Raw genomic sequence first — 72,089 nt, 5'->3', positions numbered from 1 at the left:
CACCGGTACAGGATGTGTAATGGGTAACTATCGCGACGATGGAGGAACCTCCGCTGTCAGCTGCTTTTCAAAGACATCAGTGCGCTGGTCAATCAGATTCAAGCGGCTCATGCCTTTGACGTCAGCGCGCTGGTAGCGGAAGCTGCAGCATCAGTCGCGATAGTTACCCGATACCGATGATTACCGATGGAGGCCGGCGAGGGAACGGAAGGTAAGGTGAGCATAATATGTGTGTTTGTGCGTACTTGTGTGTGTATGGAATGGCACAATAGGGGACTAGGATGGGACATTGAACAAGTTGTGAAACGAATTGTCTGAGCTTGCATTATTTCCTATGGGAAATTTTGCTTTGCTAGACGAATAACTTAGTTTACAAGCACACTCCCAGAACGGACTGTTCTCGTAAACCAAGGTTTCACTGTATTTGAGAATTATCCATCCACCACTGATACAGTAAACTACATATATAATAGGCCACTCACTTAGCTCTTATACAGTTTTGTATATTTGCAGCTGCTTTGTGAGCGCCTGTGTATAACATTGTGCTTTATTACCAACTATTGTGTGGGCTTAGTCATTGCCTTCTATTCTGTAATTTAATCAGAGTTTACATTTATTCTCAAAGGGAAAGTTGAAGAAAATTGTAGAACATAATATGGGGTATATATATGTAGTGGGATATATTCCCTGCACTCATATTACTAACATCAACCACCCACAAACAACAAGCTCTTACTACATCCTACACATAGAGTCACAGTCACACAGGAGGAAATCAGTCAGAAAAATCAAATTTAATCATTAGGAGCTGAAGAGTGCAAAACAGCTTAGTGACCCAAATACTCAGTGACCCAGTCAGGATCTTAGTGTTGCACTGGTGAGGGAATAGGAGACCTGTATGAACACACATCTAGCCATGCGTGTGCTGAGCTCCCTCTAGGCCATGGGAGCAGCTTGGCTTCTCACCCCATCCAATTTCTCATCCTGTTAGACAAACTGGCAGATATGAAAGATATAAAACATGATACATCTTGTAGTGGCCTCCTGTGATGATCTTTATAACTGCTAATTTTGGTTTACAATTTTCATACAATGAGCATCAGAACAAAAAAAAGAAACTTCACACGGTGGGAATTGGTCTGTGTATTACCATTAGAGATAACCTAATTTTTTGAAAAAAAGAAATTCAGATTTGCCAGATTCCCAATATTTTGACCAGCCAACAGCCATTAGAGCAGGCATAGACTGGCGTGGGGCGGTAGTCGATGGCGAGGGATTGACTCCAGGCACCCTGGAACGCTACATGAAATACCTGGTCCTGCCTGGGTGTGTGGGTTGTGAACCCATGTAGGCCACATACTACTGGTGTCGGCTGGCAATGACCAGATGATAACTCACATGCACAAGGAGGCGAACTGTTCACTTTAAACCACAACGTTTTACTGGACGTTTCATTGTCATTCACAACATTACACTACAGATAGCAGGCAGATATCTTCCATAGCGTTACATTTTCAATTTGCATTGAGTCACAGCTCAATTTCCATTGACTGTAGGTTGCATCCAATCTAACTGGGACGGCGATTCGGTGCAACCCAGGCCAGTGTTACAGTGTACACCGTGAGAGTAACCTTCCCTTCTTGCAGTCCTATGTCCAGTCTTCTCAGGGGTTCCATAATGACCGGAGTAAAGCTTTGAACACCTGGAAGTCTAGCAAGACACCACTCAGTGGGTTGACTATTTTCACACACCAGTAGAAGTTAAGCTGAACTGTCCTTTCCTTGTTAACTGACCCCTACAAGGATGGGATAGTCCTAACACAACTGTTTCTGTCCTTGCGGATCTGTTGCTGGGCAGACTTAACCTTTCACCTACATTCCTATATAAACATTAAAGCACCAACATTGATGCGATTGGTGTCTTCAGGGGCAAGAATTCCACAGCCATAGTCCACCAAATGTTGCATAGAGAAAGGGTAAAAATCTAAATGAACATAATACTCTTACCATCTCTCACCTGTTCCACTGTGCAAATCCCTCCCAGACTGGTAATTCATTGGTGTTCTTCTATGCCTTCGCGACATTAACAAGGCTTGACAATGTCATGATAATGAGTGAGGGCTAGTCAGTCGCTCCCTGTCCCGAACCTGGCATTCTCTGAATTCTAGTTAGTTTATTTCTATGCCTAAGGGCCCACTCACACTTGCGCTATTTTGACGCAAACGGAATCCGTCACTAATGTAGTACAGTTCATTTATTTACAGTGGAAGCGCGACATCGTGTGGACACAAGCGGGTACTTTATGACACACACACACGCGCCATAGTAACGTGCTTCCACTGTAAATAAATGAACTGTACTACATTAGTGACGGATTCCGTTTGCGTCAAAATAGCGCAAGTGTGAAACTAGCCTTACCTGTACTGCCGTACAGGACCCTCAATTTTGGATGCTTTTTGGGGGCTCTTAGGTAACTCTAGCCAGATAATTGCTCACAACGTCAACAAGGTGAATATTATATTACTGTTATTTTTTTGGATTCTTCCAAGTGGAAAAGATAAATTCTTTGGAGTTGTTGCCCCTACATCTGCTAAAAGTCTGCAGTCACTCTATGTGACAACAGACTTCTCAATACTTACAGCACGCATACTGCACACTGTCATGATTCACCAGTAATGCTGCTGAGAGCAGGCGGTTATGTGACCACAAGTATGTGATTTGCATACTGCCAGCTATATTCCTACTAAATGTGTCCATGTCTCGCTTAGCCATAAATATGCAAATTGCAAACCTGCAGTCTTGTGAACGCCTGCTCTCACCAGCATGCACTTAAGAATTCTAATGTAAAGTCTCAAGCAACACATTTTGGGGCACAGGAACTCTTTTTTCTAGTCTCCGTGGCTAGAAAAAGGATTCTCTGTACCCCAAAATGCATTGTTGTTAGAGACTTTCCAAGAAAATCCTCAATTTTTCTCCCAACACCTTAAGGCCTCCTAGTTTCAGAAGATCGCACCTCTACGGCGGGCTTTGCACACTACGACATCGCAGCCCGATGCTGCGAAGCCGAGTGCAATAGTGCCCGCCCCCGTCGCAGCAGCGATATGTGGTGATAGCTGGCGTAGCGAAAGTTATCGCTACGCCAGCTTCACACACACACTCACCTGCCGTGCGACGTCCCTGTGGCCGGCGACCCGCCTCCTTGTTAAGGGGGCGGGTCGTGCGGCGTCACTGCGACGTCACACGGCAGGCGGCCAATCAGAGCGGAGGGGCGGAGATGAGCAGGATGTAAACATCCTGCCCACCTCCTTCCTTCCGCATATCCTACGGAAGCCGCAGTGAGGCCGGTAGGAGACGTTCCTCGCTCCTGCGACTTCACACACAGCGATGTGTGCAGCCGCAGGAGCGAGGAACAACATCGGACCGTCGCGTCAGCGTAATCATGGATTACGCCGACGCTGCACCGATGATACGATTACGACGCTTTTGCGCTCGTTAATCGTATCATCTAGGCTTTACACACTGCGATGTCGCATGCGATGCCGGAAGTGCGTCATTTTCAATTTGACCCCACCGACATCGCACCTGCGATGTCGCAGTGTGCAAAGTGCCCCTACCTGTATCCTACTCACTAGTTTACCTTCTTTCTGGTTGTTTTTCAACCGAAGATTCAGGATTGAGGCTTCATCACTATCCCAATGAAATATTTTGGGTTTGTGCCCACTGCACAACCTTTCACGGTCAGTTTTCCACTCGCACTTCAGTTATAATTTCATGTACATTCTTATTCTATGTTTGGGCTTTTTCTTGTTTTATTTTTGCATGCCTAAGAGAAAAGGTAAAGAAAGATACATCTGTATGTAAAGTGAAGAACGTCTGCACACTGAACAAGGAGAAACCTGCTACCGTGAGCCAAGCAAATCTCACAGAAAACAAAAAAATGCTCCAAGAAGCAGTTAGCAAAAACATAATTCATAATAAGTCCAGGATCAAATTAAAAGTGAAGAACACAGAGTCCTTTCCTGTTTTTATCTGCCTAACTGCGTAAGCAATTCTTTGCAAAGAAATGATGCAAATATGTGCAAAGTTTACACTCATCTGAACATTTACAAGAAATAGTACTATCAGCTCTACAGGTGCTTGATCCGAGTAATGAAGAAAGGAGGTAAGGCATCACTAAATAAAGGTTTTTATTGTATTTCTTGTGCATTTAGATTTGTATGATTTGTATTACTCTTTGGTTTATTAATGGTTTATCCACTATGCTTGGTATCATGTTTTAACTATGGTAATATAAAGATGAAGAGCTTTGTCCGAGTAACTGCTATAACTAAATTAGCAAGTTATTCATCTTGCTGAAGATCTTGGGTGGACCAAAGCATGGAAGGGTCTTAAGCGGGCTTTACACGCTGCGACATCGCTAGCATCGGCTAGCGATGTCAAGTGCGATAGCACCCGCCCCCGTCGTACGTGCGATATTGTGTAATTGCTGCCGTAGCGAACATTATCGCTACGGCAGCGTCACACGCACCTACCTGGTCAGCGTCGTCGCTCTGGCCGCCGATCCGCCTCCTTTCTAAGGGAGCGGGTCGTGCGGCGTCACAGCGACGTCACATGGCAGCCGTCCAATAACAGAGGAGGGGTGGAGATGAGCGGCCGTAACATGCCACCCACCTCCTTCCTTCCTCATTGCCGGTGGACGAAGGTAATGAGATGTTCGTCGCTCCTGCGGTGTCACACACAGCGATGTGTGATGCCCGCAGGAACGAGGAACAGCATCGCTAATAAACAGGCAACGATATTTGGTTTTAGGACGACCTCTCCAAAACCAACGATTTTTGCCTGTTTTGCGATCGTTTAAGTTTGCTCGTACGTGTCACACGCTGTGATGTCGCTAAGGATGCCAGATGTGCGTCACTAATGACGTGACCCCGACGATAAATCATTAGCGATATCACAGCGTGTAAAGCCCCCTTTAGACTATCAAACCATAATGTGCATAGAGTGGCCCAAGCTGGCTGCCATTTTACTGAAATTAAAGCAGAATCGGTAATTGGGTGAGCCAAGGTTAAAAAACCCACCTAGGTGTCACAGGGTGCAATATGATAACTGGGAGAAGAGGTGCCTAGACTGGCGCTCAGACAAGAGGATCCTAATCTCTCCCTTTGCCTGATGGTGGTGATGTCTGGACCGCCAGCGTATCTCTGACTACTGAAAAGCCCTGGTCTAACACTCCCACAACCCCACCCATGGGAAGGCTGAGACAGGAGACTGAGACAGGAGAAATATATCCCAAAAATAACGACAAACGGGAAACCAAAGCTCAAACTCACATCAAGCACACACAAAGAAAAAGACAATACGTGCTCAGGGGGAAATAAAGTAAAGGCAGGAAATAAACAAACAACAAGGGTATTTCCACAACACACCAAATAGCATACAACAAATCACCAATGCTGTATCAAATGCACAGGACGGGTGTCGCTGGAGCTAAGCTGGAGTTATCATTGGCATGGGACCCCAGGTTCCATCATCTCTTAAAGGTTGGAGGCGGCTGTGATAGGTCTTCTATAACCTGTGCTCACAGAAGCAATTTACAGACCAGCAGGAATTAACTCCAGAGACCAGGCCCCAGGGAGAACAAACCGGGTTATGCCCAGCTCTGACTGAGCAACTTAAATGCACCAGGAGACATTTCAGATTCTGCAATGTGAGCAGTGTCTGAAGACGCCAAGCCACCGGTAAGTAAAGAGCAGAACACTGCATGACACTAGGTCAAGTTATTATCCTGCAGAGTTTGACTTTGCTGGGGGAAGGAAATGCATGCATTTAGGTGCATCTTTGTGACCTCAAACATGCACCAAAAATGCACCAAAAAATTCCTTGTGTGAACATAACTAGTGAAGGGCGATCCCCCCGATGGTCGGGATCGGGAGCCTCGCCCGATCGTTTTGTAAAGATCGGGATCGGGAAAACACGATTTTACGTCCGATCACCGATCTTCGGGCTTTACAGTTAAGGGGTGGGGCAGGGAGGCTGTAAAATAAAAAATACAGTTAAAAATATCCACTATCGTTATACTTACAGGTCCCGCGACGTGTCCTGCAGACTTCAGTTAACAGCAGGACCTTTGATGATGTCATAGTTATGTGATCAGTCTGTAACCAACTGTTACGTCCACACTGGAGTCCGCTCCAGTGACTTCTGCTTCGATCACCAGGCGACACCGTGTTCCTGCCATGGATAGTGCTGGTGATGGGAGAGGAGTCGATGCCAGCGGCTCTGGTGGGCACAGATTCCGCTCATCCACTGGACTGGGTTTCCTTGGGATCTGCAGTACCACTGGCTGACTGTAGATGGCGTCTGTCTTCTAGCTGAAGATACTATCATTCAGCTGCAACCAATGGGAACACACCACACCCTTATTACTTCCCCTCCTGTCTGCTGACCACTGCCAGAGATAGTTCTGTATTCCTAGTTCCTGTCTCGCCCTCTTCTGTTTAGTGATTCTGGTCTTCTGACTTCTGCTTGTTTCCTGACTACCCTCCTGCCTGCTGTTTATGTACCTCGCTGCCCGATCCAGATTTGACCTATGCTTTGTTTTTCTGATTACATCCTTGCCTTTGTGATTCTGTCCCTGTTTTGCATTTCCCATTTCGACCCTACCTGGCTACTACTCTCATCGGACTGCAGCCCACCACTGGTAGTGATCTCCAGAGCCCTCTGTAATTCCAAATCCCTGTATAGGGGTTAAAGGGTTTCAGGTTCTCGGGGTCCTGCTTTGTGAGTGGCTTTCCTCTAGCCTGTCCATTACAGCCAGTCTGAGTCTTTGGATCCAGGCAGGCATTACACCAACGAGGTAATACAACATTCACACCTGACTGGTCACATGGCCATGGCATCACAGAAGGTCCTTTAACCCGGGGGCACAGCAATGATCAAGCAGAAGCGGCCGGGAGACAGAGTCTGCAGGATGCGTCACGGGATCGCAGCATTCAGGCAGCAAGGAGAGGAATCGCTTACCTCTCCCTGGCAATCGGCTCCTGTAATGCAATGGCATGATAACCCCGGGTTACTGAGCTATGCATCGCCTCACAGACCATGTCGGATGCCTTGTGTGTGAGTCAAAATGTCAGTGCTGGGAGTACAGCACTGACATATAATCCACTACAGTGATCGAGCTTGAGCACTGCAGTGGACTACATCATCAGACGAAGGAAAAAACGCAGAAAAAATTGACATGCACCAAAATCTGCAAGGAAACAATCTGCAACATGTGCACAGCAATTCAGGATTCTCATAGACTTTCCCAGAATGAGTTTTTCTTTGCGGCATTGATTAAAATCTGCAAGAAATAACGCATGAAAAACACATAAAAAACGCAGTGTGTGCACACAGCCTTAGGGGTTGCATTACTGCTATTTAGAATATACTTTTAAAATTTAAGGTAGTTATCACATAGATTGGCCACAACATGGCAGCCCACCAGCCACAAAAAATCGACCTTTCTTAAATGGTACCCTAAACCTAATATTTATCAAAGATACCTGTGCTGAGTTAAAAGCCTACAAATTTTAAAGGGAACCTGTCACCACTTTTTTGCCCTATAAGCTGCGGCCACCACCACCGGGCTCTTATATACAGCATACTAACATGCTGTATATAAGAGCCCAGGCCGCTGTGAGAACATAAAAAACACTTTATAATATTTACCTAACGGTCGCACGGTTGGCCATATGGGCGTCTCTGTGCTCCGGTGCCAGTGCCGCCTCTTTCGACCATCTTCGTCCTTCTTCTGAAGCCTGTGTGCATGACGCGTCTACATCATACACACTCGCCGATCCTGCGCAGGCGCACAACAATACTTTGATCTGCCCTGCATAGGGCAGATCAAAGTGCGCCTGTTCAGGACCTGAATATCGGCGAGTGTGGATGACGTCGGACCATGTCATGGACCGCGGCTAGAGAAGAAGGAGTACAAAGATGGCCAAAAGAGGCGGCGCCGGACAACAGAGACGCCCATTATGCCCACCGCGCGACCGTTAGGTAAGTATTATAAAGTGATTTTTATATTGTCACAGCGGCCTGGGCCCTTATATACAGTATGTTAGAATGGTGTATATAAGAGCCCGGTGGTGGTGGCCGCAGCTTATACGCCAAAAAAAGTGGTGACAGGTTCCCTTTAATGCCAGGTAGGATCCAGCCTTAAGGGGGCTTTACATGCAGCGATATCGCTAGCGATAACGCTGGTGAAAGTACCCGCCCCCGTCGTTTGTTCGTCACAGGCAAATCACTGCCTGTGGCGCACAAAATCGTTAAGAGCCGTTACACGGACTTATCTGCCTAGCGACGCCACTGTTGCCGGCGAACCGCCGGCGTCATTAAGCGGCCGCCCAATAGAAGCGGAGGGGCGGAGATGAGCGGCCATAACATCCCGCCCACCTTCTTCCTTCCTCATTGCTGGCGGCTGCAGGTAAGTTGTAGTTCGTCGTTCCCGAAGTGTCACACATAGCGATATGTGCTGCCTCGGGAACGACGAACAACCTCCGTCCTGCAACAATCAACGATTTTTTGAAAATGAACGACGTGTCAACGATCAACGATAAGGTGACTATTTTTGATCCTTAATGGCCGTTCGTTGGTGTCACATGCAACGACGTCGCTAATGATGCCGGATGTATGTCACGGAATCCGTGACCCCGGGGATATATCATTAGATACGTCGTTGCGAGTAACGGGGCCTTTAGACTGAGGGGAGGAGCGCTCCTATGTAACATTCCCAAACAGATGAAGCATTCTTTCTATCTATCATCTAATTATGCTTTTATCTTACTATCTATAGTAATAGCATTTTTCGGATGAAATTACAAATCTCTTGACTATGCCGCAGTGAATCTTTCAGGCAGCATACAGGGCAGTGTTGCTGGATGTAATCCATTATTCTGTAGGTCAGGCTGTTCACAAGTGTTTCTCTTCCTAATTATGAAGAGATAACAGTACATTACACAGAGTACAGCGTGTCCCTGCTATGCATTATTATCATCATCAAGTAAACTGCACGCAGGGAAACGACTGTGGATGGGAAGGAGGCCAGATCCACAGCAGTGGGAGTGAGTGATGGGAATTTCTTGCTGACCTTCAGCAGTGGATTTGCTGCAGTGCAGATCAATTTCCTGTGTCAGGATTGTGTTTATTTTCCGATACGCTGGATGGTGTCGCATGATAAAATGTATCTTTTGTTCCTACTGCTGTAATGTGCAAGGACCTTGGGATAAGAACCTGAGATAACACGCAGCCTCATCATTTCATGGAACAAAATATTCATTCTGATTCCCCTATATGAATGTTCTTTCTTCCTTTCTCCTTCCCTCTTTCTTAAGGCCGCTTTACACGCTACAATAAATCTTACGATGTGTCGGTGGGGTCACGTCGTAAGTGAAGCACATCCGGCATCGTAAGTATGATTGTAGCATGTAAAACCTCCATGCAATTGCGATTGAACGAAAATCCGTTCATCGCATGCACGTCGTTCATTCCTCAAAGATTGAACGTGCGGTTGTGCAATATTCCCAGGCAGCACACATCGCAGTGTGTGACACCCCGGGAACATTGAACGACAGCTTACCTCCATCTGCGGCTCCCGCCGACAATGCGGAAGGAAGGAGGTGGGCGGGATGTTTACGTCCTGCTCATCTCCGTCCCTCCGTTTCTATTGGCCGGCTGCTGCGTGACGTCCATGTGACGCCGCACGTCCTCCCACTCCAGGAAGTGGACGTTCGCCGCCCACATCGAGGTCGTATGGACGGGTAAATATGTGTGACGGGGGTTAATCGTTTGTGCGGCACGTTCAACAAATTGAACGTGCCGCACATACGATGGGGGCGTTGCAAATCGCATACGATATCGTAAGCGAAATTGCAACGTGTAAAGCAGGCTTAACTATTCTATTTGCACTAATGACAAACCATAGTCATCGAGAGAGAGAGAGCGAGAGAGAGAGAGCGAGAGAGAGAGAGAATCTTTGTCGGATCTGACACACGCTGGATGAAATGCAAGACTATGCGGCACAATCCGGCGCTAATAAAAGTCTATGAAGAAAAAACGGATAGACGCCGGATCCGTTTTATGCACAATTCGCCGGATTGTGCCTGATGGCAAAAAACTGATGTGTGAAAGAGGCCTTAGTGGAGGAATGACAATGAGGAATAATAAGGTTATTATGTTATTTTGGAGAACATATCAGTGGTTTTTTTTGGTCATAAATGGATTATATCATTCACGGGCCCCATACTACTCTGGAAGACTGAGGACATGGACGTCAGTGTTGGAGGCCCTGCAGTACAAGATCCCCCCGTATGAGGCCTACAGACATTGGCAGATTATAATGAGGGTCCCAAGGCTCCAGAGGGTCCCATGGCCAGATTGCCCTCAGTATAATACATATTATACTCACCTACCTCTCGTTACCCCAGGGCAAATCTCCAGGCAGGGCGATTTCCTAAAACTACGCAGCCAGCAATACAGAGCAGCAGCACAGCTCAGAGGAGCTCCCTTCGCCAGCCATGGACCCCATAGGGGGGAGGGGAGACATGACCAGAAGGAAGGGAGGGAGTGAGGGGGTTAATAAAGTTAAAGTAGGGCATTATGGGTGAATATAAGGGGATTGGTGGAAAAGGGTCCCTATAGGGGAGGGGGGAAGTATATAAGTAATGGGGAGGGGTCTTATCTCCCCTTTTGACTCCGGACAGCGACAGATTCCCAGGACCAGGATGAGGACCAGGACATCGGCAGCGTGGACATGGCGGACCTGCAGGAGTTGGACCGGATGATACGAGTGGCGATGGCGGTGCTCGGGGCCCAGGCAGTGCAGTCCCACGTCAGTGCTGCCTGGGTTTCCCCGTCGGCACTTGCCCCTCGCTACCCCTCTAGCCGCGGGCGGCGTTCCAGGCCCCCGCTCAGGTACTCTCCGGGCACAGGGGGGGCGAGGAGGCCCAGCGAGAGCCCCCCTCGGGACCCTCCGCGGCGGGGCGGGCGGCAGCAGCTCCCAGCGTCTGCCCCGGCCGCTGGGAGGAATCTCCGGCGAGGCCGCGGTGGCCGAGAAAGGGGCGTGGCCAGCCCGGGGCCTTCTTCCGGTGTCGGGCCTCGGGCTGGAGTGCAGAGCCCAGTGGCATCTCCCGGCCGGGAGCGAGCCCGGCGATGGACTGAGGCCAGCGGTGGCCTGGATGGAGGCGGGCCCGGCCTGGGGCCTACTTCCGGTCCCAGGCCTCGGGCTAAATTTGGCAGGCCAGCGGCAGCCCGGGATCCGGGCCGTGCCCAGCATGGATCGGAGGCATGGAGAGGGGGCATGTCCAGCCTGGGGCCTGCTCTGGATGCCGGGCCCCCGGCAGTGGGCCACGTTCCGGCGGCTGCTCCTACACAGGTGCGGGCCCAGCGGATGATGGAGGCCAGCTGTACCCCCCGAGGACGGTGGGGGGGCCGGGCGCAGGCAGCCAGCAGGGGGACCGGTGTGGGCAGGTGCCACCCGGATACCTGCGAGGCTGCGGAGAGAAGGAGGGACGGCGGGAGCCCTGCTGCGACTGCCAGGTCCCTCAGGTCAGCAGCACTGCGTCCGGCGGCCGCGGTCTCCCTCGGGCGGTGGAGGACCAAGCGGGAGGTCCCGGTCGGAGGCCCTGGAGGGCAGGAAACGACGGTGGGGAGCCCCCCAAGCCCGGGGAGAGGCTCCTCCAGGAAGAGGACGCGGTCGCCGGCGGCCCAGGGGACAGGACGGTCTTGTGGGCTGTCGCCGCACAGAAAGCAGAGGACGCCCAGTGCCAACGCGGCGGCCCAGGAGGGCGGCCATGGTGGAGGGGACGCATCGGCTGCGTCCTCTGGAGCTGGGACGGTGGAGGATGGCTACAGTGAGGAAGAAGAAAGAGCCCTCAGGTCGGGGGACGAATCAGAGGAGCAGATGGCAGAGGACGTCACAGTACCGATTCCCATCTCTGCGTCATGGTCAGGTGAGCTAGCCATGGATTCGGCATTGCTTGCGGCGCGGGGTGCTGGTGTTGGGGAGGTGGCTGCGGGCACGGCAGCGCCAAAGGGGTCAGCTTTGCTTAGTCAGTTGCTGGGGTTTTTGCAGGGTTTAGCGCGAGCGCCGGCAGCGGCGGCCTGGACGGGGTCAGCGGCAAATGGCGCAGCAGCGGCCAACAGCGAGAAGGCGCCGGTGGGGGCGGGTGCAGTTAGCGGAGTAGTGGAGTCTGCGGGCGACAAAGCGGGAGAAAAGGAGAAGGAAAAGGAGGATGAGGTGGTGCGGCTGAATGACAGGGCGAAGAGCGAGGTGTATGTGTGCTTTGAGGGACCGCTAGGGGCGCACCTCAAAAAAGAGGTGAGGGAAAAAATTTGGAAAGGGGAGTATGTGGAGATATTTTCCCTACTACCCCTGGAAAAATTTAACCTAGACAAGGTGAAGCCGAGCGATTCCAAGAAGGAAAAGGAGGAGGAAGAAAAACGTCGTTATAGACTCATTCCTCGTTCCTTTTCCAATTGGTTGCAGGCGTTTGCAATTTTGGCCAGCGTGATAGGGGAAAAGGAGCCGGAGCATTGCTCGGCTCTGTTCGGCTCTGTTCGGCTATATGGATGCAATCGGGGAGGCGTATCGCACGTATGGGGGCTTGGCATGGCTGCGATATGATGAGGAAGCGGAAGGCGTTGCGGCCCGGCATGCGGTGGGACCATAAGGACATTTCCTTATGGATGCGTTTAATGGCGGCACTGAGCCAGCCCTTTCGTGGGGGCACCGGGGGAACGGGTGTCGGGCCCTCGGGTATCCAGAAAAAGGGATTGTGCTGGCAATTTAACGAAGGCCAGTGCAAATTTGGTGCAGCGTGTAGGTTCAAGCATGAGTGCTCCGGCTGCGGGGGGGGACATAGTTTGTCCAAATGTTTTAAGAAAGGGAGAGGCAAGGCCGGGGACGGGTCTGGTAAAAGGGAGGACGCCGGTGAAAATAGAGGCGATGGCACAGTTTTTAAGTAGGTATCCGGACGGGGCAGCGGCGTCGCTTTTGCGGTTTGGTTTTTTGCACGGTTTTCAGATTCCGTCGGCGGTTGAGGCATTGCCTCCGGTTTGTCGTAACCTACGGTCGGCAAGGGACCACCTTATGGTTGTGGGTGAGAAGTTGGGTAAAGAGGTTGAGCTGGGCAGGATGGGGGGGCCCATTTGAGAGCCCGCCGTGCAGTAATCTGGTGGTGTCCCCGCTGGGGGTGGTGCCAAAGAAGAAGCCGAACAAATTTCGGCTCATTCATCATCTTTCATTTCCGGAGGGGTCGTCGGTGAATGATGGCATCGCGCCGGAATTGTCGGCGGTGTACTACGTTTCATTTGACAAAGCGCTGGACTTGGTACGGGCAGCGGGACGCGGTGCATTGATGGCAAAGGCGGATGTAGAATCGGCGTTTCGTTTATTGCCGGTGCATCCGGAGAGTCAGCACCTTCTGGGTTGCTGGTGGGGTGGAAAGTTTTATGTTGATCGTTGTTTGCCTATGGGCTGTTCAATTTCTTGTTCGTATTTTGAGGCGTTTAGCTCCTTTGTTGAGTGGGTGGTGCGGGACGTGTCCGGCTTGTCCTCCATTATCCACTATTTAGATGATTTTCTGTGTGTTGGTCCGGCGGGTTCCATGGTGTGCGCTGGTTTGTTGTTCGCCTTGCAGAGAGTGGCGGATCGTTTTAAGATCCCTTTGGTGCAAGAAAAAACGGAGGGGCCGGCGCTGGTTATGCGGTTCCTAGGGATTGAAATTGACTCTCTGGCTATGGAATGTAGGTTGCCGGAGGACAAGATTGTGGATTTGCGGAGCGCAGTTGCGGCGATGCTGGCAGCGAAAAAAGTGCGGCTTAAGGTGGTACAGTCTTTGCTCGGGAAGCTGAATTTTGCATGCAGGATTATGCCAATGGGGCATGTTTTTGCCAGGAGGTTGGCGACAGCTACGGCAGGCGTGTGGTCCTCGGGGCATTTTGTGCGGGTCACGCGGGAGATCAAGGAAGATTTGTTGGTTTGGGATGTCTTCTTGGGGCGTTTTAACGGCCGAGCTTTGTGGTGAAGAAGGTGGTGCCTAATGGTGAGCTGGACCTGTATACGGATGCGGCTGGGTTGGCGGGTTTCGGCGCTATTTTTCAGAGACATTGGTGCGTTGGGAGGTGGCCTGAGGAATGGCGGCAGAGTGGCCTGGTAAAAAATCTGGCCCTGCTGGAGTTGTTTCCAATCGTAGTGGCGGTGGAGTTGTGGGGGTCGCAATTTTCGGGACGTAAAGTGTGCTTTCATTGTGATAATCAGGCGGTTGTGCATGCAATAAACAGCTTGTCAGCGAAGTCTGGACCGGTAGTGGTATATCTGCGGCATTTGGTGCTTAAGTGTTTACTGTGGAATATTCATGTGGTTGCAAAACATGTGCCGGTGGTGGATAACGGGGTGGCTGACGCTTTATCTCGTTTTCAGTTCCACAGGTTTCGGGAGTTAATGCCGGGGGCGGACGAGATCGGAGCGGTGTGTCCAGAGGACTTGTGGAGCCTGGTGAGGCAGTGATTGCGGTCTTGATTGGGTCGAGGCAGGTTGGTAGTGTTGTATGCGGTGCGAGGGGATGAGTTGTGCCCGGTGCAGGTGGTGAGTAAGTTTTGTGGATTGCGGGGCGGTCTTCCGGGCCCGCTGTTACGTCACGAGGACGGGGCTTGGTTGTCTCGTTACCAGTTTGTAGCAGTGCTGAGGAGTTGTCTGCGCTGGGCGGGGGAGTGCCCAGAGGATTACGGGTCTCATTCCTTCAGGATCGGGGCAGCGACGGAGGCTTCTCGTTGGGGCCTTGGAGATGACGTGGTGAGACGGATTGGTCGGTGGGAGTCCTCTCGTTTTCGGGGTTATGTGCGCCCACAGTTGTTATCTCATTAAGGTTTCGGGTTGGAGTTTTGTTTGTTTTGCTGTTGGGGTTGTTGTTCCTTGGTGCAATTTGGAATGGTGCTGTTGTTTATTAAAGTTGTTTCTTTTATCATAGGAGTGTGTCTGATCTGGATTCTGGGGCACTCTTTCGTTTTCTGGGGGGCCCGTCGGGCTGACGCTCGTCCGAATGGTCGGCAGTTGGGTGTGGACAGATCGCTGGCGTCGGTCAAGTGGATTGGAGTGCGTGGCATGGAATGGAGCAGGGTCATGCCGGAGTTCGAATATTATTGCAGGATGGACAGACCTCTGAACGTGTTAGTTTTACACGTGGTGGGGGAATGACCTGGGTTCGCGGGCGTCGCGCAATCTGATCAGGGACATTAAGATGGACCTCTTGCGTTTATGGACAAGGTATCCGGGCTTGATAGTGGTGTGGTCGGATATTGTGGCCAGATTATGGTGGAGGGGGGCTCGGTCGGTGGAAAAGCTTAATCGCGCCCGGGCACAAGTGAACAGGGTGGTTGCACGTTTTGTGCGGAGAAACGGCGGTGTTGTGGTGAGGCACGTGGACCTGGAGTCGTCGAAGTGGCAGTTTAGGAGGAGTGATGGGGTTCACCTTAATGATATTGGTTCCGATTTATGGGCCCTGGGTTTGCGTGATGGTGTGGAGCAAGCCTTGGGTGTCTGGCGGGTCCAGGCCACGTAAGGTGTCACGTGTCCTGTCCTGTGCGGGGGTAGGTCTGGTCTAGAAGCGGTTGTAAGGGATTGGTAGCTGGACCGAGAGGCACTGTCTGGGTTTGGTATCTCCGGGTTCCGGTAAATTGCAGGCACGGGGTTCTGCAAAGCTTGGGTGTATTAATCCGTGGGGTGATTAATACCTCATCTCTGGGTCGGAGTGTTGCGGCCAGGGATATTGGCGTAGGAAGTGGTTTCTGGATCGGGCCTACATAAGGTTTTTCATGTATTGTTTATTATGTGTTACCTATTATTGTGTGTTTGGGGTCGCCCGTTGGACGGCGCCCCCTTGTGTTAGTATGTTAATAATAGGTAATAAAGGCTGCTGTGGCCAATTTGTTTAACCAAGTCGCATGCAGTCGGTGTGTTATTTTTAGGTTAAGTTGGGTATATGAACCATCATGACCGGAGAATCCTTCCTCAGTGGTCATGATATCATCAGCCGACTCCAGCATGTACGCACCAGCATTAAGAGGACATGGAACCAGGAGGGAGGTATGTATTTTTATTACAGAGATTATTCCCATTTATTTGATCACAACAACAGAGAAGAATGTCAGGTTATAACTGGCAAAAAGAACTGATTCTCATGGGTTGCAAGGGACCCTTCTGACAGCCTCTGATAACTCATGAGGCCCAATGACCTTGGGTCATAGCTTAGTGGAGGGGATTTTGAGCTTGATATTTCTGATCGATAACCATACCTCGTCCCCGAAAGTGAAGCTTTGCCAATCCGTCCCCAGTGTTTTTAGCTGAAGAGGTCTGCCTAACCTGTGCCATTCTTAGGTTCTCTCTTTCTTGACACCGGACAAGGTTCAACTTGTCCAGGGATTTTATAACCTCGACAGTATCAAATTCAGAGGCTGAAAAAAGACATAGACGATACCCAAGGTTACAGAAAATGGTAAAATGGTAAAGGTTTTGTTAGCCTCTTGACACTTATGATTTAATACAAACTCAGCTAATGGCTGGTTTGATCAGAAACATAACACAGAAGATAGTGTTCAAGTGTATAGTTAGCACGTTGCTTGACCATTGGTCTCTGAAGCTGATGAAAAAAGAAAAGGACAACTCAAATCATAAAGTTATTATGAAATTCCCTCTGAAATTTAGAAACAAACTGAGTTCTTAAATTGGAAACAATATTTTCTGGAATCTCATGTAGACATGCAATGTGCTTAATGAACAGCTTATTTAAAATTTGAGCATTAGGTAATGTGACACCCTGGCAAAACCAGGTAGTCACAGTTAGGCCCCTGCATAACACCTTACCTCATTGGGCAACACACAGCCAACCTAAAACCCTAGTCACCCCCCTTAGGGAAAGATAGACGCACCAGTGGGCGTGACCAACGGTTGGAACACGCCCACCCAGAGGTCTAGACAGCCCGGGGCGGGAAAGCAAACATATAAGTTTTAGAGTTCAAGTTGGAGAGGAGTTTGGGCTAGAGCTAAGTGTAGCTCCAGCAGGAGAAGTCCAGATTGAACAGTACCAGGGTAGGAGCCCTGGTGCCACTGGCTAGGTGGCAGACAGTGGTCTCCATTGGCAGGAGACGGGAAGACGGCTTGGTGGAACCGAGGTGGACCGGGACAGGGTTGTAGCCCGCCGGTACCGACACGGGGAACCGACCCGGAAACCGTAGCACAAGGGGGTATTCAGACCCTGAAGCCAGGAACCGGAACCAAGCGGACTGGTTAATTAACCAATTGAGGTCGGGACTAGAGGTCCTGTCCCATCCAAAGTCCCTCATAGAAGACAACAGCCCACCGATTAGCGATAAGAGGTCACCGCCAGGGCCCATAGATCCCACGGGCCAGCGTCTGCGGGCACGGCCCCTTAGGCCACATCCAGCCGGGAGAGAACTCCTACGTTTCAAACTGGGAAGTCATTTCTACTTAAAACAGTGCAGAGGACAGAGATAGAGACCACCAGCCGGGTGGGGGACCCTGAATGCAACCGGCCGTGGCACCGGCCACCATCCCCTTGGTTTACCAGAGACTCGTGTGTTTTATTAACAGTGAGTACACCAGTACCCCCTGCGGTCGCTATCCCCCGCACTGAGCCACCGGGCCCCGGGGCCACCATCCCTGCCCATGGAGGGGTTAACAACTTGCTGCACAACATCTCCCCCGGGCAACCCATAACTGCAGCGGTGGTGTCCCAATTCACCACGCACCGTGGGTGGCGTCACGAACTTAATACGGCCCAGCCCATACATATACATCCCCCCTTTTATTTGGCGTGTCCGCGAGACCCCCGGGTCCGGAGACCCTCGAGCCACCACCCCTGTAGGTCCGGACCCAAGCAGCGTCGGCTGCTGGCACGGGGGCGACACAGTAGCCCAAAGGAGCAAAATGGCATTGTTTGCCTAATCTGTCCACCACCACCCAAATAACTCCTCCGAAGGATGGCAGGTCACTGATGGAGTCCATGGAGAGATGGATCCAGGGTCTCCTAAGAGTGACTTGTGCCGCCCCCGTTCCAGCAGCCAGCGCTGCTCGGGTCCGAGCCTTCTGGGGTGGTGGCTCGAGGGTCTCCGGACCCGGGGGTCTCACGGACACACCGAATAAATAGGGGGACGTAGATGTACGGGCTAGGCTGTAGTAAGTTCGTGACGCCACCCACAGTGTGTGGTGAGGTGGGACACCACCGCTGCTGTTGTGGGGGCACCCGGGGGAGATGTTGTGACAGCTAGTTGTTAACCCCTCCGTGGGTAGGGATGGTTGCCCCGGGACCCGGTGCCTTACTGCAGGGTATAGCGACCGCAGGGAGTGTTTGACTACTCACAGTTAATAAACCACACAAGTCTCTGATAAACCAAGGTGATGGTGGCCGGTGCTGCGTCCGGTTGAATTCGGGTCCCCCACCCGGCTGGTGGTCTCTATCTTTTCCTCTGCACTGTTTGTGTAAGGTGGACTTCCTAGTCTGAAACTCAGGAGTCCGCTTCCGTCTGGATGTGGCCTAAGGAGCCGTGCCCGCAGACGCTGGCCCGTGGGATCTATGGGCCCTGGCAGTGACCTCCTATCCCTATCGGTGGGCTGTTGTCTTCTATGAGGGACATTGGGTGGGACAGGACCTCTAGTCCTGGACTCAATCGGTGAATTAACCAGTCCGCTTGGTTCCGGTTCTGGCTTCAGGGTCCGAGTAGCCCCTTTGTGCTACGGTTTCCGGGTCGGTTCCCCGTGTCAGTACCGGCGGGCTACAACCCTGTCCCGGTCCACCTCGGTTCTGCCGAGCCATCTTCCCATCTCCTGCTGACGGAGACCACCATCTGCCTCCTAACCAGTGGCACCAGGGCTCCTACCCTGGTACCGTTCAACTTGAACTTTCCTGCTGGAGCTACACTTAGCTCCAGCCCACACTCCTCTCCAACTTGAACTCCAAACTCTTTCTGCTTGTTGTCCCGCCCCGGGCTGTCTGGATCCCTGAGTGGGCGTGTCCCAACCACCTGGTCATGCCCACTGGTGTGTCTATCCTTCCCTAGGGGGGGGTGGCTAGGGTTTCTGGTTGGCTGCGTGTTTCCTAGTGAGGGAAGGTGTTATGCGGGGGCCTACTTGTGACTACCTGGTTTTGCCAGGGCGTCACAGACTAAGGGCTGAAGGAGTCCAATTGGAGGAGTACAGGGTGTTTTGGATTGGACACAAGATTCATAAATAAGCATATACTCCCTATAGTCTTGAACTAAAACATTGATGGAAGAGGTAAACATCATCTCATGCTTCCGCCTCCATTACTCTCCCTGTGCGTCTAAGGTCTCAGCACAGCTGGAGCGATGATGTCATTACATTGCGACTGCTGAACTGAGAAGTGCAGTCCACACAATACAGAGACCGAAATAGGAGGGGAAAGAGGAAACCTATTTTTTTCTTAAATCAATTAGTAATTTGCTCTGTGGGAGCCATCATACTATTTGGAGATGTTTGGAGGGGGGGCATTGTACTATTTAGAGGGCTATTAGTAACTTATCATACTACTTGGAGTGCTATGTGGAGGCCTTCATGCTGTTTGGAGGGTTATGTGGGGGTTATGACACTATTTAGATTGCTATGTGGAGGCCATTATACTCTTTAAAGCAGGGGTGGGGAACCTCCGGCCTGTGGGCCGTATACGGCCCACCATGACCTTTTCTGTGGCCCCCGGGCAGATTCCCGGGGGCGGCAGTGCTTGAGCCGCCGGCCCTTTAAATCCGCACATGTGCTGCTGTGCTTACCAATGTAATCTCTCGCTAGCCAATGCCAGCGAGAGAGGACTAATTGTGGGCGGGTGTAGCCCTCAGCATTGCCCGCCTTCTGCCCTCCGGTGCCGTGTGCCCTCCCTCTAGCATCTGGAGCCATGTACCCACCCTCTGCCCTGGGAGCTGCGTGCACGCCCTCTGCCCTCAGGAGCTGCCTGTCCGGCGCCTGCTCTCCACTGCTTCGAGTCCGACACTGCTGTGTGTCCAGCACCAGCCCTCTGCTGCTGTGTGCCCCGTCCAGTGCTTTGTGGCCCTCTCCCCCCGGAGTTGCATGCAACCCTCAGTGCTGTGTGACCCCCCAATGCTGTGTATTACCCCAGGTTTGTGTGTCCCTCCCCCCCAGTGATTTCAGGGCTCCACAAGTGATATCTGTGCCTCCCCAGTGGTGCCTGCGCGCCAGCCCCTCTTGTGGTGCCAGTGTCCCAGCCCCTCTTGTGGTGCCTGCACTCCAGCACCTCTTGTGGTGCCTGCGCCACAGCCCCTCTTGTGGTGCCTGCGCCACAGCCCCTCTTGTGGTGCTTGCGCCCCAGCCCCTCTTGTGGTACCTGCTCCCTAGCCCCTCTTGTGGTGCCTGTGCCCCAGCCTCTCTTGTGGTGCCTGCACCCCAGCCCCTCTTGTGGTTCCTGCACCCCAGCCCCTCTTGTGGTTCCTGCGCCTCAGCCCTTCTTGTGGCGTCTGCACCCCAGCCCCTCTTCTGGCGTCTGTGCCCCAGCCCCTCTTGTGGCATCTGCGCCCCAGACCCTCTTGTGAAGTATGAACCCCAGCCCCTCTTGTTGTGTCTGTGCCCCAGTGCCTCTTGTGGTGTCTGCGCCCCAGCATCTCCTGTGTTGCTTATGCCCCCAGCGTCTCTTGTGATGTGCATGTCCCCAGCGTCTCCTGTGATGTGCATGCCCCCAGCATCTCCTTTGATGTGTCTGCCCCCCAGCATCTCCTGTGACTTATACATCACAGGAGGGGTGGGGGGCATATACATCACAAGAGGGGCTGGGGGCACATAATCACAGGAGAGCTGGGGCATATACATCACAGGAGGGGCTGGGGGCATATACATGTCCCCAGCCCCTTGTGTGATGTATGTGCCCCCAGCGTCTCCTGTGATGTATTTACAGCAGTCCCAGCATCTGCTATGTGGTCTATATACAGTAGTCCCAGAGTCTCCTATGTGATGTATATGCAGCAGTACCAGTGTCTCCTAAGTGATGTATATTCCCCCAGCCCCACCAGTGATATATGTGCCCGCAGTGTCTCCTGTGATGTATATACAGCAGTCCCAGTGTCTCCTATGTGATATATGTGCCTCCAGTGTCTCCTGTGATGTATATACAGCATCTGTTATGTGATGTATATGACTTATCAATCTTATCACAAAGAGTTGACTGCGCTCCAGACCCAGACAAAAATGAAAAAGCAGCTGTGAGAAGAAACATGATTAGTATCACCAAACATCACAGCCACACCAAAGAGAAGCAGCTCCAGCCGCCACAGTAGGGGTGAGTTAATTAATTGTTTGACCAAATATAGCAGGGTCATTTTCACATTGATAATTTTGTGTGGTCCCCGAAGGTTGGTAGAAATTTCCAAATGGCCCCCGGCTGAAAAAAGGTTCCCCACCCCTGCTTTAAAGGGCTATGTGGGAGCCATCATACTATTTGGAGGGTTATGGGGGGGACCAAAATACTATTTGGAGGTTTATGTGGGGACTATCATACTGTTTGGAGGGTTAAGTGGAGACCATCATACTATTTGGAGATCTATTTGGGGGACAGCATGCTATTTTGGGGGGTATTATACTATTTGGAGGACTATGTGTGGGCCATCATAATATTTGGAGTGCTATGTGGCGGTCCATCATATTATTTGGCGTGCTATGTGTAAGCCATCATACTATTTGGAGGGCAATGTTGGGGCCATCATGCTATTTGGAGAGCTATGTGGGGGCCATCATACTATGTGGAGGGCTTTACAGAAGACATCATACTATTTGGAGTGCTACTTGGGGGGCAGCATTTGATTTATAGGACTATGTGGGTGGTATCATACTATATGGAGTGCTATATGGGGGCCATCATATTATTTGGTGTCCATCATACTATTTTGAGAACTATGTGGGGGCCATTATACAGTTTAGAGGTCTGTATGGTGGCCATAATACAGTTTACAGGGCTGTGTGGAGGCCAATTATACTGTTTTATTTTGAGGGGTGTGTCGCGTGAATTATACTGTGTTGAGAGTTGTGTAGGGGTCATTATATTGTGTGGAGGGTTGTGTGGGGTCCATTATACAGTGTGGAGGTCCATGTGACGGGCCCTTAAACTGTTTGCAGGGCAAGTGGGGGCCATTATACAGTGTGGAGGGTTGTTTGGGGGACATAAGATTGTGTAGAGAGTTGTGTTTGGGGGATTATAGTTCCATCATACTGTGTTGGGTTTACTGCGGGAGTTTGAAACTTCATGGGTGGTACTGTACAGTCATCATACTGTGTGTGTGAAGGTTACTGTGGAGGAATTCACAGTGGGAGTATCTTACTGTGTTTGGGGGTCACATTTGTTGGCATCATACTTTATAGGGGCCACAAAACTTGGTCTCATAGTGTTCACCATACTTTGTTAGAGGAGTTGAGGGGTGGTACATTAGAATCATCAGACTGTGCATGTGGAGGGTACAGTGGAGGAGTTCACTGTGGAGGTATCCAGTGCTTTAATGGGATTTATTGCATTCATCCAATTTATAGGCTAATGTGAGCAAGCCCTAACTGTGAAAAAAAAAATTAGATTCCATACAGAGCCACTGTAGGGGGGTGGCCTAGGTAGTTGTGTTCCTACCCCTAAAGACACCAACCCCACTGGTATGTCATATGTGAATTGTGTAATGCGTATTTGCACATAATGTGAAGTTCTCAAATATAGTGATATATAGGAATGTATTACAACTGTTTTGCTGGATATTGGTAAGGAAGCTTGCGTAGATACTGACTATAAGGCAAGCAAGCGTTAAGTGTGAGACTATCCCACAAGGGGAGGAGCTAGCACTTAGGGTAAGAGACTGGTTTCTGTTCAGAGACATATATAGGGTTTGACTCATGACTAGTACAGACGTGCAAGTCATACAGTATACCAAGACCTCAATTAGTGGATGCTTCGTGGTAATTACAACTGAAATGCTAGAGAGACAGCGAGATCTGAGACATACCAAAGGACAGAGTTAAAAACTCGTCGGGGTCAAATCAAAATTGACGCACATCCGGCGCCGGTAACGACGTTGCAACGTGTAAAGCCTAGATGCGCCGATAAACTATCGCAAAAGCATTGTAAATCGGTGATCTGTGTAGCGTCGGTCATTTTCATAATGTTGCACCAATAGGAGATACGATGTTGTTCCTCGTTCCTGCGGCTGCACACATCGCTGTGTGTGAAGCCGCAGAAGCAAGGAACATCTCCTTACCTGCCTCCACCGGCTATGCGGAAGGAAGGAGGTTGGCGGGATGTTTACGTCCCACTCATCTCCTCCCCTCCGCTTCTATTGGCCGCCTGCCGTGTGACGTTGCTGTGACGCCACACGACCCACCCCTTTAGGAAGGAGGCGGGTCGCCGGCCAGAGTGACGTCGCAGCGCAGGTAAGTGCGTGTGAAGCTGCCATAGCAATAATGTTCGCTACGACAGCTATCACAAGATATCGCATGTGCGCCCGGGGTCAGGTACTATCGCGCTCGGCATCGCTAGCTGATGCTAGCGATGTCGCAGCGTGCAAAGTACCCCTAACAGTGGAGGAGATTGTGAAGAAAGTGTGTCTTAGTGAGTGTGATGGGGTCCTTCTCCCATATCACACAATCAACAGAACGAGAGATGGCTGAAGAATCCAATAAACATTTATTCCAAGCAAATCAAATGGTCCATAACATAATCCACCATACAAAGGGTAAAATTAATTCAGAAATAAGAATATAATCCAGTAAGCGATAAATGGCCAGGTCTCTTTGGGAGCCGCAGCTTTTCCCTCAGAGGTTCAATCTTCCTGCTTCACTCATAAAGTTCTCAAACAGACTGCCTCATCCTCCCCAGGTAAGCAAAGAAGTTAGGTGGATTCCAGGCCCACCTCCCCTCACACCTAGGGACAGGAATACTACAGGGGGTGATTACCTACAGACAATACATTGTACACATAAGCAATACAAATAATGGACAGTGAACCAAGCGTAAAATACGAACCTACACAACAGGATACACAGTACACCATATCCCACCATCACAACCTCTCCCTCCTTCCGAATAAGTGAGTATGCCATGAGGTCTACACAGACCTCTGGCCATCTCACTTAAGTCCATGTTGCTCAGCTGTGGATAGTCTATGGTTCTTCTTGCCGGGACAGTCCATCAGCATTCTGGTGTTAGCTTCCACGCTTGTATTGGATGGAGAAGCTGTAGATAGTCTCTTGTACAACGGTAGGGTTGAAAGACAAGCTTCCCTTTGTGTCCTACTTCATTTAAACTGTGTTTCCTGCACCCACAAATCGGCCTTGTAGATCTCCCACATCATTTCCTAGGAGAACATCTGCAGGCAGGACACCTATCACCCCAACCACACACCGCTTGACCCCAAAGCCAAAGTCCAGATCCACAGTCGCCCCTGGGATATCCCTCCTTTGTCCTCCAGCCAATTCAATAATAATCCCTGGTCCATGATGTATCGCCTCTGGCCGAACCACTCGGGGATCAGCTATTGTGAGAAATGCCCCAGAGTTACAAAAACCAATAACTCTCTGTCCATCTAGCACGACCTCCTGTAAGTGCTTACTTTGATGGTAAGAGGAACTTGGGGCTGTGGCTCGCACCCCATAAGCCCCTAGTGGTCGACCACGAGTGTCTGAGTCATTAGGCTAATCAACTTGAAGGGGTGAGAACTCTTCCCCCATTCTATTTGGCTGTAGAGAACGACCAGGTCGATTTGGTGCAAAGACATTCCTCAATCGACCAGCAGGGCAAGTGTTTTGCAGATACCCAGGCTGCCCACATCGATAACATCTGCACTGTGTCGTACTCCTTACAATGTGCATTCTGGAGAAGGCAGTAGGAGAACCTGGTGACAAAGGCCGGAGGCAATACACTCCAACAGAGGCATCTATGGTGCAAGGGTTAGCGGTATACTCCGGTGGAGGTGGTGGTAACTCTTCCTCAAGCGGGATGGAGTGCACAAAATGTACCAGACGAGATGGAGGTGCATGGGGTCCCTCCGAGTCCTTGCGAAACAACTGTATTGTAGGAGCCCAGGTTGCCCGCACCCATAACATCTCTCTGTGATTCCCACAGGGCATGGTCGAAACTATTGGGGCCCAGAATTGCGAGGCGTGGTTGTCATCGGCCTGCGACTGGTTGGAGGGGCAGATATAACTGGAGAGGGCCGAGGCGCAGGAGGATCAGACTGTGGCTTATTGTCCATAAGCCTCCTCCATTGGGGTCAGATAGTAAGGGCCTCATCAGCCAAGGCTGCAGCTCTATCCAAGGTTCATAGCATGCGCTCTCTGACACATTCCTGTATTTCTGAGGGACACTTGTAAAGAAATTGTTCTATAAGAAATACCTGTATAACGTCTTCCACAGTGAAGGCGTCTTCCACTTCCAGCCATCTCCGACATGCCTGGGACATCTTATAGGTATACATTCTAAACGATCCCCCCATGGTGCATGGGGGGTCTCGGAACTATGCCCTATGTGAGTCTGGGGTGATAGCATTGTATTCCAGGATAGTCCGCTTTACAATGTTGTAATCGCGGTTCTGCTGTGAGTCAATGGTGCCTCTGTCAGGCTTCCGTTCAGGAGTCCCACTAACAAACGCATCCAGCCAGAGTGGGGCACCTCCATCACGGCACACTGCTGCTCAAAGTCCTTAAAGAACCCCTCCACATCTCCGGAAGCCTCATCAAATGGATGGCTTGAAGTCTGCCCGGCAAATCTGTACAGGCTTGCAGATCGCTGGGTTTACACTCCAACTCACATTACTCCCTCTGTCTGACTCCATTGCTTCTTGTCTCCTCTGTGCTAGGCGAGCAGCCTCCTCCTTATACTCCTGAGATTATATTCACCGGGGCCAAGAACCGCCATCTCTTCTTCAAACCACACCAACCACTGGCTTTTTGGGGCAGGGATCCCCGTCCCAAGTGCTTGTCCGTCAGACATCTGGGAGGAGTGGGTATGGCTTCCACCCACAAGTAGATCAATTAAGGCTTCTTTACTCAGTCCCTGGTAGCTCAGGCCCAGATCTTTGTCTCTCTCCTTTAGGCCCTCTTCACACGCACGTGCCTCCGGTACGTGCTAGGTCCGTTCCCGCATGTACCGGAGACACGGGCACACGGATACCCATTAAAATCAATGGGTGTATGTGCACGCACGTGTTCAGCCATTGGCCCGTGCCTCCGTGTGGAGCAGACGTGAGCCCGTGTGCTCCATACGGCGGCATGTCCGTTTTCCTCCAGCAGCATGGGTGTCACGCGGCCCGCACCCGTACCACACGGATGTAGTGTGCATGCGGTCCCACGTGACACGCGCTGGAGAAACACATGTGTCATTGTAAAAATAAAAAAAACACATACCTCCACCAGCCCTGCAGTCTCTGCCGCGGCTGTCACCTGCATCTGACCCCCAGTGAATTTGAACAACGCATCTTCTTCACTGGGGGCCGGAAGCAGCGTCAGTGGGGCGTGGCCTGTGCCGGACACTGTCGTTCAGCACCACAGACAGCTCCGGAAGAATCAGGTAAGGCGGGACTTTCCGTTCTCCATGTGTTATTACGTATAACACACGGAGAACACGCATGTGCCACAAACACGGCACACGTGGAGCAAACCACCCCTTTAATACGTCCGTGAAAAAACGGTTCGTTTTTTTCACGTGCGTGTGAAGGGGGCCTTAGACTGGATGTAGTCCAGTTTCTGTACTCACTCTGTTGGTGGATCTCCATTGGGCTGTGCTCTGTTGATCCCACTGCTGCCACCAGTTGTGACGGGGTCCTTCTCCCATATCACACAATCAACAGAGCGGGAGATGGCTGAAGAATCCAATAAACATTTATTCCAAGCAAATCAATCGGTCCATAACATAATCCACCATACAGAGGGTAAAATTAATCCAGAAATAAGAATATAATCCAGTAAGCGATAAATGTCCAGGTCTCTTTGGGGAGCTGCAGCTTTTCCCTCAGAGGTTCAATCTTCCTGCTTCACTCATGAAGTTCTCAAATAGACTGCCTCATCACCCCAGCTAAGCAAAAAAGTTAGGTGGATTCCAATGGACAGTGAACCAAGCGTAAAATATGAACCTGCACAACAGGATACACAGTACACCATATTCCACCATCACAGTGAGCATTTGGAAACTCTTTTTAAATTATGTAGAAGAAAGAAAAATCCAGCTTCCGGAGTAGTAGTAAAACTGATGCAAAATTTTATTAAAGGACGTAAAAATTAATATGATGACAAAAATAGGGAGCCCATATGCGGCGTATACGCGTTTCGAACGCAGCCTGCGTTCTTTGTCAAGCCTGAGTGAACATGTCTTGCTCACAAGCATTTAAACTCACTCCTACCAATGGGAGGAGTGTGTTTAATCAGAAAGCACATGTGCCAGCATGGGGTAGATAACATATAAAACAACAATACAAAAATTCAACAACGCAGGCAGCGTTCGAAACGCGTATACGCCGCATATTAGTTACATAGTTACATAGTTACATAGTTACTTAGGTTGAAAAAAGACCTAGGTCCATCTAGTTCAACCTTCCTCCACCATTTCTACGTTTAGTCACTAAGTCATTTATAACCAACAATGTTGTGTGTACTGAGGAAATCATCCAGCCCTTTTTTGAAAGCTGTTATAGTATCTGCCATTACTACCTCTTGTGGTAGGGCATTCCACAGTCTGACTGCTCTAACTGTAAAGAACCCTTTCCTATTTAGCTGTCGGAATCGCTTTTCTTCCACTCGCAGTGAGTGCCCCCTGGTCCTTAGTACTGTCTTTGGAAGAAATAAGTCATGTGCCAGTCCTTTATATTGACCACACATGTATTTATACATATAAATGAGATCTCCTCTGAGACGTCTTTTTTCTAAGCTAAACATATCTAACTTTTTCAACCTGTCATCATATGTGAGGCCTTCCATTCCTTGTAATAGTCTAGTTGCCCGCCTTTGAACTGACTCTAACTTCTGAATGTCCTTTTTAAAATGTGGAGCCCAAAACTGGATCCCATATTCCAGATGTGGCCTTACAAGTGATTTATAGAGGGGTAACAATACGTTGGGATCACGGGATCTAATCTCTCTTTTTATACACCCTAAAATCTTGTTTGCTTTAGCAGCTGCTGCTTGACATTGAGTGCTGCTGCTCAGCTTATTTGTAATGAGAATACCCAAGTCCTTCTCCTGTTCTGTAGTCCCGAGTTTACTTCCATTTAATGTATACGCAGCTATAGGATTACTCCGTCCTAGGTGCATTACTTTACATTTATCAACATTAAATCTCATTTGCCAAGTATCTGCCCATTCTGACATCTTATCCAGATCTTTTTGTAATATTGTACTATCCAGGTCAGTTTTTAATATCCTACATAGTTTGGTGTCATCGGCAAAGACTGACACTGTACTATCAATCCCATCCACAAGGTCATTAATAAAGAGAGTAAAAAGAATCGGTCCAAGTACAGATCCCTGCGGCACCCCACTGCTGACTATAGCCCATTTAGAGAATGTACCCTTTATGACTACTCTTTGTTTCCTATCTTTTAGCCAATTCCTTACCCAGTTGCATATTGTGTCCCCTAGTCCTTGCTTCTGGAGCTTTAGTATAAGGCTATTATGTGGGACAGTATCAAATGCCTTTGCAAAGTCCAAATAAATTACATCAGCTGCATTACCAATATCCAGGTTTGAACTTACCCCCTCATAGAACCCCAACAGGTTGGTTAGACACGACTTATCTTTCTTGAATCCATGCTGTTTGTCAGTTATCATATTATTTTCTGCAATATATTTTTGCATGTCATCCCTTAAAATGCCCTCAAAAACTTTGCATACTACTGATGTCAGGCTTACTGGACGGTAGTTGCCTGGATCTACCCTCTTACCTTTCTTAAATATCGGTACCACATCAGCAATCCTCCAATCCTGAGGCACCAACCATATGGGCTCCCTATTTTTGTCATCATATTAATTTTTACGTCCTTTAATAAAATTTTGCATCAGTTTTACTACTACTCCGGAAGCTGGATTTTTCTTTCTTCTATTGGACCCTTGCACTGCCAGAGTGTTATCCTTGCATGCCGGACTTTGCCCCAGCTGAGCTGGATCACTTTTTTTCCTTCGTTTAAATTATGTGCCCACTGTCTCACATATAATGTTGTGTTGGAAGAACTGTACAAGTTATTCAGTAAAAGAATGATGTTTTAGAACCATTGATCTCTGTTACTATCTTCGCTGATGATTGGTCCTGGTTTGCCAGAAGCAACAGTGACGAGCAACCTGCAAAAATGTATGACCTGCACCACCCAAGTCCAAACTTTTAGTCAGGACTACAACCTCCTTGTGAGGTGGCTGGGTGAAAGAGAACTGTGCCATAACTGTGACTGCCGACCCATGCACACTCTCAACCGACGTCCCCAGGATCGGGACTTTTTTCAAGAAAATCTACATGAAGCGAGGAAAGCTTGTGCTGCAGTGAAGATGGCGACCATTCCATGGTCTGAAGCAGTGTAAAACATGGATGGTGACATGGTGGACAGCAGCACAATGGATCTGGCCTCTGTGGTCATTGGAGAATCACAAGAAGGCAAAAGGCTATGTTGTTCAGAAGACAGTTCATGATGAGTACTGCCCACCCCCAGAGAGCACTCTGGAAGATAAAGACCTACCTGTTGGTGAGCTGTGCAGCAAAACACCGGGGGCAGCAGGATGGTGCCATTTTGTGAGAAAGAGAAGGAGTTGGATGCCTGGAGGCCTGTGTTGAGTCAGTAGCATGTGTTAGGGTCTCCATTATTGGAGACTCTCCGTTATTGAATCTGCAGATGACTAAATCTGTTTGTTTTCCCCTTTCCTACTTTGTTTACGTATGTTGCTCACTGCCCTACTGGATTGAGGGACTCTGGAGCCGTGAAGGGACTCACTTCCCTTTGCTATGGACTATGCCCAATCCAACTATGGACCATGTCCTGATGCCCCGATTGGCTCAACCAGTCCCTTTTATGGACTCTTCCTGGTCCACCCTTACTCAGCCCCCATGGACTGAGTCCTGCCCTGAGATGCTTGTTTGGGGTAGGGTATAGGCATTCGTACTCTCTTACTGGGTCATGGGCAGATGGACTGTTGCTGAGGGGAGGGGGAAGAGAGAGTCAGAAGTTCCAATGTGCCTGCCAGGTCAGAAGTGTTGAACATTGCCCATTGCAAGGAAGGACTACCACATGCGAGCCCTTTTGAAATATGGGCTATTGCAATGGGAAAGGTTTGTGCCTCTATTTATGTAGAAGTTCCTCTAAGGACTGTACCTCCATCTTAGGGTCAGATAGGTATCTATGGACAATACCACATAGTGGTCTGCGTTGCAACGTTCGACAAGGAGATTTTGCCCTAAAGACTTGAAGTGCTATTACTGTTGGCCTACAGACCTTATTTGTGAATAGTCTGAACCTTGTCTTCCGGGGACCCAACCCAGTTGGCCTGGAGTCATGAAGACCCACCATGAAATAAAATGACTTAGATTAGTTTCTAGTGCAGAAACTATAATTTTGCATATGTTTATGTTGCTGTTTGGTGTATTCCAGGTTCGATGACCATGTTTAAAGAGGGGAGCAATGTAGGAGGGTTGCCTAGATGGTCGTGCTCCTACCCCTGAAGACTCCAATCGTATTGCTATGTTATATGTGAATTGTGTCATGTGTCTTTGTACATAATGTAATGTTCTCATGTATAGTGATATATAGGAATGCCTAAGAACTGTTAAGGAGAATGTTAGTATGGAAGGTTGCCTAGTTGCTAGATACTGACTGCAGGGCAAGCAAGAGTCAAGCGTGGGACTAGCCCACAAGGGGAGGAGCTAGCACTTAGGGTAAGAGAATGGTTTCAGTTTAGAGAAATAAATCGGGTTTTACTCATGACTAGTATGGACAAGCAAGTCATATAGTATACTAATGCTGCATTTGTGAGTGCTTTGTGGCAACTTCAACAACTGAAACGCTAGTAATACAGTGAAATCTAAGAAACCGGAAAGACACACAGACGGTCTTCGTCAAAATCTTTCCCTTGCAAAGAGTGGACTCACTCCTCTAGTATGGGTACTCAGAAGGATGTTTAGTATAAAGCCAGAAGTAGTTTATAGTTCTGTGGTAACAGACCGAAATGGTAAATAAAAGCAAAATGAGAATGCACTCCTGGGCGGCAGGCAGGTCCAAAAGCGTCGTTAGACCCTGTTGCTGGGACTCCGCAGAACCACCAGTGGACTAAAGTGACTTTTGCATATATTGTGATGCTAGGCTGGTTGACGGAGGAAGGATTGGAAACATCAGAGAGGGTATCAGTGGAGGTGATTGTGATGCCCTGGAATAGCCAGGTGGTCACAGGTAGGCCCTTGCATAACACCCGTCCCCCTAAAAAGGTAACAGCAGTCAACCACACAAAACCTAGTCACCTCCCTCAGAGCTTAATGGACACACCAGGGGGCGGAGCCAGGGAGTTGGCCATGCCCACCGAGGAGTCCAGAGGGCCTGAGGCAGGAAGTGCAAGTCAGATCAGTTTGGTAGCATTGATAGTAGAGGGTAGTCAGTGACAGGAGTAGAGTGCAGCAGACCTGTGCCCAGGTCTGCAGTGAAAACTGACAGGTGCCAGGGTCGTAGCCCTGGTACCTTGGCTAGGAGGCAGGCGGTGGCCTGGCCTGCAGGAGCCGGGAAGACAGCCAGGTGGAACCGTAAGGGACCGGGACAGGGTAGTGGCCCGCCGGTACCGAACCGGGGAACCGACTGGAAACCGGAGCACCAGGGGGGTACTCAGACCCAGAACGAGGCCCAGAAGCCACTGGACCACGTCAAATTCACTGATTGAGGTCTGGACCTTAGGTCCTTTCCCATCCCAAGACCCGAAAGAAGGCAACAGCCCACCGAGGGGGATAGAAAGCCACCGCACAGGCAGAGAGATCCCACAGGCCAGCGCCTGTGGGCAAACGGACTCCTCCGACAAATATATAGCGGGGGAGCGGACTCCCATTGCTGAGACATAGGCAGTCAAAACGAACATAAAGAGGTGCAGGAGAATGACCAGGACCACCAAACCGGGTGGGGGACAAGACGCAGCCGGCTGCGGGCACCGACCACCAATAATTTGGTTTACCAGAGACTTGCGTGTATCAATAATCGTGAGTACAACAGTGCCATCCGGCCGTGCACCGCCCTGCACCGCACAGCCACTACACACTTCCCAAACGGGTCCCGGGGCCACCATCCCTGCCCACGGAGGGGTTAACATCTTGCTGCACGACCACCTCCCCCTGGTGCCCCATAACCGCAGCAGTGGTGTCTACACCTTCACCACGTCCTGTGGGTGGCGTCACGAACTCAAAACACGGCTCCGGCCGTACACCTACCTAACCACCCCCATCGAGATCGCAAGCAACCCTTTGCAGAGCAACGCGACCCCCGGGTCGCTTGAGCCGCCCACCAAACGAGCCCGGATTCGAGAGGCTCGGCTGCGGCCGAGTGCGGCGCGGTACATGATCGTGAAGGAAGTGTGTCCTAGGGCGCATTTGTGGCACCCGTATGGTGCTGACATTCCCGGACTAGTGCTGACATCCCCGGACTAGTCCGGCCCAGTTCAGAGTACCCCAGGCCCTAGAGTTGGGCATGTCACATTGTACTTTGGAAATTGCGCTTAGGTTATGTGCCCACTGTCTCAAGTTTAATGTTGTGCTGGGAGAACTGTACAAGTTGTTCAGTAAAAGACCGTTGTTTAAGAACTGTTGGCATCTGTTACTATCTTCGCTGTTGATTGGTCCTGGTTTGCAGGAAACAACAGTGATGAACGGCCTGCAAAAAGCTATGACTTGCACCACCCAAGTCCTCGCACCGAGCCGGGACCACAACTTTCCTGTGAGTTGTAGGGGCAAACAAGAACTGTGCCTCACCTAAAACTGCCACCCCGGGCACCCTCCCATCAGAGTATTGCATCCGATTTTTACTGATATATAAATTTCAATTCTATAACAGGAAACTAAATGGTCCTGTATATGATTAATAACTGCTATTATAAAAAAAATGGATTGCACACGAATACCAATTGAAAATTTTTTTTTCACACTTTTCTGGATGCAACTCTGAATGAACCAATGAACCTAGTCTTATATAGGTTTATCTCCTAGCTCCCTTTTCACCTTCTCTGTCTATGAAAGTGAAGTCCATTGTGAAAACTCCATGCTAGGGATAAGCAAATAAATTCACCAAAATATGTATTTTTTGTAACTCCCTTAACGCTTAAGGCTGCTTTACATGCAGCGACATCGCTAGCGATGTCGCTAGTGAAAGCACCCGCCCCCGTCGTTTGTGCGTCACGGGCAAATCGCTGCCCGTGGCGCACAATATCGCTAGGATGCGTAACACATACTTACCTTCCTAGCGACGTCGCTGTGGGCGGCAAACAACCTCTTTTTTTAAGGGGGGGTTCGTGTGGCGTCACAGCGACGTCACACAGCGGCCCGCCAATAGAAGTAGAGGGGCAGAAACCAGCCGCATTAACGACACGCCCACCTCGTTAACGGAGGACGCAGGAACGCTGCTGTTCATCGTTCCCGGGGTGTCATACGTAGTGATGTGTACTGCCTCAGGAACGACGAACAACCTGCATCCAGCACCAGCAAAGATTTTTTGAAAATGAACGACGTGTCAATGATTAGGTGAGTATTTTTGATTGTTAACACTCGCTCATAGGTGTCACACGCAACGACGTCGCTAACGATGCCAGATGTGCTTCACAAATTCCGTGACCCCGATGACATATTGTTAGAGATATCGTTGCGTGTAAAGCCCCCTTTAGACTCAGCAAAATGATGGCCACTGGCTGCCGTTTTTCTGAACCATAATGGGCCATCATAAATTTAAAAATCTGTATACTCACTGCATAGCTCACCTCTCCGACACCTCCACTACTCACCAACACAGATCCGATACTCACTGCATCTTCTGATCCCACTGACATGATTTTTTACAGACAACTCTGTAAGGCCATGTGCGCAAGCTGTGGATTTACCAGCGGAATTGCCGCGGATTTCGCTGCAGAAATCCAGCAGAAAATGTTTATAACATTTCTGCAGTCCTTCTCCAGCAAAATCTATGGGGATTAAATAAAGCTGTGCGCACACTGCGTTTTTTTGTCCTTGTAGATTTACCCGCGGAATTTCCGCTGCGGAATTAATATGCAAGTCACTTCTTTTCTGCAGGTCCCTGCGTTTTTTTTACCAATAATTAAGGGCAAAACCGCAGGGACCAACCTGCGGCAAAACCGCAGAAAATACACACCAAATCCGCACCAAAACGCTGCAAACCGCATGCGGATTTCGTTGCGGTTTTGGTGCGTTGTTTTACCGTCGGTGCTGGATTCTTTCACAGGGTCTGGTTTTTCCTTAAGAAAAAGTCATTTTCTAGTAAGCACTTAGCCTAAATTATCCATGGACATGTGAACAGCCCCATAGACTTTAATGGGGCTTCTATTAGTGAAAAATCACAGAACAAGCACTTGACCAATGGATGTGTGAATGAGGCTAATTGGATTTAGCATTTCCAGATGCTTGTTAATTTACGTTGCTAATTTTTAACACGTGTGGAGATGAGATATGCAGCTACTGTAATATGCTGCATGCTTTGTGTCCACAATTCCATGACAGACAATCTACAGCCCATTTACAACATGGGAATGTAGTGAAACAGGTTAAATAATTGGATAAGGGTGATCTTTTATGGTCAGACAGGACTGAGATCATCACCTGCTGGTCTGTACCTCATTTTACCCTCACAGGTATGTCCATTTGTTATTAGAACTCCTCATTAGGGAGATGGTCTGTACGGGGCATGAGGGGCTTTGTGCAGCTGGACATGCGTTGATTAGCAACAACCAGGACAGTTAAAGCAGACTTATATAAGGTAAAAGGCAACAACTTCAGGGACATATTGAAACAGCAGAAAAAAAGTCTTTAAATTTGCCTTATATTACATCATATCCCATGGCCCAAGAACCACCAACACCAAAGTAAGTTGCACATAGAAAAACTTTAATTGGTTGGGTCAAGCATATAAATATTATGTGGCGCCCCTGAGGCTTCCGTCGCCACAGGTCATTGCACCCCATCTGCGGTGTGATGCCCCATTCTGGGAGAGGAAGAGAGTGAACTCCGGTCCCCTGGTAAATTCACACTACACCCATTGCTGGGGACACACAGGACCAGGGAAAGTGGCAGGCAACCCTCCCATGCTGCATGCTGAGAGGGGCTGTAAGACCCATCCCTGCTCCCATAGGGTGGTAGCTTAGCAACTGGGGAGGTGGGAGGAGCCACCAGAGAGCAGACAGAGACAGGAAGGTCAAGTTTAGTTAGATCGCTCAGGGAGTGAGAGAGTGAGGAGTGAGCATGTAGTTGGAGAAGGAGAACGAGAGCAAGGAGGGAGGAGAAGGCCTGCTGGAAGCAGGCAAGGAGGAGAAAGAAGCGAAGGAAAGAAAGGGTCGCAGGGCCGCGGGTAGTCCTGTAGGTACCACGAGCTGTCCTTGTTGGGTACCGAAGCCTAGGGCCCAGAGGCGCTACGAGTAGCTGCAGGCTGCGGTGGCCTGGTCCACAGTGACATCGGTGGAGTGATTAGCTGCGACAGGGGACGGTCCCTAGAGACTGGAGGAGTGAAAAGACAATCTCCAAACAGTAAAAACCGAGGCCCAGGGACGTTGCAAGCTCCCAGGGCCAGAACCCAGAGCAGCCCTTCAGAAAAGGGGTAATCAGCCGACAGGTGACCCCCCAGCCTGGAGACTGTAATGGAGGCCAAGCCAAGTCCATCTTAACAAGGCAAGGCTAGTGAAGACAGCATAGAAAGAGACACTAAGCGGAGGGTACCGGATTTCACACTCGGAATCACCCAGAAGACGGAGGTCCCTGACAGCGGTCTCAGCAGTCCAAGGGTCCTGCCTGCCCTGACAAGAACTGTGAGTAAAGAACTTGAACTGCACCTCTGAAGTTGCCTCAGTTATTTTATCCGCATAGACATTCACAAGCACCAACCGTGCCCCGGGCATCGCTCCACCTGTGGGGAGCAGTACTACCATTGCTGCCATAACATCATCCCGGAGGCCTCACAGCAGCGGCGGCTTAGTAGCCGCATACCACAGGTGGCGTCACGAACACAAACTTTAACTTAAGCCACTTATTCAACTGACACCCACCAGGGCCACGGAGCCGGGCCCAGCCACCACTGACTACCACCGGACTAGTCCGGCCCGGCACCGGGTGTCCCATAGCCCTGGGGTGGGCGAGTCAACTTTTGGCGCTGTGAACAGGATTTCGTGCCCGGTCTAACCGGGTACTGTGCGCCTGAAGAACCGTGTGACAGACTGTGTACTTTACTGAGAAACCACCGCCATTAGCGCTGCTGAGAGCGGGAAGAAGGGGGGCGTGCAAGAAGAAAGGGCGCGAAGAGAAGCCCCGCCCCCTTGTCCAAGAAAAGCGCGCAAAGCGGTGCCCGCCATAGAAGGCGGAGGAAGAAAAGATGGCGCGTGAAGAAGCTAAAAGGATGGACGCCGAGCAACGAGCGGCCAGAGGAGGAGTGGCCGAGCCGGGACACGCACCTCAGAACCGGGTTGTGTCCTGCGTCCTGGAGAGCGGAGAAGATCCAGCCGCCGCTGCAGAGCCGGGTAAAGAGAGTGACACCCCCAGCCGGTGGAGCCCGGATTGCCAGGTGGGGTTCCTGCCCGGTCCTCCTGCAGGCGCGCGTGCCACGACCGCAGCTCCGATACCAGCACCCTGCAGCAAGACAGCGACCACCAGAACACCGGAGATGCAACTGAGGGGTGAGTCATTTAATGCCCCTGCCGGCGCGAGAGCCCCAACCCCCGCTGCCATGCCCGCGGTCCCTGGAGAGACGCCCGACACGGCGACGCCGATCCGGGCCGCAGCTACGCAAGGTGCGGCCCGCCAAGATCTCACCGCAGCAGCGACTCCAACCCAGGCCGCCGCCATGCCAAGCGCGGCCCGCCAAGACAAGGAGGCAGCCCCAGAAGAGCCAGAGTGGCGCCGTATGGCTGGTAACCCCCTGCAAGCCAGCAGCCTCGCGCCAGCCAGTAACCCTATGCAAGCCAGCAGCACTACCTCAGAGCGGGCCCAGGCCGCAGCATCTTGCAGCAGGCCTGCTACAGCCACGCAGGAGACGCAGACTGTGCTGACCGCTGTCTACCTGCTGCCAGGTGGGGAGCCGGAGAAGAATCCCTACAAGTAAAGATGAAGAGATGCTGAACTGTAGATAGCCCCTGTTTGCCCCTGATTCTTTTCGAAGATGACACCCTTTCCTACTGTACTGCCCCTGATTCTTTTTGAAGACGTCACCCCCCCATGTTATGTGCTACCGGGCCACTGAACTGGAATGTGGGCCCCGGTGGAAGTGTATGTGTATGTCCTACCAGGCCATTGGACTTAATGGCTGGTATGTTGTTGATATGTCTCATGTAACCAGGCCATTGGACTTAATGGCTGGTCGAAGATGTCGCTTTGTTAGATTGAAACGAACTGTCGGGCTACTGGACTTGTAGTAGCCAAAAATGTAATTAGTTGCACCTGTTGTGCCCCCTACCAGAATTATGGGGGATGTGCCCAAACCGTGCAATGGACTGGAAGTGCACACTTAGAATTTTTCTTTATAAGAAGTTTGCAACGTTTACTTTCATGTGCCTCCCATAAAGGGAAGAAATGTTTTACTGTTTATGTTATTGCATACAAAAATGTTTTTGCAGTGTCTCCACATGTTTTTGTTGTTTTTCAGCCCGAGGACGTGCTGGGATTTGCTGTGGGGGAGTGTGGCGCCCCTGAGGCTTCCGTCGCCACAGGTCATTGCACCCCATCTGCGGTGTGATGCCCCATTCTGGGAGAGGAAGAGAGTGAACTCCGGTCCCCTGGTAAATTCACACTACACCCATTGCTGGGGACACACAGGACCAGGGAAAGTGGCAGGCAACCCTCCCATGCTGCATGCTGAGAGGGGCTGTAAGACCCATCCCTGCTCCCATAGGGTGGTAGCTTAGCAACTGGGGAGGTGGGAGGAGCCACCAGAGAGCAGACAGAGACAGGAAGGTCAAGTTTAGTTAGATCGCTCAGGGAGTGAGAGAGTGAGGAGTGAGCATGTAGTTGGAGAAGGAGAACGAGAGCAAGGAGGGAGGAGGAGGCCTGCTGGAAGCAGGCAAGGAGGAGAAAGAAGCGAAGGAAAGAAAGGGTCGCAGGGCCGCGGGTAGTCCTGTAGGTACCACGAGCTGTCCTTGTTGGGTACCGAAGCCGAGGGCCCAGAGGCGCTACGAGTAGCTGCAGGCTGCGGTGGCCTGGTCCACAGTGACATCGGTGGAGTGATTAGCTGCGACAGGGGACGGTCCCTAGAGACTGGAGGAGTGAAAAGACAATCTCCAAACAGTAAAAACCGAGGCCCAGGGACGTTGCAAGCTCCCAGGGCCAGAACCCAGAGCAGCCCTTCAGAAAAGGGGTAATCAGCCGACAGGTGACCCCCCAGCCTGGAGACTGTAATGGAGGCCAAGCCAAGTCCATCTTAACAAGGCAAGGCTAGTGAAGACAGCATAGAAAGAGACACTAAGCGGAGGGTACCGGATTTCACACTCGGAATCACCCAGAAGACGGAGGTCCCTGACAGCGGTCTCAGCAGTCCAAGGGTCCTGCCTGCCCTGACAAGAACTGTGAGTAAAGAACTTGAACTGCACCTCTGAAGTTGCCTCAGTTATTTTATCCGCATAGACATTCACAAGCACCAACTGTGCCCCGGGCATTGCTCCACCTGTGGGGAGCAGTACTACCATTGCTGCCATAACATCACCCCGGAGGCCTCACACAGCAGCGGCGGCTTATTAGCCGCATACCACAGGTGGCGTCACGAACACAAACTCTAACTTAGCCACATATTCTACTGACACCCACCAGGGCCACGGAGCCGGGCCCAGCCACCACTGACTACCACCGGACTAGTCCGGCCCGGCACCGGGTGTCCCACAGCCCTGGGGTGGGCGAGTCAATTACATGGGATATAAAAATTGTGACAAGTAAGAAGGTTAAATGACACATAAGAGCGAATAAAGAACCCCATGTGGGGCTGCATGGATCAAATTAGGTGCACACAAAAGGGTGTACTCCCAGCAGGGCCAGTGTAAGTGCCTTTTACAAAACGCAGGTTCACCTAATCAAGAACTCTAGGCACATTACAAATAAATGAACAGGAATATATTCCCAGCAGAGCCAGTGTAAGTGCCTATACAAAAGATAAATTCACAGTCAGTGACAGAATAACACTTTAATAGATGACAATAGGCATGTTACTCACACACATCATCCGGTGAACAGGGATGTGTTCCCAGCAAGGTCAGTGTAAATGCCATTGCAATAAACAGGTTCACAGTGAGTGATAGAGTAACACTTAAGTATATGAACATAGGCACACTGCCCAGGCATCTAGTCCAATGGACAGGGATATATTCCCAGCAGGGCCAGTGTACGTGCCTATATCATAAACAGGTTCACAGCAAATGACAGAGTAACACTTTAGTGCATGACAATAGGCACATTACACAAACACATGGTCCAGCGAACAGGGAAGTATTCCCAGCAAAACCAATGTAAGTGCCTTTCCAAGTTCACAGTAATGACAGGATAACACTTAGTACATAATCATAGGCACATTACCCAAACACATAGCCCGGTGGATATTCCACCAATTATAGCACTCACATGCAGTCACACAAGGGGAAAAAAATCCCAATACGTATTTCGTGATGACTTCCTCAGGGGACCTGGGGTGAACACATATTTAATAAGGAGCCGAGAACGATCTGAATGATCCGGCTCTTTTTGGTGAGCAGAGCCATGGGAACCGGATCACCAAAAAGAGCCGGACTGCCCATCACTACTCCCCTCCCACTCTTCCCCTTTATAAAACCATACTCTTCCTCTTCAGGTCTCTCCTCAGTGCATGGAACCCAGACACTTCTGTACCACCCTCCTTCCATGTTATTTGTAGTCTGTTTAAGTCACAATATTGGTCAATTTTAATAAGTTGATGGGTTTTGTACTTAGGCTGACATGCATCGGGAGTCTGGCTATGATAAAATACTTCTTACACCGATTGTTTACCAGACCAACCATGTCTTATTAAAGATGAGAGTTTTGTTATATATATATATATATATATATATATATGTAAATTTTTCAAAGCAGCACATAGAGTTTATATTCGGGTGCAAAACTCCTTCACAAACAGCATCCTACCGTCCATTCAGTATATTAAAAAAAATCAGAAGGCAGCACTCCATTTTTCTAAAGGTTTGTCTTTCTTTAATGGCCCATAACACAGGACACTTCGGTCAGGAGCTGACCTTTCTAACCTGACTGTTGGAGAAAGGTCAGTTCCTTACCGAAATGTCCTGTGTTAGGCCATTAAATAAAGGCAAACCTGAAGAAAAATGGAGTGCTGCCTTCTGATTTTTTGAATATATATATGTATATATATTTCTAGTTGCATACAAAGTGAATAATGCCTTAGTGTGACTTACTAATAGGCGTGTGTGAACTAAAAGTAAGTGCCCATAGTAGCATGAACTCTAAATACCGCCCTACCTCTATTCCCAGGATCAGTGGGGTTCCTGGCACAGACAGGAAAAGTATACATTTTAGATATATTGAAATGTACTCCAACTTTCTCCTTGCCACATTTACCATTGGCAGTTTTCTAGGAGACTAGTAGATTTCAAACTCTGTTTGAAGTTTGAGAGGTCTCCCTTATCTTCATAACTGGCTAGTATGAATTAAAGACCTTGTAACACCATACCCCTGTCTACCATTTTTTTAACATTCTGATAATTGCATCAATCGATTCCTTAATTAGGTATATGTGACCCCCTGGCAAAACCAGGTTGTCACAGAGCCTGCACAAATCCACAAAAGTGCAGGCCATTCTCCTCCTTGGCACCAACACAGTCCCCACACAGATATACACCAGCCAATCAGGCCCTACTCACTCCCTCCCCAGGAAAATGGGAGGGATCGAGAAGAGCTTGAGAAATGACAGAACAGAGGTTAGCTTCAGTTTGGGCTGTAGTCAGTGAAGAGCTGACAGGAGGGAGTTGGAGCTCCCTGGAGAGGTTGGTAGTCGGGGTTGGAGCGCTGGACTACTGGACTAGGTGGCAGTGAGGGCCACAGGCGCAGAGATCCGGTCGCGGGGAACCTGAGGCCAACCGGCTCAGGGTTGTGGCCCGCCGGTGCTGAGAGAGGGGATCCGGTCCGGATGCTGTTCAACCGGACTAGTCCACACAAGAAGGAGACAGACAGAGAGTGTGGAAGAAAGGGCCCTTGGCTGTATATCTGGTTGTGGGACCCGAAGACACCGGCCAAAGGTGACCAGCCATTGGCAATTTGGTTTACAATACAGACTGTGTGTGGTTACTGACCATCCAAATCATCAGCAGCTCATCCAGCACCATGACAACCGAACTGTGAGTTTCCTGCTCCCTGCAACCTCTCACAATACCCTGGGCCCTGGGACTACACCTCCCCTACCCGTGGAGGGGATCCCACCTTGCTGCCCTGCTCCATCAGCCCTGGGCACCCACATACAAGGCAGCGGCGGTGTCACCATCCCTCACCGCAACCCACGGGTGGCGTCACCGACAAAGACTCTATCCGCTGTAAATAACCCCTTTTCACTCGTGGGTGACGGACGGCTGCGCGAGCCCCAGATCCGGCTGCCACTCGAGCCACGGCCACCACCCGGATCTGAGTGCCTTGAGTGCCCCCCCCCCGTTGTGATTTGCCCCCGCCCGCGACATATACAGCATCTGTGTGAATTAAATAATGATATATGAGAATCCATGAGAATAATATGCAGCATTATGACTACACATCTATGGCAGGCGGCCATACTGGCACATGGAACCTCTGCGGCTCTTAACTTAGGCACCCCGCGTGTTTCTTAGACACAAACATTTTCCTTTTTATAACTGCCAGTGTGTTGTCCTGTAACCAGACCTCCCCAGTTTAAGCCTCTTCAGATTCCTTTACAGTAGTTTATTGTTTTTAACAATTATTACAGTAATGTACATACGACATACTAAAATAAGCCCCGGTAGGATCGTAACTTGTTCTTGCTTGGGTGAAGCTGAGTCAGAACTCCAGAACTTTAGCAGCGCCCCAACCTTTATATTATTATGGCTTTATGTACTGTATAATTGTAGATGTTCCTTTAATTCCTGTATCATAACAACTAATTCTCAGAAATGACCAAGAGTGAGCAGAAACAAAGCTGATTTGTGCTATAATTATCACCAAGGACACATTACAGTATGTGACAAGCAGACTATTCAGTGGCTGGCTCATTTATCCAGAGGTCAGAAGCATTAACTCACAGACCGTAATTTAATGAACTCACATTAGTGATCGCTTTACCCTGTAAACTTTACTTAAAAGTGTCTGGTCAGGACCTTCACATTAATGATTAACTACAATATCAAGTTAACTTCTCCTACATCTTCCTTTATTTATACTTACACTGTAGCATGACATTAAAGCTCAGTAGTGACTCATTAGCCAATCCAGAATAACTACAATTCTTCTTTGGGCCCTCACAATGTTTCTGAATGGCCACTGTTGGCTTTGCCGAACAAACAAATGTTTCCCTTAGGCTAGGTTCGCACTTCCGTTGTTTTGCATCAGTCACAATCCGTCACCTTGAGGAATTACGGTATCCTGCAAAATATTTTGCAGGAATCCAGTTTTTCCTCTTAGACTTCTATAACGGATTGTGACTGATTGCCTTGCGTTGCATCCGCTGCAAACGGATCAGTCGTTTAGTGACTGACCATCATGCGGGAGCAACGCTGCATGTAACGTTTTTTGGAGCGGGAAAAAACGGACTCTGCAGGTGTCCGTCACAATCCGTCACAAGCTATAATGAATGTCTATGGTGCTGGATTCTATCGTAATCCATCACACGACAGAATCCAGTGCTGGATTCCGTCATGCTCTACTAATCATGCCCAGCATGTTTGGCACACCCAGTGGGCTGTCCCAAAGACAAACGGATCACAACGGGTCCGTCAAAGAACGGATGCACAACGGATGTAACGGACGCGACGGATCAGTTTTTTTTTACAGGATTCCTGTGAACGGAATCCTGTGAAATTACACATCCGTTCCGTCAGTTGACATCTCATAAACGACGGATTCGTCATTGTGTGGCAACAACGGACCTGACGGAAGCAAAACAACGGAAGTGTGAACCTAGCCTTAAAGGAAAACTCTCACCAGGTTTTCCAAATATAAACTATAACAACCACATCTAATGCCTTTTTTACAGCAGTCTAGCAAGCTCTATATAAGCCGCCAACCCCCTTTGCATAGCCCAAAAATATCTTTTATAATCCCCCATAGAGGGCAGTCAGATCCACTGGTCATTGCTTCAGCGCCTCATCCCTCCTCACAATCACCATCCTCCTTCAGGTGGATGGCACATCCTACGTGATCTATACAGTGTCCCCAGTCACGATCCTGCACAGGCATACTTCACGCTGCCCTGTTGAGTACTGCAATGTGCATGCGCCGGCTTTACTTCTAGGTCATCAGAGCTCTTTGGCCTTTTCCAGTGTATGTACACTACAGTACTTTGAGCAAGGTATGCCTGCGCAGGAGCACAAATGAGGACACTGTGTGGATGATGTACCATCCACATGAAGCAGCAAAGGAGGATTGTGAGGACAAAGAAGGCGGAGAAGCAAGACCAACATTACCCATTGGACTGGACTGCACCTTATGAGTGATTATTAAAGGTATTTTAGGGCTATGCAGGGGATTTGGGGACTTTTATACAGCTTACTATAATACTGTAAAGGGGACATTAAAAGTGGTAGACAAAGTTTATATTGGGAAAACCTGATGATAAGTTCCCTTTAAATAGGTTATCCCACAATATTAGAGATTAGTTTATTAAAATCAGTAAACGGAGGCACACTTTCCTTCCAGCGCCCCCCTCAGACCCAGCACAATCTGCTTGGGAGTTCTTTGGTGGCTCCAAAAGCATTGTCTGCTACATTCGGAAGTCACAGCACCGCTACAGCTTGCGATGGGTTGCAGTAGTCAGGTGACTAGAAAAGCGAATCATTGGAGAACCCCTTTTAATATGTTATAAATATTGTTCTCATCAGCTTTCATCGAGGTTATATCATCAATGTGGACAATAGGTTGATTGTAGCTCCCGTGCTCCATAAAATGGGGAACAGGTAATTCCCCCCCATGTGCAGTAGTGGTCCCCACATGAGCAGTGCTTGTCACAGTAGACTTGATGTATGATGTGGAGACAAAGGCAAGGTCTAATTTATTTAACAAACTTCACATTATATCATTTCATGGAAGAATATATTAAAATGACATAGAAGAGCAGCTGCAATCAATTAATAACTGCATGTAGCTGGAGTTGGCCCACGAATGTTACTGGTGGCCCTTGGCACTTCAGTCCAACACTGGTTTTGGGTCTCAAAGCTGTTTTCGAGCTTCTCGAACTCAGTAATGAGGTTTTTTGGTTCAAAATGTTTCTATTTTTGTCTGTTTCCCAGAGAAAAAATTATTGTAGTGCCAGATGTGAATTGTATTTGTGTGGGTGTAGATGCTGTTGTCTGATGTTGAAATCTATAGGAGAACACAACAAAAATGTATAGGATAGAACACCATGCCACTTAATAAAATAATTCTGTACATAAAAGCCCCAAAAATAATCATGCGGCTATCACAGTGCCTCGCTTTTCACATTCACATAGACATATGGCCTCCTTATCTCATTATATACTCATCATGTTACCTTCTAATAATCATTTTCTAACAGTATTATTTAGGCATTGCGCTTGCAATTATTATTTTTCAGATAGAACTATTATTTCATACCTGCTGGTATTATCAGAGGTTGGTATGGTGGGTTACTTAAACAGGTTGTCTGCTACTCAGATAATGTCTTCTCAATCACTATGTTCCCTCATAAAATAATTACTCCTATACTCACTTCTGGTGCCGGTGGCGTTTCGGCACAGACTCTCATAAGAAGCCAATCAGCGGCCACTTCATTATCCACTTGGAAAAATCAGACTAGTAGGGCCTGAACTAAGTCAGGATATGCCCTGAATGCAGGGAACATCATGACACAGGCCAAATGCAAGTGTGACGCCCTGGGCAAGCCAGGGGTCACAGGTCACTACACCACACGCACCCCACATTCCCTGCAGGTACACACAAAGTCAAAACAGAAATCCTTGTTGCCTTCCTCCAGGAGCTGGTGTCCACACCAGGGGGTGGGCCAGGTGGTTGGCTCCGCCCACCGAGGAGTTCACAGCTCTGGAGGCGGGGAAACCAGGCAGTTCAGTTAGAGAGTTTGAAGTAGAAGGAGTAAACCGTAAGAGGAGCTAAAGTAAGAGCAACAGAGAAAGTGACAGAAAGAAGCCTGAAGTTGGTCCGGGTGTGTGCCCCGGACTGAGACAGCAAGGTTGGCAGACGGCGGTGACCGTCTGCAGGCGAGACTGATTGGAGGTTGCCGAAAGGACCGTGGACGGGTGGTGACCCGGCGGTACCGGAGCGGTATACGAAGATTAGTCAGCACCAGGGCAGGGGCCTTTCGGATCCCGGCAAGGCTAGGAGTCGCCATAATTTGCCAAATCCGTCAGTGAAGGGGACGACTGTCTCCCAACAACCAAGTCCCGATTGAAGGCAACAGTCCGACCGTTAAGGGGAGACACCGCCACCGCCAAGGCACCAGTTTCCCAGGGCCAGCGCCTGCGGGCAAGAGTGGAGCTCCTCCAGCTCATATCCAAGCTGGGGAGCGGGTTACCGGTGGGAACCCATCGCTACCAAACAACAACACATAGGTGCAGGGAAGAGGCCGTCAACTGCAGGGGATATCAGCAGCGCAACCGTCTGAGGGACCCGTCCAACCAGCCGTTTGTTTACCGAGAACTGTGTCGTGTTTACTGGCTGAGTGAGTACCTCCGTGCCGTGCGGCACAGCGCTGCCCCTTCGCCCCTGCACCTCCACAGGCCCCATAGCCCTCCTGTCCACCATCCAACACCACATCACTGGGCCCCGGGATCACCAACCCCTACCCACGGAGGGGCAAAACAACAACTGGCTGCTCCATACCATCACTCCCGGGATCCCCAGCCAGAGGAGCGGTGGTGTACACATAATCACCACAACCGTGGGTGGCGTCACGGACAATAAACAATCCCCACAACCAAACCCCTTTCACTCATGGGCGAGGAGCGCCGCTAGAGTCCCCGGGATCCGGCCCATCGCTCGAGCCACCGAGCAGCAGCAGGCCGCAGCAGCCGCGGCAGCCGGACCCGAGCAGTGGGAGAGCGCGGCGTCCCCTCCTCCGCCCGCGACAGCTTGGCGTCACGAACAGGATCTTACCGCTCTGTCGTCTGGTAGAGGTGCGCCTTGTTACCGCCGGAGGTGTCCAGGAGAAAAATTTCAGAAGCCGCCATCTTTGGCGCGAAGAGTTCCCGTTCGAGCGTCTTACCGAGTAGCAGAGGCGCGAAGGCCAAAACCCCGCCCCGACAGAGGAGGGGCCGGAAAGAAGCGAAGGGGGACGCGATGGCGGCTGGCTGCATGTGAGCGCAGCTATAAAAGCAGGGACGCCAGGACTCTGCAGTCACCCTGTTCCTGGAAGAAGTCACCAGCAGAATGTGGATGCCGTCCCGTAGCACCGTAGCCCCCGCGCCGGGAACCACGGCGTGGGTGGAGATCCGGACCGCGCAGCTCTACCAAAGGCTGCAGGTCAAGATGCAGCTCCTCATGGAGGAGTGGGAGGCCGACATGGCGGACGTGATCGCGACCGTGCGGAGACGCGAGGAGGAAGCCGAGGAAGGGAGGGTGAGTGACCCACGCCCCGATGCCCTTGAAGGGCCGATCATCGCGGCTGCTCGACCCGGTCCAAGCCCTCTCGCTCTGTTGCCTCCCTCGCCACCCGTCTCGGAAGCTGTGACCCCGCCACTAGGCCCGCTGCCACCGCAACCGGTAGCGATACCCAGCATGCCCGCCCCGGCGGGCCGACCTGTAGCCGGAGCCCGTAGCAAGTCGGAGGTGCTGCCATGGAAGGCCCCGAAGTCTGCACCGGAGGCAGCCCCTCAGAAGTCCCCCGAGCCGGAGCTGATGACCCGTTCCGAGCCGGAGGCCCAGCTGCGGAAAGCCCCTGTGCCCATCCCCCACACCTCGGCTGAGGTAGCGCCGGGTTGTCGCTGCAAGGCGGCGCCCAAGGCCAAGACGCCGCGGGACCTGTCGCCCAGATCCCTGACAGTGGGCAGCGTCCAGAATGTCCCGCGGGGCCCGACCCGTGCGCCGGAGCTCGTAGCAGCACCGTATTGGGACAGGGAGCCGGTACCGCTGGGTCCGGAGATCAGTGAGAGGGAGAAGAAGAAAGCCGAATTGGTGGCACGAGCAATCCGAGAGAAGGAGAACCTCCGCCAGGCGACGTTCCGTGTCTGGGGCCCGCTGTATGAAGGACAAGTGAGGCGGTTTGATGTCCGCCGGGGCTATGGGTTTATCTACGAACCGGGCCTGGAGGCCAAAGTGTTTATAGCCCGGCGGGACGTGAATGCCCACCTGCCCGAGGAGCACCCCGGCCGTAACCTGATGCCGGGTGACATTGTACAGTATACCCGGCACTGTGGAGAGAGGGGATGGTTCGCCCTAGATGCAAAACTGAGGAGCAGCCAGGAGAGCCGAGTGAGTTCTGCACCCCCTCCCTCGGATGAAGCTGAATATCCGGAGTAATGGCAGTGGGGTACCGCTGCACCGTCCCCGTTGGGACCACCACTGAGTTTTGTTTGAAAAGTTTGAAAAAGTTTACAAATGATAAGATGATAACCGAACAGTCACCTGATTCACCGTGATTTGGAAAACCGGCCATTGCCGGCACCGTTGTCCCCGAGGGGACCGTTTAAAAAGTTACATGGAGGACTTTCCATGGACAAGCCCGTGAACTTGCAGGGCAACCACAAACGTTAAGTGGCATGTAAATAAGTTGTTTTACCGTTACCGTTTCCGCAGTTGCCGCCTCCGAAGAGGCAGGTTGGAGGGAGGGCCCGCAGCAGAGCCGGCTGGGGCCCAGCCACCACAGGAACCGGTGGCTACCCTCTGGAGGGGAGGACAGATCCCGCTCGGGTGACTTGGTGCAGGACTGGGGTCAAGGGGTGCTGCCTGGGTTTTAGGGGCAGCATCAGGGCCAGGTTACTTGGGTGGGAGAGAGCGGAGACCGTAACCGTAAACCGTTTGCAACGTTTAAGAAATGTGCCTCCTGATGTGGGATGATGTCATAAGTTGTAAATATGTTACCGTTTTTCTATTTTCACAGAAAACAAAAGGAAAATAAAACCGGTGTTGGACGGGCAGCCCGAGGACGGTCTGCATTTTGCTAAGGGGGAATGTGACGCCCTGGGCAAGCCAGGGGTCACAGGTCACTACACCACACGCACCCCACATTCCCTGCAGGTACACACAAAGTCAAAACAGAAATCCTTGTTGCCTTCCTCCAGGAGCTGGTGTCCACACCAGGGGGTGGGCCAGGCGGTTGGCTCCGCCCACCGAGGAGTTCACAGCTCTGGAGGTGGGGAAACCAGGCAGTTCAGTTAGAGAGTTTGAAGTAGAAGGAGTAAACAGTAAGAGGAGCTAAAGTAAGAGCAACAGAGAAAGTGACAGAAAGAAGCCTGAAGTTGGTCCGGGTGTGTGCCCCGGACTGAGACAGCAAGGTTGGCAGATGGCGGTGACCGTCTGCAGGCGAGACTGATTGGAGGTTGCCGAAAGGACCGTGGACGGGTGGCGACCCGGCGGTATCGGAGCGGTATACGAAGATTAGTCAGCACCAGGGCAGGGGCCTTTCGGATCCAGGCAAGGCTAGGAGTCACCATAATTTGCCAAATCCGTCAGTGAAGGGGACGACTGTCTCCCAACAACCAAGTCCCGATTGAAGGCAACAGTCCGACCGTTAAGGGGAGACACCGCCACCGCCAAGGCACCAGTTTCCCAGGGCCAGCGCCTGCGGGCAAGAGTGGAGCTCCTCCGGCTCATATCCAAGCTGGGGAGCGGGTTACCGGTGGGAACCCATCGCTACCAAACAACACATAGGTGCAGGGAAGAGGCCGTTACCGTCAACTGCAGGGGATATCAGCAGTAGAGTTGAGCGCGGTTCGTGGTTCGTGGTTCTCCAGTTCTAGGCTCGAGTGATTTTGGGGCCTGTTCTAGATCGAACTAGAACTCGAGCTTTTTGCAAAAGCTCGATAGTTCTAGAAACGTTCGAGAACGGTTCTAGCAGCAAAAAAACAGCTAATTCCTAGCTGGCTTTCCGCTGTAATAGTGTAAGTCACTCTGTGACTCACACTATTATGACATTTCAGTGTATAGTGTGCGTGAACAGCGCCTTCAGATCACTCCTGTTTGTATAATTTTTTTTTTTTTTCCTTGTCTTCCTTCCCTAAGCGCGCGCGTCTTGTGGGGCGGGCCAGCATGTCAGCCAATCCCAGACACACACACAGCTAAGTGGACTTTTAGCCAGAGAAGCAACGGCATGTGTGATAGGATGTCCATGTCACATGTCCCTGCATTATAAAACCGGACATTTTCCTCCAGCACGCCATTATCTCTTCTGCGTCCTTGGTGTCAGACATCACTGGCGCAGCTCCGTCCTGACTGAGTCCTATCGCCGATACTGCTGTATACACAGCACTGGACAGCTTAGGGAGAGCACTTTCTATAAGTCCTTTTAAGGGCTCGTACGGGCAGGGTCAGAGCCATAGGTGACAGGTCCTGAAAACAGAGTAGGTCAGGGATTTCCTCCCTGCATTTCCCTATTAGGAGGGAATAGAAAGGCAGGCTTCCATTCCTCTACCCAGAGCCCCACAATCCTGGCACTGTACCCTCCTGTCCTCTGCACACTCCAACTCCTTATAATAACTAAGCCATTATACTAGCAAACAGTCAGTGTACCTAGTGGCATCCTAAACGTGGCTATTGGACTTTTGTCTAGTCACACTAGTGCAAAGATATTTGCAGCACCTCTACCTGCATTGCACACTCAAACTCTTTTTAACTAAGCCATTATACTAGCAAACAGTCAGTGTACCTAGTGGCATCCTAAACGTGGCTATTGGACTTTTGTCTAGTCACACTAGTGCAAAGACATTTGCAGCACCTCTACCTGCATTGCACACTCAAACTCTTTTTAACTAAGCCATTATACTAGCAAACAGTCAGTGTACCTAGTGGCATCCTAAACGTGGCTATTGTACTTTTGTCTAGTCAAACTAGTGCAAAGATATTTGCAGCACGTCTGTCTGCATTGCACACTCAAACTTTTTTTAAGTAAGCCATTATACTAGCAAACAGTCATTGTACCTAGTGGCATCCTAAACGTGGCTATTGTACTTTTGTGTAGTCAAACTAGTGGAAAGATATTTGCAGCATGTCTGCCTGCATTGCACACTCAAACGTTTTTTAACTAAGCCATTATACTAGCAAACAGTCATTGTACCTAGTGGCATCCTAAACGTGGCTATTGTACTTTTGTGTAGTCAAACTAGTGGAAAGATATTTGCAGCACGTCTGCCTGCATTGCACACTCCAACTCATTATAACTAAGCCATTATACTAGCAAACAGTCAGTGTACCTAGTGGCATCCTAAACGTGGCTATTGGACTTTTGTCTAGTCACACTAGTGCAAAGATATTTGCAGCACCTCTGCCTGCATTGCACACTCCAACTCTTTTTAACTAAGCCATTATACTAGCAAACACTCAGTGTACCTAGTGGCATCCTAAACGTGGCTATTGGACTTTTGTCTAGTCACACTAGTGCAAAGATATTTGCAGCACCTCTGCCTGCATTGCACACTCCAACTCATTATAACTAAGCCATTATACTAGCAAACACTCAGTGTACCTAGTGGCATTCTAAACGTGGCTATTGGACTTTTGTTTTGTCCCACTAGTGCAAAGATATTTGCAGCACGTCTGCCTGCATTGCACACTCAAACTCATTGTTACTAAGCCATTATACTAGCAAACACTCAGTGTACCTAGTGGCATCCTAAACGTGGCTATTGGACTTTTGTCTAGTCCCACTAGTGCAAAGATATTTGCAGCACGTCTGCCTGCATTGCACACTCAAACTCTTTTTAACTAAGCCATTATACTAGCAAACACTCAGTGTACCTAGTGGCATCCTAAACGTGGCTATTGGACTTTTGTCTAGTCCCACTAGTGCAAAGATATTTGCAGCACGTCTGCCTGCATTGCACACTCAAACTCTTTTTAACTAAGCCATTATACTAGCAAACACTCAGTGTACCTAGTGGCATCCTAAACGTGGCTATTGGACTTTTGTCTAGTCCCACTAGTGCAAAGATATTTGCAGCACGTCTGCCTGCATTGCACACTCAAACTCTTTTTAACTAAGCCATTATACTAGCAAACACTCAGTGTACCTAGTGGCATACAAGAAGTGGCTGTTGTACTCCATTAGTGCCCCACTGGTGCAAATCTATGTGCAGCACCTCTGCATGACACCCTCCTGCTCTGTTTTTAATAAGCTATAATGATAACAAAAAATACTGCCATTTAGTGGCATCATAGAACTGGCTGTTGTATTCCATTAGTGCCCCACTGGTGACAAGCTATTTCTAGCACCTCTGCATGACACCCTCCTGCTCTGTTTTTAATAAGCTATAATGATAGCAAAAAATACTGCCATTTAGTGGCATCATAGAACTGGCTGTTGTATTCCATTAGTGCCCCACTGGTGACAAGATATTTCTAGCACCTCTGCATGACACCCTCCTGCACATTTAGCTATGCTAATTTTATAGCAAACTCAGGGAATTCCTTGCTGCATTTGATCATTAGGAGGGATAGAAAGTGAGGCTTCTTTTACTGTCCTGGTACCCACAGAACACGGCCACTGTACCCATCTGTCCACTTTTGCCACGCTATTTAATTTGCACAAAGAGCTGACTCTTTTTCTGCCTTCCTAAAATTGTCTGGAATACTAAGTTAGTGTTCCTTTGCTGCCAAGCAAGGTACAACACATGTGCATTCTACACTCCTTTCCATTTCTGGAATGCAATTATTAACTGCAGGTAGTCCAGGCAACCTGTGACGAAGGTGCAGGCGTGGATATAATGTAGCCTGCATCCAATGATGGTTCTCTCGATGTCTGACAGTTCAACAATACCTTCTGTTTCCACTTCCAAAACAAGTGATGACCTGCCAATCACACTCCCTGTTGCGGGTTAAGGAGTGGAAGTTCAGTGTGAAAAACCATGTGTGACTGCTGTCCCCACAGTCACAGAGGATGAAGAGCACGCAGATGCACTTGATGGGGCAGGCGGTGGTTGCACAGGCACGCTAGGCCGCATTGTAGCACAGTGAAATTCACATTGCGACTTATGCTTCATTTTAAGTCGTGTACAGGGTGGGCTCCCCAGTATGCAGCAAAACCAGGCAACAGGAAAAGGACTCTAGGCAGTTGGGTTGATAAATGATTGTTTAACTTTACCAAAACAAACAATAAGAAGCATGCATACAATTTAAATAATTGAACAATCTATTCTATTGCCTACTACCTGCTAATCCCTCTGTGTAGCAGTAATTGTGTGTTTGTGCGTGTGTGTGTGTGTGTGTGTGTGTGCGAACACGACTTACCAGTGGTGCATCACAAGAGCTTACAAGTTATCTACCTAAACATAGACAAAACACATGACCCCCCCTGAATACTGAATACCCTTGTTAGCTGAAGCCTCACAGATATTGCAGATGATAACAGTGTGAATGCAAACCACACAGCTCTGCAACACAGTCATGGAAATCTTGAAAAGCAACAGTCAATGCAAACATGTGTTGCTGTCCCTCTATGATTTAAACTGTACGTGACAATTTGACAGTGCAGAGGCAGCAAGTCTTATTGTCTATATAGTCGGCCTACCCAGAACAGATATGTGTTTTGCTAATAAAACAAAGTGTTGCGTGCCCGCATTATTGTCTGGGCACAGCCTACCGTACCCGGGTACTGTGATGTCCAGTTGCCAGAAATACAGACTTTACGCTCCTCTCACGGTAAACAGTATAGACAGCACCGTAAGAATGTTGGTCTGTGGCACAGGATGCTGCTCACTGACGTTACAGTGCTCATCATCAAAGTACAACACAACTCCCCTCACAATTGAACGAAGTGTTTCCGCGGTGGCTCCTTGCTGTAACACACACCTTTAGCTTTTCCTTCTGTTCATAGACAGCATCTCCAAGTCCACACCCGAAGAGCAATTTTATATTGCTATAGTGACCAAAGGCAGATCCAAAAAAACAGCAGCCCCTTGTGTGTAGTCTGCAACAATGCATGCAATGAACGGCAAATAAGCATATTGCGTTGACAGTTGCTAAAGCTGAGCAATACACCTTCACGCTGTCAATTCATATCCATGTGATACTTCATGGAGGAATTTACTCAAAAGTGTGAGTTTTTGCCTTCTACTTACAGATTGTTGACAAATCTTACAGATTACATGACTTTGGTGATCCTTTGCGATGTCCAAAAATTCACAGGCTAGGAAAGGCTTACAGCCCATGCGACCTGCATAGCCAACACGACATCTGCTCAGAGTCAAAGTTGTGGTCCAGGATTCAGTTGTTGACGTGCTTCCAGTACTTTGTCTCTGGCCAGGAAGACGCAACGTAACCTCGTCGTCAGTAGCATCCTCCTCCACCTCCTCTGCTGACCTCATCGACTGGCTGACTTTGGTTTGACAGTAAGTGTTGTCTCCAACCTCATCAATAACCCTGTGTGTTTTCATTCCCCTCGTCCTGATTCCTCCGAGACAACCTCTTCCTGCCCTGACCGAATAGTAAAGTTGTCCTTCCAATCAGGTATCTGTGCTCCTCATCATGTTCCCCATTGTCTCCACCAGGAGGATTTAATTTTTGGAAATGAGGATGTAGATTAGGCACAGCACCTTCTTCATCGGGGCCTGGATCCCAGTCACAAAGCTTCAGGCTATCTGCGCAGATCATTTCCCCTGTCTCATGGAACTCGCTACCTCAACACGTTAGATTATATGCTACACACGCAAGCTTCAAACTGAATCTGAAAACTCATCTGTTCAGAAATGACTATAACCTTCAATGACACCACCACCATACGTACTTGACGCTCAACCTAAACAACTCCTACTGTCTCCTCCCAAAAATCCTTTAGAATGTAATCCCGCAAGGGCAGGGCCCTCTTCCCTCTGTACCAGTCTGTCTATAGTTACTTGTATATGTATTCTGTATGTAACCCCCTTCTCATGTACAGCACCATGGAATCAATGGTGCTCTATAAATCAATAATAATAAAAATAATAATAACTTCCTTGTCTGTACTCATTGCAGCTTTGGAGCAGACCTCTGATTCCCAGGCTATAGTGCGACTGAACAGCTATGCAAACTCAACCATCTCTGTCACCCCATACTCAGCAGGGCTGGTGGAAACTTGAGAGCTGTTAGGAAGCAAGTGTGATTGGATTGACACCACAGAGGAATGGAGTATTTGTGATCTTGAAATTGGGGTGGAGGAGAGGCCACTTTATGGAGCAATTCAGATCCATTGAAGCAGCTGCTGATTTGGCCTCATGTACATTTGTTAGCGATGGTCGTGTCCATGAAAAAAGGGATCATAACAGATTATCCATGGGAAGAAGTACACCTGTTCTTTTTGATGTTGTTTGTTGTTACAAAACGGTGACGCCTTAAACTCAAGCAGCCTGCTGCGGTTTCAGTTGCGCCCAGGCATCAGCTGCCATTTAGGCCTGTGCCTCGGGTTGTCCAGCTGGCTGCTTTCTCCTCCACGTCTAAGTGTGGAGAGGCAGCTAGTGCGCATGCGTGTGCCGATTTACCCCAGCCGCAGCCTAACTCCAGTGTTTCGCCTAGTGAGTATGCTCAGCCTGACTGTGCCATTCCTGAGGCTAAGTCTTCATTTCGGGCTACAGCGCATGCTCCCACACTTAGTGCGAAAAGCCTCTTTGCACAGGTACTTGCACTCCGTGCCGGGTCTAAGTCCTGTGTTGTGCATAGACACCATGCTAAAGCTGATAGTCTTTTTTCAGAGACTGTATTTCATGCAACTGACCATGGTCAGGCACTTACTGCATCAGAAACTAGGTCCGGTAATGAACTCTTTGGCCCTGCCCCTGATGTGGGGGGCCCATTTAGACCACAGGGCATCAGGTGTCCTGACGATGTGGCCAGGCCACTCCCAAATGGCTTGCAGAGGCCCGCCCCTATGACTTGTCACCTCATTATTGATGGTCAGACGATGACTGGTGAGGTGTTTGGGTCATGACAGCCATGAGGTCATCATTGAAGTTGCGGTTCCAAATAGGACGCTAGTTATGCCACTCATGACGTATCACTCTGCTTTTGTCTCCAGGAGGTGCATTGTGGTCCACCCTGGTTTGTGGCGGACCCAGGTTATAAAAGGGGCTGGAGACAACAAGGAGGTGCGCAGTCTTCTATTATGCTCCGAAAGAGCACACCTCCATGTGTTGAACCCATTGCGGCTTTAGGCCAGAGGTAGGCAGGGATAGGGCGTCGATGCAGGCCGCCACCACAGTTGGTAACGCAGAACGGTTAAGACCAGCTCCTGTCCTACAAGTCCTGCTTGTGCAGCCCAGTGGCATTAACAGGCCTGCTGCTGCTGATGCGCCTGCTGTTCACAGGTGTGGCCCCAATGCACACGGTCAGCGTCCTGAATGGCCCCTGTGATGTTAACAGTGAGTTCCTGGGCTGGGTGGGCGTGTGGACCCTGTTACGCTAACAGGGCTCCCAGTCTCAAGATCCGAGTGGCGTCTAACTTGGTTCAGGCTACTATTAGTTTCATAGCCACACAGCTCTGTATCCTCCACCGAACCTTCCAGTTGCCAACCTCTCTTTTTCCATCTGGGAGCACGGTGGACACTGACTGCTGATGGGGATATATACCTTTCTCTTTCTTTTCTTATTAATTTTCGTTATATAGCGGTAACATAGTATATACCACCTTATCCAAATCTGCCAGTCCCACCGTAACAGATGGTGTTTCTTCATCAAATGTTACTTTTGCTTAACCACCAAACCCACGGACCAAAACTTTTTTCCCCTTTCCAACACACCTGTTCCCCTTTTCACCCGCATCTGTCCCTTTTCAACTCATTTTGTATATGACCAAAAGTGCAACTCTGCAGGGACACCGTACTCAATGGCATCTCAGCACAACAGCCAGCCCTCGGTCCCTCAGATGTGGACAAGTAAAAGACCATTTCCTCCTATCCATGACAAACCGTTGAGATTCACTCTGTGCAGCACTGGTGTTTAGTGGAAAAGCAGATCGAAGATTGCGTAACACCTTCTGAAGATACTCCTGTACACGTGCGTCCCTTTATATGGCAGGAATTATTTCGCCAAATTTTGTCTTGTACCGGGGATTAACAGTGTGGCAACCCAGTAGTTAGCATTACTTCGAATTCCTACAATCCGAGGGTCATGTTGTAGGTAGTGCAGCAAGAAGACGCTCATGTGTCTTGTGCATCCAGGAGGACCAAGTCCTTGGTGTGTTGGTGGCAGAGAGGTGAGAATCGTGCCTCCTTCCTCTGCCCTGTCCCCCCAACCTCGCACAACCGAAATGTGAGCAAGCTCTCACTCATCTGCTGAGTCTTCCATGCCCATCGCAAGTTCGTCCTCCATTTCTTCATGGCTCCTGCACCTTCCTCAACAATTTTTGCTATTACTATGCGCCCTTGTTAATCCCTATCCCCCACCATAACTGCTGCCTAGGTGCCGCTCACCGTCTGGACCTTGTAGATCTTATTATCCCTTCTGCATATGACTCCTCCTGTACTTCCTCACCTTCCTCTTGGACCAATACCTGACTCCGAATAATGCTTACAGTTTGCTCCATCATGTAGGTGACCAGAATTGTCACGCTGAGAATGGCATTGCCAGTGCTAAACATCTTCGTCGACATTTGGAAAATGTGTAGAAGGGTGCATAGGTCCTTGATCTGACACCACTCCAGCAGCGTGATCTGCACCACCTCTGGATCAAGTTAGCCCAGGGTATACGTCATACCGTATTTCAGCAGGGCTCTGCGGTGCTGCCACACACGCTGCAACATGTGCAGATTCCAATTCCTGCGTGTCGGAACATCGCATTTCCGGCGTTTAACTGCCAGACCCTAAGACTTCCGGAGCGATGAAAGTTGTTGAGCTGCTGGGTGCGAAGGATGAAAGTGACCACATAGCAGCGTGCCCGCTGCACAAGGCCATGTAGGCCGGGATGGTATTTTAAAAATTGCTGGAGAATCAGATTCAACACGTGAGCCATACAAGGCCCGTGTGTCACATTGCCCTGACGAAGGGCCGCAGACAGGTTTGCATCATTGCCGCACACGGCTTTTAAGTCACCAACGTAGTCCACTCAATCAATTTGTACTCTGGTCCCAATGGGAAGACACCACACCCTTTTTTAGGCCCCTCCTGTCTGCAGACCACTGCCAGACAAAGCTATGAACCTCTTGTTACTGTTACCCCCAGTTCAGTTTTATGAGTTTGTGTGCTTGTTACCTGACTACGTTTCCTGCTTGCTGTTTATGTACCTCGTTGGCCGATCCGCATTTCACCTCTGCTTGTTTTCTGATTAAGTCCTGGCCATCCCATTCTGTTCCTCTTCCTCAATTAATGTTTTTGAACCTGCATGACTACTATTCTCTGGAACTGCAGCCTTCCACAGGTATTGATCAACGTGGGCCCTGTGTAATTCCAAATCACTGTATAGGGGTTAAAGGGTTTCAGGGTTCTGGGTGTCCAGCTTGGTGAGTGGCTTGCCTCTAGCCTATCCTTTACAGCCCATCTGAGTGTGTCGATCCAGGCAGGCGTTACACCGTGCCCTCTGCAGAAGGCCATGTAGGCAGGGATAGTGTTTTAAAAATTGCTGGACAACCAGGTTCAACACGTGAGCCATACAAGGCACGTGTGTCACATTGCCCTGAAGAAGGATCGCATACTGGTTTGCATCATTGTCGCACCCGACCTTCCCTGACTGCTGGTTGACTGTAGACAACCATTGATGAAACTCGGTCTCACTCTCCAGAGCTAACCGTCCACAATTCCTCAGCGGTGTCTCACATTTCCCCTACATTTCAAAGTAAACATTTTACCGCATGATGGTCTTGAGCTCTGCTGCCAGCATAGTAAGGAGGTGTGTGGGATTCCTTGGGCGCAGTTACAAGGAAGGGTGGCCTGACCACACAGGGTTTGGGCTGAGGTGGAGGACCCACACGAGGTTGAGGAGGCAGACGCAGTGGAGGAACTTGTACATACAGAGGAAGGATTGACACACAAGTCGTGGGGACGGCAAGACTTGTACAGCAAACCCTTCTCCATCTCTCACCATAGTTACCCAGTGCCCAGTCAGCAACATGTAACTCCCCTGTCCATGCTTACTGGTCCAAGTATCTGTGTTGAAATGCACCCTGTCACACACAGAGTTTCTCAAGGAATCGGTGAGGTTGTGTGGGACCTACTGTGGTAGCGCGGGCACGCCTGTCTTGGAGAAGGACTGACGACTGGCCATCGGCTCTTGGGGCACTGCAATGGGCATAAGGTCTCGAAAATCCTCGGTCTCAAAAGGGTGTAAAGGCAGCCTTTCTTTTGCCAACAAGTTGCAGATGATGAAACTCAACCTCTTAGGCATGTCATGCCCTTCGAAAATCATGAAAAACATAGCGAGGGGACTCCAACCACAGTCTCCCTCGTTTCCACTAATTGGGCCACACACACCCCACTTGACTGGCATCAGTTGACCCCCATTTTCAAGAAGAAAAAGATGCTTTGCATGAAGCACTCTCAAAAATACGCGTGCCTTTCCCGTCCCCTGGCTGACCAAGGGGAAGAAAAGTCCTCTGAGAGCCATGACTTGTTCATCTTGGTTCTTTCAGAAACACAGCGAGGGGACTCCAACCACAGTCTCCCTCGTTGCCACTAACTGGGCCACACACACCCCACTTGACTGGCATCGGTTGAGCCCCCTTTTGAAAAAGAAAAAGATGCTTTGCATGAAGCACTCTCAAAAATACGCGTGCCTTTCCCATCCCCTGGATGACCCAGGGGAAGAAAAGTCCTCTGAGAGCCATGACTTGTTCATCTTGGTTCTTTTAGAAACACAGCGAGGGGACTCCAACCACAGTCTCCCTCGTTGCCACTAACTGGGCCACACACACCCCACTTGACTGGCATCGGTTGAGCCCCCTTTTAAAAAAGAAAAAGATGCTTTGCATGAAGCACTCTCAAAAATACGCGTGCCTTTCCCGTCCCCTGGATGACCCAGGGGAAGAAAAGTCCTCTGAGAGCCATGACTTGTTCATTTTGTTTCTTTTAGAAACACAGCGAGGGGACTCCAACCACAGTCTCCCTCGTTTCCACTAACTGGGCCACACACACCCCACTTGACTGGCATCGGTTGACCCCCCCTTTTGAAAAAGAAAAAGATGCTTTGCATGAAGCACTCTCAAAAATACGCGTGCCTTTCCCGTCCCCTGGATGACCCAGGGGAAGAAAAGTCCTCTGAGAGCCATGACTTGTTCATCTTGGTTCTTTTAGAAACACAGCGAGGGGACTCCAACCACAGTCTCCCTCGTTTCCACTAACTGGGCCACACACACCCCACTTGACTGGCATCGGTTGACCCCCCCCTTTTGAAAAAGAAAAAGATGCTTTGCATGAAGCACTCTCAAAAATACGCGTGCCTTTCCCGTCCCCTGGATGACCCAGGGGAAGAAAAGTCCTCTGAGAGCCATGACTTGTTCATCTTGGTTCTTTTAGAAACACAGCGAGGGGACTCCAACCACAGTCTCCCTCGTTTCCACTAACTGGGCCACACACACCCCACTTGACTGGCATCGGTTGACCCCCCCTTTTGAAAAAGAAAAAGATGCTTTGCATGAAGCACTCTCAAAAATACGCGTGCCTTTCCCGTCCCCTGGATGACCCAGGGGAAGAAAAGTCCTCTGAGAGCCATGACTTGTTCATCTTGGTTCTTTTAGAAACACAGCGAGGGGACTCCAACCACAGTCTCCCTCGTTTCCACTAACTGGGCCACACACACCCCACTTGACTGGCATCGGTTGACCCCCCCTTTTGAAAAAGAAAAAGATGCTTTGCATGAAGCACTCTCAAAAATACGCGTGCCTTTCCCGTCCCCTGGATGACCCAGGGGAAGAAAAGTCCTCTGAGAGCCATGACTTGTTCATCTTGGTTCTTTTAGAAACACAGCGAGGGGACTCCAACCACAGTCTCCCTCGTTTCCACTAACTGGGCCACACACACCCCACTTGACTGGCATCGGTTGACCCCCCCTTTTGAAAAAGAAAAAGATGCTTTGCATGAAGCACTCTCAAAAATACGCGTGCCTTTCCCGTCCCCTGGATGACCCAGGGGAAGAAAAGTCCTCTGAGAGCCATGACTTGTTCATCTTGGTTCTTTTAGAAACACAGCGAGGGGACTCCAACCACAGTCTCCCTCGTTTCCACTAACTGGGCCACACACACCCCACTTGACTGGCATCGGTTGACCCCCCCTTTTGAAAAAGAAAAAGATGCTTTGCATGAAGCACTCTCAAAAATACGCGTGCCTTTCCCGTCCCCTGGATGACCCAGGGGAAGAAAAGTCCTCTGAGAGCCATGACTTGTTCATCTTGGTTCTTTTAGAAACACAGCGAGGGGACTCCAACCACAGTCTCCCTCGTTTCCACTAACTGGGCCACACACACCCCACTTGACTGGCATCGGTTGACCCCCCCTTTTGAAAAAGAAAAAGATGCTTTGCATGAAGCACTCTCAAAAATACGCGTGCCTTTCCCGTCCCCTGGATGACCCAGGGGAAGAAAAGTCCTCTGAGAGCCATGACTTGTTCATCTTGGTTCTTTTAGAAACACAGCGAGGGGACTCCAACCACAGTCTCCCTCGTTTCCACTAACTGGGCCACACACACCCCACTTGACTGGCATCGGTTGACCCCCCCTTTTGAAAAAGAAAAAGATGCTTTGCATGAAGCACTCTCAAAAATACGCGTGCCTTTCCCGTCCCCTGGATGACCCAGGGGAAGAAAAGTCCTCTGAGAGCCATGACTTGTTCATCTTGGTTCTTTTAGAAACACAGCGAGGGGACTCCAACCACAGTCTCCCTCGTTTCCACTAACTGGGCCACACACACCCCACTTGACTGGCATCGGTTGACCCCCCCTTTTGAAAAAGAAAAAGATGCTTTGCATGAAGCACTCTCAAAAATACGCGTGCCTTTCCCGTCCCCTGGATGACCCAGGGGAAGAAAAGTCCTCTGAGAGCCATGACTTGTTCATCTTGGTTCTTTTAGAAACACAGCGAGGGGACTCCAACCACAGTCTCCCTCATTTCCACTAACTGGGCCACACACACCCCACTTGACTGGCATCGGTTGACCCCCCCTTTTGAAAAAGAAAAAGATGCTTTGCATGAAGCACTCTCAAAAATACGCGTGCCTTTCCCGTCCCCTGGATGACCCAGGGGAAGAAAAGTCCTCTGAGAGCCATGACTTGTTCATCTTGGTTCTTTTAGAAACACAGCGAGGGGACTCCAACCACAGTCTCCCTCGTTTCCACTAACTGGGCCACACACACCCCACTTGACTGGCATCGGTTGACCCCCCCTTTTGAAAAAGAAAAAGATGCTTTGCATGAAGCACTCTCAAAAATACGCGTGCCTTTCCCGTCCCCTGGCTGACCCAGGGGAAGAAAAGTCCTCTGAGAGCCATGTCCACATTGTCAGTGGACAGACACGTGTGCTTATCTGCCAGCAGACCCCCAGCAGCACTGAAGACAGGTTCCGAGAGAACGCTGGCTGCAGGACACGACAAGATCCCCAAGGCGTACGTGGCGAGCTCAGGCAATTTATCTAGATTGGAAGCCTAAAATGAGCAGGGCTCAAGTTGCACAATAATGGAATCGATGTTTCCTTGCATATACTCATATATCTGTGTGTCCTCCTCTTTTTCCTTGTCCAGCTCTTTTGTTTTCGCATGAGTATATGTCCTTGTCACTTTCCCATGTGTTTAAGTTGTTTGTCACCTTTTGGACCCCTTTGAGGGTGTTTTCTAGGTGTTTTTATGTGTTTGTGAATGCCTGCCATTGTTTCCTATGCAGTTCGAGTTCGGTTCGTCGAACGTTCGACGAACCGAACTCGAACGGGACCTCCGTTCGGCGAACCGCCTCGAGCCGAACCGGGACCGGTTCGCTCATCTCTAATCAGCAGCGCAACCGTCTGAGGGACCCGTCCAACCAGCCGTTTGTTTACCGAGAACTGTGTCGTGTTTACTGGCTGAGTGAGTACCTCCGTGCCGTGCGGCACAGCGCTGCCCCTGCGCCCCTGCACCTCCACAGGCCCCATAGCCCGCCTGTCCACCATCCAACACCACATCACTGGGCCCCGGGATCACCAACCCCTACCCACGGAGGGGCAAAACAACAACTGGCTGCTCCATACCATCACTCCCGGGATCCCCAGCCAGAGCAGCGGTGGTGTACACATAATCACCACAACCGTGGGTGGCGTCACGGACAATAAACAATCCCCACAACCAAACCCCTTTCACTCACGGGCGAGGAGCGCCGCTAGAGTCCCCGGGATCCGGCCCATCGCTCAAGCCACCGAGCAGCAGCAGGCCGCAGCAGCCGCGGCAGCCGGACCCGAGCAGTGGGAGAGCGCGGCGTCCCCTCCTCCGCCCGCGACACAAGAGATGAGCTTAATACCTGCAGCCAGTTTCTACCAACATAAGTGCATACCTCTCAGCACACAGCAATCACAGGAGGTTTCAAATTCTCAAGAAGCAGGTATGGAAAGTTCAGGGCCAGTTAAAGAGATAGGGCATTGTGAGATAGGACAGCAGTGTGTGGATACAGATGATTTTAGCTGAGAGAGACCCACAACGTTCCTCTCTTGGGAGTGCCGCCACCATTGATTAATCACCAGTGAGTGGTGGCAGCCATGAAGCCCAGTGGAACATGCTGGCTTTACAATGAAGGACATTATCATTTCTACGCAACATGCAAGTTGCGACACGAATGCTCAGTATGTGAGGGCCTAGGCAGCATTACATTGCTTCCGTAGGCACAAGGAAAATGCAAGATTGGGCACAGCCAAGGCAGCAGTAAACACCGGTGAAAAGGAACCATTCCTGTATTGGTTAGAGCAGTACCCCAGGAAGAGGGAGGCGAGGGGTCCTTAGGGAGAGATTTTGAAAAGGGTTTTTCATACTGTTTATTTTTTTAGCTTATTTTGTTATTTTGTGCTAATTTAAAGTCGATCAGTGATCAGATGCCAATGGTTAAGGAGAATTTATTGAAGGAAGTTGCATTAGGAGAAAGAGAGGACTCTGCAGGAGTGAGAGGACCCTGCTGATCATAAGAGCTTACACTCTACAGGTGAGAAAGAGAGAGTGGACCCTGATAACTATAAGAGATTACACTGTATAGGAGAAAAAGAAGGACCTCACTGACCAAAAGAGCTTACACTCTACAAAAGAGAGAGGACCCCGCAGACCATAAGTGCTTACACTTTACAGGAGAGAGAGGAGCCCTCTGCCGTTAAGAGCTTACACTCTATAGGAAAAAAAACAGGACCCCACTGACTATAAGAGCTTACACTCTGCAGAAAAAAAAGAGAGGACCCTGATGACCATAAACGCTTATGCTCTACAGGAGAGAGAAGATCTCGCTGACCATAAGAGCTTACACTCTACAGGAAATAGAGACTTACCCTGTGACTATGGAGATGGAATATAACTCTGATGTACAAACTGTGCTCCACCAAAAAACGCTGATCTGTGGTGATCATCACTGTACAAGGTGTGATAATTAGTGGTGGGCGAAACGGAACTGTCAAGTTCAGGGTTCGCACTGGACACATAGTGTCCATGCCTGGACCCCAAACACAGACGTCTTAGGGAAGCCCATGTCACTGTTCTGGTTCAGCCATCCACATAAAAAAATAAAAAGAAGGGGAACAAAAAGCAAAATGTGGATTAAATCAGGGCAATTATATTTACCGAGTTTCCACATGGCTGTCACACTGCTTCCGAGTCCACTCATTAATGCTTATAAATATTTACAGCTTCTGTAGCGCCCCACAGGGCCTAAGGGGTTACTCGTCACTGGGCCAGTGGTTTTGTAGGGTTGCTGTGACTGGCCTGACCCGGCTCCATGGCCCCGTTGGCTACATGTAAAAGACAAACAAGCGGGTGCAAGGTGTAAAGGGGGGATGGAAGGAGGGTGAAGGGTCCCTGGGAAGCATGTCACCAATTGCAGCGGTGACTGGAGTCTCAGCTTCCTGAGCCGCAAACCCTTCCTGCGACTTTTCCGCTTCCAGGAGCGGTGTTGGATGGGAATGGGGGATGCTTTGCAGCGCCACCTGTGGTGTGTGGCCAGGGATTAGCCGCCACTGTGAGATGTTGCTCTCCTCCAGGGCTGATGTTAATGCAGCCCAGATAGTCCAGCTCCCCACATGTGGAGCGAACCCCAGGGAGGATGAGGGCGATGGGGACGGCTGATGGCGCCGAAGCGCGGTTTGCCGGCTATGACAAAGACAACATCGAGGCTGCAGTTCAAAGTTCCTTTTACTCACAGTTGATAAAGCTCCCCAGAGGTGCCACTTTCCACCGCCATGGATGGACTCCAGCCAGTCTTGGGTGAATCGGAGGCAATCACCAGTGTCTGTGGAAATGTGTGAGACCTTCCTCTTTGTGCTGACTCGTGGCTTCTCGTGGCCTGAAGAAACTTAGGGACCGTGTTAAGTGTCCCGTCCCATGTTCAGGTAACGTGGGTCCTCGCCGTTGGGCCTGGCTGTAAACTCAACCCTGGATCCTATATGTCACTGTGCTGCTGGAAACTGGGTGGTGGGTGATGGGACATGGAATCCCCATCCCCTGCAGATTTGTTAGAGTCCATGAAGGTTTTCCCAACCAAGAGCTCTGCATCCCGACTGCGCTGGCACTGTGGAAAGGTTAGGCTTAACCTCAGCTACCATTTCTCTTCTGTCTCACCATCTCCACTAGTCGCCTCTCGCTCATACCTGCAGACTCCATGCAGTATTGTGACCCCTGGTCCTGGGACAACGTCCACCAGTCTCTTGTCCCCAGGACCAGCCTTATTCTCCTTCCTCTCTTAAGGCTGTCTGCTCTCTTCTGTGTCCTGGACTGATCTGACTAAAATCTGTTTGTGTCTTTCTTAATAACTCAGTGCCACCACCCTTGGGATGCCTCTTAGGGGCCCTTTGCACACTATGACATCGCAGGTGCGATGTCGGTGGGGTCAAATCGAAAGTGACGCACATCCGGCGTCGCTCTCGACATTGTAGTGTGTAAATCGTTTTAACTACGATTACCGAGCGCAAAAGCATCGGTATCGTATGATTGGTGTAGGGTCGGTCATTTTCATTATTTTGGCTGCAGCTACGGTACAATGTTGTTCCTCGTTCCTGCGGCAGCACACATTGCTGTGTATGAAGTCGCAGAAGTGAGGAACATCTCCTACCTGCGTCCCGTCTGCAATGCGGAAGGAAAGAGGTAGGCGGGATGTTTACGTCCTGCTTATCTCCGCCCCTCCGCTTCTATTGGCCGCCTGCCGTGTGACATCGCTGTGATGCCACACGACCCGCCTACTTAGGAAGGAGGCGGGTCGCCGGCCAGAGCGACGTCGCAGGGCAGGTAAGTGCATGTGAAGCTGCCGTAGTGATAATATTCACTACGGCAGCTATCACAAGATATCGCAGCTGCGACGGGGCGGGGACTATCGCACTCGGCATCATAGCATCGGCTTGCGATGTCGTAATGTGCAAAGGGCCCCTTAGTAGCTGTTGCTCTGGTAACCTGGAATTCCCCAGACTGCCTGGCTTCCTGTGTAAGTGGTGACTCATAGCTGGATGTTTTGTAAGTGAGAAAACAACACTAGTGATTAACTCCTTCATCACCCAGGATAAGACATTGCATCTTAAGTCAGATACAATACCCTGTGGCAACTGAGCCTCAGGGGCACCACATTTCCTCCGCCCACCCACTGTGAATGTGTCTGTGATTGGTCGCAGTCAAACAACCGGTGTGCCGGCATCTGTGATTGGTTGCCCTCACACTAGCTGTCTGGGTCCCCAAAGAAGAGTGTACAAAAAAAAATAATTGGAAAAAATGGCATAGCGTCCCTCGTATTTTTATACCCAGCAGAAATAAAGAAGACAGCTGTAGGCTGAAGCCCCAAGCTGTGTGCAACATCTTGGCTGTGTATCAAAATACAAGAGACCCCATGTGGCTTTTTTAAAGTTATTTAAATAAATAATTTAAAAAAAACCTGTGTGGTTCCCCCTAAGTTTGATATGCAGCCAAGATAAAGCGGACAGCTGGGGGCTGGTATTCTCAAGCTGGGGAACCCAGATAGCTAGTGTGAGGGCAACTAATCACAGATGCTGGTATACTGGTAATCTGACTGCAACCAATCACATATGCTGTCACAGAGAGTGGGCGGGGGAAGCAGTGAATATTCATGAGATCTAATGAGCGGACCCGGAAGCAGTGTGACAGAAATACAGAAACTCGGTAAATATAATTGTCCTGCTTTAATCCCTATTTTGCTTCCTTTTGCAGCCCCCTAGCTCTTATTACTACCATTTTATAACACTTAAGCCTGCTTTACATGAGTCAATCTATCGTGTGATAGCACGAGTGATCATACCCGCCCCCGTCGTTTTTACGTCACGGGCAAATCGCTGCCCGTGGCGCACAAACTCGTTTAACCCCCGTCACACGCACTTACCTTCCGGACGACCTCGCTGTGGGCGACGACGTCCACTTCCTGAAGAGGGAGGGACATTCGGCGTCAGAGCAACATCACACGGCAGCCAGCCAATAGAAGCGGAGGGGCGGAGATGAGCGGGATGTAAACATCCCGCCCACCTCCTTCCTTCCATTAAGCCGGCGGGTGCCGTGGGACGCAGGTAAGCAGAGTTCATCGCTCCCGTGGTGTCACACGGAGCGACGTGTGCTGCCACGGGAACGATGAACAACCAGCACAAGTAAAAATAAACGATATTATGAAACTGAGTGACGAGTACACGACTCACAATTTGTGAGCGATACTGCGTCTCTCAGAGGTTTCACACGAGATGACGTCGTGTATGATGCCGGATGTGCGTCACGAAAACCGTGACCACAACGATGCATCGCACGATCCATCGTTTCATGTAAAGCACCCTTTAAGTTCAGGTCTTTTAAACTTATATGGAGTTTGGCATCCAGGGTCAAGTTTGGGTTAAGTATTGTCCCGAACCAGACTTTTTCACCAACCAGACCCTCCGAACCCGAACATCTACTGGTTTGCCAATCTCTAGTGATAATTTGTTATGGGGAGACAAGGTGGCAATGTAAAACGACATTAGCGACTCTCTGATGCTTAAACAGTATGTTCAAATGCAGGTGAAATGCAAATTTTAGGAAATTCGACTAAAACTCCAATCCTCTGCGGATCAATCCACTCTATATTTTACATATTATAGAGTGTTTGGGGTCCACATTCTTGAAAGTGGAAAAGCCCTGGGAGGAAAGATATTACTCTACATGTCTCATCATCGAAGGCCGGTTTGGCAATATAAACTATATACCAGGATAAGCTGAGGCCAATATTGAAAGAGGACATTTTGAGGGGCACTGCAGCCAAAATTTGAGATGCTGCCACCTGACTGCAGGCCCTCTATGCTAATTTTTAGGTGGTTTCTCCCCCTGGAAAGACACTCACCAGCTACCCCCGCTCCTGTGGTATGACCTGCTCTTGCCCCGCCTCCCGGATATATGTCACTGCGCTGCCCAGCTTCCGGTCTCTCTGTTCCAGAACCCGGACCTGTTTGGGCGGCCGGTGGCGTATACTTGTTCCTCCCTGCTGAGGTTCAAGCTAGGTGTGCCGGCGAGCGGCGTTCTGAGGGAACTACCCGCCCGCCGGTCAGCTTGAGCCCGCCGCTAAGTTTGAAAAAGAGCGCGAAAGCGCTCTTTGCTTATAGCGCCGCCCTGCCACCGCCAGCGGGAGGTACGGGTGCAGGCTGTGACCCGGCGCGGTCCCTGATGCAGCGCAGGTGGAAGCGCTGCAGCGGTGGATCTGCCGGCCTTGCAGGAGTAACAAACCCCCGTGCCCCTGCCCCCTCCACCGCCGCTTTGTCACAGCAGGTACAGGGGAGCGGGGAGATTGCGGGGGCAGTCTGCGGATGGGCGCAGCCTCTGATGCAGTGCAGATTGGAGGCGCTGCATTGCTGTATGCGCTGACTGCAAAAGTCAGCAGAATCCACTCATCCCCTATTGGTATCCCCCAGAAAACTTAAAAAAAAATAAAAATAAAAATATATATATATATATATATATATATATAAATAAATTATAAATAAAATAATAAAAAAAAAAAAAAAGAAAAAAGCTGCTAGTCATGAAGGAGCTAGGGGTCACCTGGGTATCCCGGCCAGTGGGGTGAATTAAGGGGTATAGTCAGGCCTCACTTCATCCGTGCAGGTTGGGGGGGGGGGAAGGTAAGCCGAGACATGTGCATTGGCAGTATTGCAAGGAGAGTTGCAGCAGGTGGCATAGCCTCCACCTGCTGATACCCTACCTCCTCCACTAGTGCCAGTGATTTTCACCCCCCCCCCTTTAGAGGTCGGCGTGACACCATAGGATGAACAACCCTCACTCATTTGAACAAACCCCCCACCTCCCCTTCCGTGGGTAGCGGCTTTGACCGGACACTGTCCTATTCACCTGGGGATCTGCACGGGTGTCGGGCCTCCGGGCGTCGTGAGTGTCAGAGTAGCAGGGTCACATGTGTAGATTTAGACCGCCTTTTTCTTCAGACTAAGCCCCGGTGCGGTCCCGCGGCGGGTTGAAGATCATCTGAGTGTACATTGGCCTGGACAGCGGAGTTGCTGCTGGAATTGGGCAAGGAACATCCAGAGTCTGGCCACCCCTTTTTTCCTGCATAATCTGGCAAGTACCATTATGTGGGATTGCGGGGTGGAATAAGCGACCTGGGGGAGGGGTCACGTGATGTCACCAGGCAACAGGGTTTCCTCTCAATTCAACATTCTGTAACTAAGTTATGTGTGACCAACACCATAGGTGTACTGAGGAAATCATACACCCGTTGTAAGAGGCGTTATAGTATCTGCCATTACTACCTCTTGTGGTCGGCATTCCACAGTCTGACTGCTCTAAGTGTAAAGAACCCTTCCCATTTAGCTGCGGAGGAGGAAGTAATGTTCCAGTCCTTTATATTGACCACACACGTATTTATGCATATAAATGAGATCTCCTCCTCCATTCCTTGCAATAATCTAGTTGTCTCCTTGAACCGACTAATTTCAGAATGCCCACCCACCGCCTTTTTTATAAAAAAAAAAAAAAGTCGAGCCCAAACTGGATCCCAGATTTTAGATGTGGCCTGTCAAGTGATTTATAGAAGGGTTACAATATGTTGGGCTCACAGGATCTCACCCCTCCTTGTTATACACTCTAACTTAGCGCTGTAGCTGAAAAGATGGGAGCTGTGTTGGTCACAGATAATTTTATGGTAATAGCAAAGTGTATTTCTGTGCATTTTCGTGCTTGTTGGAGTTTCATTTTAATAGACGAAAATGAACATGTGAGATGCGAAAATTGGCATTTTTATGTAATTGCATAATTATGCTCACTAATATTTCCTGAGCAACTACGTCCACATAAATATTCTCAAAAAAAAAAACAAAAAAAACCCCACAATTTTAGTTTTGGTCTCAGGTGTGTACAACTGACAAGTGTTTTCCAATGTTTTATCAGACAGCAGTCATTCTAATACTATACTATAGAGGGTGCCAAGTAGCTTCATTATTTGAAGCACCTATTATGAATTAAAAAAAAAAAAAATGTATATAAAAAATCCCCTCAATTTGGGTTTGCCTTTCGTTTTGAAAGGTATGGAAATAGTTTTTATCGGCTATTACCCATTGTATGGAGGTTTGTTATCTTTCGGCCCCTGCGGATCCACAGGTATGAACCTCAACTTTGCGGGTAAGGTCATTTCTATTGCTGTTATTGTTTCCAAGGCGCCTTTCCTATGCTGCCCAGTGTATGACTAAGCGGCAGGGTCACGTTACCCGGTATTGGTACATTGGTCCAATCCTAGGTGCGGAAAGATTAAACTTTATTTTCCGCTACATGGAATCAGGCACCTGAAAAGGAGGAACTGATGGTGTAGCTGAATTTTTTCTTTAAGCTTTAACGGCTACATTTGCTTCAAGAGCAGGAACGGTCAAATCGTTGTGTGGTGTATTCAACAGCAGCAGGTCCAGCTGTTCTTGGGTTTGTTTTCAACACAACAGTGTTTTCAAAAAAAAAAAAAAAAGTCAGTCTGCTTGGCCTAGGGGCCATGTTTCGAGAAACCTACCCCCTGGCTGTGACCTTCCCCCAATTAGGTTGGAATTGGAAAAGGGGGTGAGTGAAGACTCCAAAAGTGGTATTACCAGTTGGTTTACCAAGCCCGGGAAAAAAACATCTAACCACCTGTTTACAACTTCCCTCATCAGTAAGTGGGCTGATTAGGCTTTTCGGTTTTTATTATGCACATCAGCCAACGAAAGGTTATAGTCAGAACAGGTATCCTGTTGTCGTGATAGCATTGTTTTACACCCTATTGCTTTTCCAATCCCAGGTATCTTCGTTAACTCCATCCGCTGGCAGGACCAAGGGTTTGATTCCTTAAATTCGTAGTGGTATTCCCAGTGAAAGGAGGCCGATGACCCGGCCTCCTGTTACAACACAGACATGATGGGCCTATGGTAAGGTATGCAGTGAGTGGGGTTTATCAGGTGGGTGAAGAGCATGATGATTTTCAAGCGATCCCTTGCTAATATATAACCGGCAGTATTTAGTGATTCTACTTCACCAACGAGCACCGTTTTTGCCTGTTGTGAGCAAACTGGTACGGGGTTTTGCCTCGCCAATTTTTCATTTGCGGAACTGGACCTGCGTGATCAAGGCCTAGTGGGACCCACGGTATAGAAAGGTTAGTGGATTAGCGTCAGGTGGGTGGATGTTAGGAGGCCTAATACTTCCTAGCTGTTTGTCGACCTAATAAAAGGTACCGGGCTGGGTGGTTATGCCCATTTGCTCTTAAAGCATAGTCACATAGGTTGAAGAAAGACCTAGGTCTATCTAGTCAAGCTTGTTCTTCCCTCACAGTTTTGGGATCTTTTTCCCCACCCCTGGTGGGTATGCCCGAGGGTGTTAGTGATGGCCCTTAGATGAACAGGGGCGACATGGAGCATTTTTTAACCGCAAAGACTTTTTCCCATATTTAGCGGACAATTTTTGGCGGTAATGCGGTGATGGCTGCTTATTATGGGTTCGCCAGCTGCAGTACCTGGGTTGTAAACACCCCCTCCCTCCCCCTCCAGAACTGGGGCACTCCTGAGGCTTTGGGGCGAGTGTGTATGAGCATGGTTTCAATGGGATGGGGTTGACAATGCAAATGCATTTTTGAGGGACGTTCGTGCCGTGTTTGTTTTTAAAAAACCGTCCACTAGTAGACGCGCAAGAGGCTACTGACTGTCATATAGGCTAGCGTAACATTACATACGTTCCAGATTTGTGTATTTTATTAAAAAAAACAAAAAAACGTACGTGTGGTTTTGCCAAATCCACCCCAAGGGGAAGAGGGTCTGCTGGTTATGAGAATTTTGCTGGTTTCGAGAGTTTTCCTTTCTGACAATGTTTCCTTTTCAGATGTAAGTCGGCCTAGTGTTCGAGCTTAGGTCATGCCCATACTTTTCGGGCAGCGTGAAAAGCTGATCCTCGCCCTGGCGGTTG

Source organism: Anomaloglossus baeobatrachus, chromosome 4, assembly GCF_048569485.1.
Source record: "Anomaloglossus baeobatrachus isolate aAnoBae1 chromosome 4, aAnoBae1.hap1, whole genome shotgun sequence".
NCBI classification, from domain to species: domain Eukaryota; kingdom Metazoa; phylum Chordata; class Amphibia; order Anura; family Aromobatidae; genus Anomaloglossus; species Anomaloglossus baeobatrachus.
This window is presented reverse-complemented; position numbering follows the sequence as displayed.